Source organism: Arvicanthis niloticus, chromosome X (assembly GCF_011762505.2).
Source record: "Arvicanthis niloticus isolate mArvNil1 chromosome X, mArvNil1.pat.X, whole genome shotgun sequence".
Lineage (NCBI taxonomy): Eukaryota > Metazoa > Chordata > Mammalia > Rodentia > Muridae > Arvicanthis > Arvicanthis niloticus.
The window spans coordinates 127137809-127209897 of record NC_047679.1 but is presented as its reverse complement, the minus strand read 5'-3'; the positions used below and the strand labels follow the sequence as shown (position 1 = coordinate 127209897).

The window sequence follows — 72089 nt, the reverse complement described above, 5'->3', positions numbered from 1 at the left end:
TCAATGTCTTATGAGGAGATTATTTTCTTCCCTAGACAGTTCTTCCTATCAGAAAATTCTTCTTGCTCATCTAAAATGGGATTTTCTGGAACATTTGCCCACCAGATCTAGTTCTCTTCTCCTCCCAGTTTACATTAACTGAAGGCAACTCTTCCAAAAGTCAAATGTAAAGATTAACATTAGAGCACACACTTGTATTCTGTTGGGACTCTGTTCCCCAATTTCTTTTCTTCTCTTGTTCTTCAATACCTTCAATTCACTAGTCCTCTGGACAGTCTTTTAATTGTGTCTTTTTGACAGTGCATCCCCATCTATGATCTGGACAACACAGGTAAGAGCTAAAGTCATCTTTAATCCATTTTGTTTTGGTTTGGCTTTCAGTCCTAGAGATACCTCTCTTCCATTGGTATTGCTTCTTCACTCATCAGAATGAAGGAAACACGTGCTAGTATCCTTCTCCTGTCAAATTTATAGCTTTTAATAAATAAGGAAGTTTCTTCTTTAATCAGAATGAATAAATTTAAAGAATGAAAAACCCAACAACACAATACATCTTGTGACAAACATGTTAAATAAGCTTTTAATCACAGTCAAGACTCCAGGATAGATGGACTAATAATTTGGTCATTCTGGCTAGTAGCATAGAATGGTCCCTGGTGTTAAAGTATTAAATCTAGTGTTAAAGATACTACTCTCCAGGCAAGAAGTTTCCTACTGACCATAAGCCATTTATTTGCCTTTCTCTGAAGAGCCTGAGAAGCTTTGTTCCTTCAAGGGAAAGTCTCCCAATACTAGGGGGAAAGGTTGCTCTCAATCTGCACTGGCCCACTCAGACTTGCCAGGCAGGTGGTCTGTTTTCTGTACAATCTTCAATGTATACAGTTAGTGTTTGCGTCTGCTTTCCAAGGTTATTTTAACTATGGGTATCAAAAGTCACTGACCATGATTGCTTTCCATGTTATTTCAGGCTTGGTTGGTTAGGGGCTAAGCTGAAGGCTTTATATGAGCCCTTCCTGGAAGGGGCTTGAAGGTAACTTAATTTAAAGTCACAGGTGACTGTTGTATCACAGAACTGGAAATTGAAAGCTTAGCTCTACAGAAAAAATCCATAGTTGAGTCAATTTAATGACATATAGAGAGTAAAAATGTTCCTCTGGGCAAACTAAGCATGGAGTCATAATATTATAAGAAGTATTATGAGCAGCATTAGGAACAGAATATGGAGATGGTTTGATCAGCTTCTGAAAGATCCATTGCTACCTGGAATAAGTATAAGAGAAGATTATTGTGTCCAAGTGAATGTGAAGGCCCTACGCTGCCTTCTAACTGAATATTCTGCAGACCTAACATCCAAAGGTTGACTGAAAAGTTCATATTCATCTAATTCTTCTATTTTCCTAGAACACTGAATTTAGGTTAAGGAGTAATAGATTATGAACAGGGAGTCCAGAATTTACTTACCAGGATACATATATGTGGTATCTAAACTGAGAAGCAGTTCAATTACTTTGGAGTAAAGCATTCATGTTGTATGTATGCATATATATGAGTCAAATCCAGTTAGGTCTTAGAATCAGGATACATAGTGTAGACTTTATGGTGTAGCTTATATATAGCAGAATATATCATATTTGGCTAACCCAAGTAGGCATGCTATGAGGGCTAGCAGTGAAGATAATGCTGTGATATCACAAACTATACATTACATTTCTGTAGATTGGAAGGTCTCAGCTAGCCATCAGCTATTAGGTCTTAATACCATGAAAGTAAAGGTTGTGGGTTTGTTTTTTGTTTGTTTGTTTGTTTGTTTGTTTTTGTTTTTAACTTTTCTCTCACTACTGCTACTCTTGGAAAAATGGATTTTGGGAGACTGAATCAATTAACTGAGAGTGAGTTTATTAATACTCTTGTGCTGGCTTATCTGTCAACTGGCCATGGGTCTTACAGTAAATCTCATCTCTGAGCGTCTACTGAGCTGCACTGAAATAATGTGTCTTTATTCTAGAATGCTGGAAGGTTTCCCATGAGCTGAACACTGAACAGTGGGATCCACGATATATGCACCATGCTGTACATCAGGCCAGTACTGCAATGCAGTAGTATATTTGGTGTCTTTCAGGTGACTTCATGGTCATGACATTCTTCTTCAATGTAAGCAGGCGGTTTGGCTTCATTGTCTTTCAAAACTATGTCCCTTCTTCTGTCACCACAATGCTTTCCTGGGTCTCCTTCTGGATCAAGATAGAAGCTGCTGCTGCCAGGGCCTCAGTAGGTAAGAAAGTATGGTGACCTTAAACGTGGGCATATGTCATAGATTAATGTTGACCAAGGGAAATATTTGCCTTCTGTTGTCCTACAGCATAGCATGGTCAGGAGCTTAAGTTCACCTTCCCTTCTTGCTCTTATAGGGGTGAGTTCTGTGCTCACCATGGCCACGCTGGGCACCTTTTCTCGTAAGAATTTCCCTCATGTCTCCTATCTCACAGCTTTGGACTTCTATATTGCAATTTGTTTCGTCTTGTGCTTCTGTACTCTACTCGAGTTCGCTGTGCTCAACTTCCTGACCTACAATAATATTAAACGACAGGCTTCTCCAAGGCTCTACCAAGTAAGAACCAGGTGTTGGTATGGGAAATAAAACTTTAGACTGAAGATAAGAGGTTTATGGTGCTTGGGTGGCTAGCTTTCCAAGTGATGAGAAATTCCTTGGAGTTATAAAGGAAGTAAACCTGGTGTGATGGTGGGAATCCCAGAGGGACTAGAACTGGTATGGAAAGTATGGTTTCTAGGAAACTGTAGACAACCTTTCCTCTTGACTCACATTCCCTTGACCATTTCTCTCTCCTTTTTTTTCTCTCTATTTCAGCTTCCAACCAATAGCCGTGCTAATGCGCGTACTCGTGCTCGTGCACGAACTCGTGCTCGTGCTCGTGCCCGTGCACGCCAGCAGCAGGAAGTGTTTGTATGTGAGATTGTCACTTATGAGGAAAATGCTGAAGAGGGGTATCCGTGGTCTCCAAGATCAAGAAGACCTCAGTGTCCCTGGAGGCGGTGTGGCAGAAGCTATGTGTGCTTCAGGGTTCTCAGGAAGTATTTCTGCATGGCTCCTGGTTGTGAGGGCAGCAACTGGCAGCAGGGTCGCATCTGTATCCATGTTTATCGCCTGGATAACTACTCGCGAGTGCTTTTCCCCATTACATTCTTCTCCTTTAATGTGCTCTACTGGCTGATCTGCCTTAACTTGTAAGGCTCCAGCCAGTAGCTCGTGGGGCAACAACCTCAGTTCCCCACGATCCTAAGCCCCTTTGCCAAGGGAGTTGGGAGACAATAGCAACAGCAGCAAGCCTGAGGAGTTTGTCTCTGCTGGTCCTCCTTCTGTTGGCCCCTTCACTCAGTCTTCTCAACAGCACTTCTCAAGTAACATTCCACCTCTCTATTCTTCAAAGAGTATTCATGATGTTCAGTGTGCCCACATTTGAGCAGATAAGCTATCTCTCAGTTGTGTTTACAGCTACTGTTTTTCCCCAGGAGAACATGGTTCCATTTGTGGTGCTAAAGGGCCCAGCTCAGGCTCAGCCCCAGGATTCACAGAGCAACGGTATAGCAGAAGAATGGTTCTCATCCTTAAGTCTTTAAGTCAGACTATTTGATTTTTTCCTGCCCTCCCTCTCTTCCTCTAAACACACACACACACACACACACACACACACACTACTATCTGTAGGAGAGGAGCCAGTAAGTGGGCCGATTTGGGAAAGTAACCCGTCTCTGCTGCTGTGCCATCTCCTTCTCCCTGACCCCCTCACCCCCGCTTCCATCTGCACTACCAATTCAGTTTCCTTCATCTAATGGGTATCTATTCTTGTGTGCAATGTTTGTAATTTCCCCTGCTTTGTATGCCTCCTTCTTCCTCTTCCTTGATCCCTGTGATTCTTTCTGTAATTTCCCCAGTGACTTTCCCAGCCCTGATCCAGGTGCTAGGTGTTGTGTCTCCCAGGGGCCAAGAAACCAAGAGTACTCTGTTGAGCAGCTGTCATTGACTACCACTGACTGCTGTTCACCCCAGGCATAGTCTAATAGTTTGATTGCTTCCTTGGCCCCTGGACCTATAAACCAGTCCACTGCCATTCCAGTCCACTGCCATTTCTGGGGCACTCACACAATTTCAACCAATTGAACTCCCTTAAATTTGTATAACATTTTCCCTTTGGCAAAGTACTTTTGACAAAAACATTTCTACTTGGAATCTTGTATAGCCCTGTGACATCTTTGGACACAGGTTGTTTTAATGCAGATGGCAACCTTGAGACACAGATTTCTATGGGACTGTGGATCATTCTGGAAGCCAATCTGGAGCCCCCTGTTAACTGTTAAAGTTCATGGCAGGGCTAAGCAGCTCTGGTCACCATGACTCAATCTTATTTCTCTTGCTGGCACCCCAGTGGCAAAAGACTAGAGTGACAACCCCCTGCCCCCAGCATGGGCTTGCTCCATAACTAGGCCTGAAGTGCTCAGATTGTTCTACAGGTTGAACTTCTGCCTCTAGTAACCCAGTGAGATGAATTTGTATATGCCCCAATGCTTATATATGCTGAACAGAATCAGTGTTTGTGTATTATGGGGATGGGTGGGATTGGGAAATCCATCTGCTTTTAGTCACCATCATCTGTAAAGGGAAAATATATAAATAAAAGTATCAGCAAGCATTCAAGGTGTGGCTGTTTCTCCTCCACTCCCCATGCATCTTGTTTAAAATTAAATATATTCTTTGACAATCTCATATACCACACAGTGTAATCGGATCATGGTCACTACCTGGAGCCTCTTTATCTCCCTTCCACTCCTGCCAAGCCTACTCTTCCAAACAATTCTCCTACCTACATTTTATGTGTATGTGTAGTATCTTCTGGTTAGCTGGTTCTGTGACTCCTTAAATAACAAGGGTTGCCTCGAATGACCATGTCCTCTGGAGTGTGGAAGACTCCCCAGTAACTACAGAGATGAAAAACATGAATCCCTGATGCCATCAGCAGCAGTATTAAACACTCAATAGTTCCCTGGGGAGAGGCAGGATCCCAGGAGCCCTTCTTTCATCCATGAAGAATGTTGACAGGTCCAATTTTGTGCCAAGCCCAGTATAGGTATTCTCAACTGTTGAGGGTTCATGTCATAGTTAGAAGCCGGCATTTCACAGCACTCACCCATCATTTGGCTCTGCACCTACCAGACATGTACCAAGTACCCTTCTCTTATTAGTAGGGATGAAAGGGACAACAGCACCAGAATGTTTGACCAGCCTCCATCCTCTCAATGTTCCTTTTGTAGTGCTTTTTATTTTAGATCCAGATGTCACTGAAGTCAATTGATTCCAAACATAGCCCTATGTAGAATCCCAGGAAGATGGACATTGTTTGTGCCAAAGAAAGAAGACATTTTCTTCTGGTCATACAACCCACAAGTAGTGGAGCTTGTGATATAATCTGTCAGGAGTAGAGTGGAGTCATATTCCAGAAATCTTATTACCCTTGCCCCAAATAGAAATCATTTGTTGTAGGTAAAAAATCTGCTGGGGAACCCAGGGTTCCTCATGCCACACTGTGTGTAGTTGGCTGGGAATGCTCTGGGTTCCTCCAGCTGGAAGTTAGGCCCGGCTGCTCACTAACTAAAGGCCTCTCCATGGCTCCTCACAGCACGGCCCCCCCAACACACGAGGAAGTCCTTGGGTTTCCAAAACCCGTTTATTGGCATGACAGATGGTGGATGGATCTGGATGCACATCCCCCCCCAAAACCCAGGGCAGACCTGAGTTAAATAGGGAGGGAAAGGGGGGAGGGGCTGGAGAGTAATGCTTACTGGGCTCCACCCTCTGGCCTTCAGGTACCTCATTAGTATGTAAATCTCTCTAGGACCTGGGGCCTGTTCATCATGCCCTCCACCTGTGTAAGTGACTGAAGGGCTCAGGTTGAATGGAGATTAGACCTCCTGACAGGAGCCTGGGTTCTGGGGCCATGGCCGAACACCCAAGAACCAGGATACCCTTCCATGGCCGGACAATTTGTCAAGCTGGAGACCTAAGTTGTTTATCTCTCAAAAGTTCCTGAAGGTGTATTGAGTGTTAGCCCTGGTGACATGTCTACATTAAGCAATAACAGGAACCTAACGAGAAAAAAGTATCTGTTAATAGTTGACATTTTGTCATAACATCCTTACGGTGGTATTCAAACACTTTTTTGTATAAGAAACCTATCTCTTTGGGTTGGAAACATGGCTCAGTTTGTAGGGTGTATACCTACCATGCACAAAGCCCCAGATTTAATCCCCAGTGCTACAAAAATGAAAAAGTGCCTATATCCCTATCTAATGGTTAGGATATATTTTCTGATGTCCTAACCCACTGCAAATGACAAGTAACATGTGGAACAAGGGAGTTGTTTCCTCCATTTTGCTTTTTAATTAAGAGATACAGGGAAAAATGGTCATCTGGCTCCTAAGTAAAATAGGCATGTATACTGTGAGCACACACATTTAAATGTGCTTTGAAAAATAGAAATAGTATAAATCAGATTTCATAATTGTTCTACAATAAAGTTTATGATACCTAAGATCTCTACCATTTGCAGATGTTAAAATCATGTAAGCAGGTGTTTAACAATGAATAAATTAAAATAGTAACTGGGCATATACCTGAAAAATTAATGAGGAAAGATATTACATTAGTAAAACCCATGGGATACAGCCAATAGTAAATTTATATAAGGTAATCATAATTTAGACAGTTTAGCTATTAAATACAGAAAACAAAGGAGCTCAGCATCAAAGTCAAGAGACTGAAAAGGATCAAAACATCACAGAAAAGTTTGTGGAAAGATAGGTTTTTTGATATAAACAATATAGAGATGTCTACTTACTTAAACATTTAAAACACAACTAAAGTGTTCCTTTCCTTTTATATCCAAATTAAAGGTGGTGGTTTCAATGTAAAAGGGAAGAAAGGAGAAAGGGAAATAGGAGGTGAAGAGGAATAAAATTCAGTATATGTATGTTTTAAAAGAAGGAATTCCTGTAGGATAATACTGGTGAATATGTTTATATACCCAGGATAACAAAACCCCTCTAAACATGACATAAAATACCAGAAACTGCAAAGTAAATGACTTAAATGGTATCATGCTAAAATAATAACAAAACTCCAAAAGTATAGCATAAAACAAATATACAGTCACAGGTCAGTCTTCATTGAAAACAGTTTCTGAACTCAAATTTAAAATTTAATGTGTGTCTATGTATGTGGAAGTGAGGCTGTAGGTCATTAAATGAGAAAGGAAATCATGAAAGAGAAGGACATGAAAAGCAGGACAAATGAATGTGTTTGATATGAAAGACAGAAAAGAGAAGGAACTGGCCAGAAAGCAGGAGAACAGTGGGCAAAAGTATAAATTCTGACACTTTGTAAAGTTATACATCTATGTATATATGAAAACCATTACTTTGCATGCTATATTTTATGGCACTTATTCTCTCTCTCTCTCTCTCTCTCTCTCTCTCTCTCTCTCTCTCTCTCTCTCTCTCTCTCTCTCCCTCTCTCTCTCAGTGTGGAGTTGTCAGGTTGTACAAATGTAAGTCAGAGAACAACCTGCAGGGAGTCAGCCTAGCCTTCTCCTTTTACCATGTGGGTTCTGGAAATTGCTCATGTCATCAGGTTTGGTAGTAAGCATCTTTACCCACTGAATCAGAGATACTCTAATAAAGGAAAGCAAACCCATGTATGAAGTCAAAATGAATCCTAGATCGTTATGAAGAATCTTGATGTAGCCAGAGTACTTCTAAGTAGCTGACTGAATTCCTTCAAGACTTATGACATCCCACTACTTCTAGTCTCTTTTGCTGATAAGGGTAACAGATAAACAGGCCTGCAAGAGTGAGTAGCCATGCTGTGATACTCATGTAAAACCTCCAGTCCTGTAAATCAAATCACTGTCTAGTTGCATCTGAATTTCAAATGAACAACAGATAAATTTTGGCATTAATATGCTTCATTGGAAACCTTTAAGGGGATTATCCTAATCCAAGGCTGAGCACAGCAGCACTCTTAAACTGTGAGAATGTCCTTCAGTGAGGAATCTTTGCACTACTAGGAATCATATGCCTGGCTGATACTCAGATCAACTCTATTCCTGTTAGATGTCCAAATTCATTTTGTGTAAAAGTTCTCTCCTGGTCCCCCTTCTTTATTGTTTAAAAATATTCCACCCAGTACATCCCTTACTGTTCTCTTCTCATCTTGACATGTGTTTCCTAGATGACCTAAACTGAGAAAGTTGATACCAGTAGGGATTCCAGAAGGAAGGATTCTGGGGCTAGTTTAGTCGTATCGTGGTAAACACACACACACACACACACACACACACACACACACACACACAAACACACACACCAATCCTTCCTACAGACAGTATCATGCACACTGTGCCTAAGCCCAAATCCTGAAGATTCCATGGTGGTTACCCATCTGAAAACAGTCCAATGGGGAGAGACTCTTTTCTGTGCCACACATTTGAAGACCGCAACAGTAAAGGCTGTATACAGAAAGTGAGGTTGGCCAATTCTTACTAGTCAGTATTGTTATCCTACAAAAGGATCCAAAGAAACCCAAAGTCATTAACAAGGGTCAACAGGTATCAGAGGGCCTCTTTGGAAATATATACAGGGAAGTTTATCTACTTCTACACCCTGAACCTAAGAGTTATATTGAAAATCTCCAAAGATGAACTAAAAGTTCAGCCAAATCATGTTAATTAGACTAAAGTGAAGGACCTATTTGGGAAAACTCTAAACTGTAAAACACTGAGTGGTGTCATATAAATGAGTATTTAGAGAACTGAAGCTTTGTATACTTCACTGGAAACTCAAAGCTTTAAGCAATAGTCTGCTTTCCTTTTTTAAGTGTTAGTACTTAGATATGACTGGAAGATACTTTAGAGACCTTTATCCTGCTAAGCCAATAAGTGGAGTTAAATACAAGTAAAATAAATGGGAAGTTCTAGGTATGATAAAGGAGGAAACAAACAATCATCTAGATAAGTTATAAAGCTTGGTTATTGTAGGGAAGAAGTCAGTGACAGAAATTTGAGGATGCTTTACCAAGAGGGCTAGAATGCAAAATTAAATAACTAGAAACCCATTGACATGAGGATGTTATTTGAAGACCTGTTACTTGATCCCAGTAAGAAAAATTAAAAGATAGGGCAAAATCTTTGGTAGAGTGGCACTGAGACACTTGGGGAAACTGAGCAAAACCTTTTTGTTTCTTGAAATTCTGAAACTTTAAAAGCTAAAAGACACTGGAAGATATTATGGCTGGTGAGGGCCTGCTTCTTGGTTCATAGTTGGCAGTCTTCTCACTGTGACTACAAAGATAGAAAGGGCTCTCTTGAGTTTCTTACGGTGGTACTAATGCAATTTATGAGGAAGTTACCATCATGATCATTTCTCAAAGGCACCAACTCAGAGTTAGGATTTAAACCCAGGGTTCTGGAAACAAACTTTTATTCTATGGCATGTAGCTAGTAACAGGTGAGATAATGGTGCCTCAGAGCAATTAAAATCAGCCCCCATTGTTTAATTGCCAGAAATTAAAGTCTAAAATTATGTTAAGTAATTAAGTTGGAGAAGTAGCTTGGGGAGCTTGATAAATACATAGAAAAATTGTGGTGATAGTGATGGTTCTTAAAAGAACAGGTGAAAATGATGACCAGCCATGTGCTTAAAAGATATAATCATATACAGTTCCTGAACAGAAAAGTGAGTGTGATTATTCTAAGTAATTCATAATGCTTTGCTTAGTTCTTATATCTGAGACATGATTTAAAACTGTAAACTATGTGCAGAATACATGGTTAGGTCTCAAGGCAGAAGTACCATGCCATACAATGGTAAGCTCAGACTGTGATTTATGTCCCAACTCCTTTGCAAAAGGTTTTTCCAGATATTTACTCAAATGACAGTGTAACTTAAAAAGAAGAAGCTCAGATACTTCAAAATTTATTGAACACAAAAATTTGAATTGACACTGAACAATAAACCAAAGCTTGGAGAGCAAGCAATACATCAAGTTATTTTTCTTGGTACTATGATAAAATACCTGGTAGTATTTTGGTTTGCAGGTTGTGATACAGTCATGGCAACAGAAGAATGTAGCAGATGATGAGATGACATTGAGTCCCCAATAACAAGGTAGAGAGAGAAATACAGTTGCTCATCTCCCTTTTCTCCTTTTTATTTGATATAGGACCCAGTTCATGGGTGTGTTGTTCCATCTCAATCTAATTTAGACTATAATAAATCTTAGATGCCCTGGAGGCACCCATCTATCTCAGTAGGTTTTTACTTACTTGTCAGAGACATACCAAGATGGCCCTTGTATAAGACAACTGGTTACATCTTGAGGTCCCCAGCATAAAAAGGATTTGGAGGCCTAGTAGGTCTCTTTGGGCTCTTAGGAGCAGATAGTCACTTCAGGACCAAGTCTCTGGTTTATGTGTCATGTAACATAAAAAAATAAGTAGGGGAGACTAGAGTAATGTCAAATGGTGGTACAAACAACTCTTGGGTGACCTGGTCTTACAGACTCTGTAATATCAGAGTTGTCTTTGTATATAATGTAAGGATCTCCCTTATGGCAGGATTGTCATGCAGCATCCTGGACTTTTGGGGATGAGCCATGCCACCTCTAGTAAGCAATTACATGCCTTTCTACAAGCAGCTTCTGGTGTGTTTCTGGATCTGTTTACAGATAATGACAACTCATGATATGCTAAGTGACTGCATCTGGAGACTGGTTGTCAACACACACACACACACACACACACGTACTGTGTTAAAGATAGACTCCCTAAACTAAGCATGAGTATCACTAAAGAGAAAGTATAAATTCCAGGGCAGTCATAAGGACATCCATATTACAGTAGTCCTAGATATTCTCTCTTAATAGTACATGCTGGCACAGTCTTGTAGCCTTTCTGGAATATGGTCCATCTTATCTATTAGGAGAGTCACAACTTACTTGACTAAGGTATACTATATCTTATGCACAGTCATTATGGGGGATATGTGGAAGAATGAGTAAAGACAAATACTAAGATACACATTTTTTTTTTACAAAGTTGTATTGACTTCAACCAAGTTCAGAACACTGTTTAACAGGGAGACAGGACCCATTCTGAAATCTTATGAGATTCAGAAATTGGAGGGTTTAGACAACTGAGAATATCAAGTGGGATATGCTTCCTTTTTGACTCAGACTCCCAATCAAGGACCAAAAGTTCATGTAATTGGCCTTCCAAAATTAACAGGGTCTCCATCATCAGCCCCTGTGTGGATGATCCAACTCAATATCTTCTTTTAGAGCCATATTTCTCAAACTATTTCTGGCAGCAATTGTTGCTTATTGGGAAGTGCTCTGAGGCAAAGAACTGCATGTAAGAAGTCTATTGAAAAGTATCCTCCAGATCAACAATCAAACGGAAGAAGTTAATCAGTGACACATTCATCACAAAGGCCTTATTCTATTTCAGTGGCAAATGGGTGAAGATAATCACAGTTCCTTCTGCTTGGGGCACAGCTAGAATATTAGACATATAAAGATGAGATTATAAGTCTTTTTTTTTATTGGATATTTTATTTACACTTCAGATGCCATCCCCTTTCCTCATTCCCCCCTTAGAAAACCCCTATCCCATGTCCCCTTTTCCTTTTTGCATTTATACATTTTTTTAAAAAAATGTTAATCATAGGCTTTATAAGTTTGGTATTGTTCAATCAGAGGTGTAACCCACTACCCAACCTAGATATATCAACTATCTTTGACTGGTGGAGATACATGAACATCTGCCTCCCTGTCTCCCCCCTCTTTCTCTCTCTCATCACCTAGCTTCTCCTCTCCTTCTTCTCCTCTTCTTACTCCTTTTCTTCCTCTCAGTACTCCTCCTACCTTAGCTCCTCCTACATATCACCCTTCCTGTTAAAATGAAACTTTTCTCTCAAAATACAATTAGAGCATAATTATGCCAATTTGTACCAGTGAGGTACAAGATAGTCCTAATACCCAGTCCATCCTTTTGTTGACTAACCAGCACCTCTGTCATCTATCCTAACTAAAACATTTAGTTCTGAACCTGGCTTTAGGATGAATGTCAGCTGCCGACCATCCACTCAAATCTTTTCTCCCAAGGTAAATAGCTATTAAGTTTTCAACCCCGTCAGAAATCCAGAATGACTGAGTTAACTATAATTGTGGGAAGCACTAAGCATAGCTTCTAAAACTTAGCCAATTTATAGAGACCTCTGAACACCTGGACACTCGCTCTACTTCAAAACGTTGGAGCATCTGTTCTTCTGCCTTCTGGCCCAGGATCATCTGACAGACCTTAGTGCTACAGAATTATTAAGGGCTGATTACTCTGTCTAGGCAGATATAATCAGTTGACTATTCTGCAAGCGTGTCCTCTTCTGGACAGTAATTTGTCTGTAGAAGGAAAGAGGCAATTCTTGCCTAGTGGCTGTCTCACCACAAGTGGAGTAACTCCAAGGATGCTCAATTTCTTAGAATTCAATATAGGAAGCGGTCTGGAGCAGACAGGTCTCTAATGAAAATGAACATTAATACAGAAATGTTTGTCATGTCAATTCTAAGGATTTCTGATGTTTTGAAAACCAACTATCCATGTAAGGTAATCTGGCCTGTTGCCTGTTAACTCCACTCAGCTATTTCTAAATAAAACATAGAGTACACCCTTATAATAAACTCCAAGCCATGAATTTGCTATAGTCCCTTAACTCACAGGCTGACCTTCTCAAATCAGTTTAAAAAAGTTAAAGAAGGACTGGGTCTAAGCTTTGTATTCCTAAATGTGTTATACTGGTACAATGCCTATGAGAGTAACAATATTCATCTCACTCTTATATCACTAAGAAGCTCATGCCAATGAAAACCTTAAAATTTGTAATCAAAGTAAATTGGTGCCATTTAAGAATTTCTATCTTCATCTTGATACTAATTATACAGATTTCTACTAATAGGTATGGCTATGCAATTAACCCCTAGCTAATCCTCTCTATTCACACAAAACCACTACTTTTCCCTAGAAAGACAGTCCAACATTTACCACCTTAGTCCCCAAGCCCAGGTAATAGGGGCGCTGACTCTCCATTAGCTTCTTCAAGCTGATTATGGGCATTGAGATATTAAGAGAGGAGTGGGGGGAAGAGCAAATTGACAATCCTCTGATGCTGTGTCTTCACTGCCTCCAGATGCAATTCCCGGACCTCAGAGGTTTGAGCAGGTCTGCCCAGCTTGCTTGTTGAGTAGATACACCAAGGCTGATCATTCTGCAATATACAATTCTCAAAATGAATTTTAGTATCAAGATAGTTTTTTTAAGAGGGCTGACATTTTATTAAGAATGTTGGTTCTAACCGCTTTTCTTTTTTCCCCTCTTTTATTGGATATAATATTTACATTTCAAATTTTATCCCCTTACCGCATTTCCCCCACCACCCAGGAACCCCTTATCCCATCCCCCCTCCTCCTGCTTCTATAAGGGTGTTTACCCACCTACCCCCAGCCCCCCTCCCCACCCTCAGATTCACCCCCCCCCCCCCAGTGCTCAGCCTTCAAGGTACCAATGACCTTGTCTCCCACCTATGCCCAACCAGGCCATCGTCCCCTACATATACAGCTGGAGTCATGTGTCTCTCCATATGTGCTCCTAGGCTGGTGGTTTAGACCCTGGGGAGCTCTGGCTGGTTGGTATTGTTGCTCTCCTCATGGGGCCACCAGCCCTTAAGGTTCCTTCAGTTTACTCTCTAACTCCTCCATTGGGAACCTTTGATCAGATTAATGGATAGCTGTGAGTATCTGCTTCTGGGTATGTCAGACTCTGGGGGACCTCTAATGAGACAGCCTTATCAGGCTGCTGTCAACTTTCCCCTCCTGACATCCATATCAGCGTCTATTTTTGGTGACTGCCCATGGAATGAATACCCAGGTGGAATGGTCTCCATACAACCCCCCCTTCAGATTCTGTCTCACAATTTGTCTCCATATTTGCTCCCTTGGGTATTTAGTTACTCCTTCTAAGAAAGACCTAGGCATCCTCACTTGTTCTTTCTTCTTCATGAGCTTCATGTCTTCTGGTAGTTGAATCTTTGTTGTTTCAAATTTTGGGCTAATCTCTGCTTATCAGTGAGTAAATACCATGTGTGTTCTTTTGTGACTGGGTTACCTCACTCATGATGATATTTTCTAGTTCCATCCATTTACCTAAGAATTTCTCGAATTCATTATTTTTAACAGCTGAGTAATATTCCATTGTGTAAATGTACCACATTTTTTGTATCCATTCCTCTGTTGAAGGGCATCTGGATTCTTTCCAGCTTCTGGCTATTATAAATAAGGCTGCTATGAACATAGTGGAGCATATGTCTTTGTTATTTGTTGGGGCATTGTCTGGGTATATACCCAGAAGTGGTATAGCTGGGTCCTCAGGTAGTGCTATGTCCAATTTTCTGAGAAACCGCCAGACTGACTTCCAAAGTGGTTGTACCAGCTTGCAACCCCACCAACAATGGAGCAGTGTTTCTCTTTCTTCACATCCTCGCCAGCATCTACTATCACCTGAGTTTTTGATCTTAGCTATTCTGACTGGTGTGAGGTGGTATCTCAGTGTTGTTTTGATTTGCATTTCCCTGATGACTAAGGATGTTGAACATTTCTTAAGGTGCTTCTCGGCCATTCGAGTTTCCTCAGTTGAGAATTCTTTGTTTAGCTCTGTACCCCATTTTTTAATGGGGTTATTTTGTTGTTTGGCGTCTAATTTCTTGAGTTCTTTGTATATATTCGATATTAGCCCTCCATCTGATGTAGGATTGGTAATGATCTTTTCCCAATCTGTTGGTTGCCGTTTGGTCTTGTTGACAGTGTCCTTTGCCTTACAGAAGCTTTGCAATTTGATGAGGTCCCATTTGTCGATTCTTGATCTTAGAGCATAAGCCTTTGGTGTTCTGTTCAGGAACTTTTCCCCTGTGCCTAGGTATTCGAGGGTCTTCCCCAACTTCTCTTCTATTAGTTTCAGTGTATCTGGCTTTATGTGAAGGTCCTTTATCCACTTGGAGTTGAGCTTTGTACAAGGGGATAAGAATGGATTAATTTGCATTCTTCTACATGTTGACCTCCAGTTGAGCCAGCACCACTTGTTGAAAATGCTGTCCTTTTTCCACTGGATGGATTTAGCTCCCTTGTCAAAGATCAAGTGGCCGTAGGTGTGCGGGTTCATTTCTGGGTCTTCAATTCTATTCCATTGATCATCCTGTCTGTCTCTGTACCAATACCATGCAGTTTTTATCACTACTGCTCTGTGGTACAGTTTGAGGTCTGGAATGGTGATTCCCCCAGAAGTTCTTTTATTGTTGAGAATAGTTCTCGCTATCCTAGGTTTTTTGTTGTTCCAAATGAATTTGTAAATTGCTCTTTCTATCTCTATGAAGAATTGATTTGGAATTTTGATGGGTATTGCATTGAATCTGTAGATTGCTTTTGGCAGGATAGCCATTTTTACTAAGTTAATCCTGCCAATCCAGGAGCATGGGAGATCTTTCCATCTTCTGAGATCTTCTTCAATTTCTTTCTTCAGAGACTTGAAGAACTTGTCATACAGATCTTTCACTTGCTTGGTTAGATTCACTCCAAGATATTTTATTTTATTTGTGGCTATTGTGAAGGGTGTCATTTCCCTAATTTCTTTCTCAGCCTGTTTATCCTTTGAATAGAGGAAGGCTACTGATTTGTTTGAGTTGATTTTATATCCAGCCACATTGCTAAAGTTGTTTATAAGGTTTAGGAGTTCTCTGAGGGAAGTTTTAGGGTCACTTAAGTATACTATCATATCATCTGAAAATAGTGAAATTTTGACTTCTTCCTTTCCTATTTGTATCCCTTTGACTTCCTTTTGTTGTCTAATTACTCTGGCTAGGACTTTCAGTACCTTATTGAATACGTAGGGTGAGAGTGGGCAGCCTTGTCTAATCCCTGATCTTAGTGGGATTGCTTCAAGTTTCTCTCCATTTAGTTTGATGTTGGCTACTGGCTTGCTGTATATTGGTTTTACTATGTTTAGGTATGGGCCTTGAATTCCTAATCTTTCCAAGACTTTTAACATGAAGGGATGTTGAATTTTGTCAAATCTTTTCTCAGCATCTAGTGAGATGACCATGCGGTTTTTTTTTCTTTGAGTTTATTTATGTAGTGGATTACATTGATGGATTTCTGAATATTGAACCATCCCTGCATTCCTGGGATAAAGCCTACTTGATCATGATGGATGATTGCTTTGATGTGTTGTTGGATTTGGTTTGCAAGAATTTTATTGAGTATTTTTGCATCAATATTCATAAGAGAGATTGGTCTGTAGTTCTCTTTCTTTGTTGGGTCTTTCTGTGGTTTAGGTACGAGCGTAATGGTAGCTTCATAGAACGAATTGGGTAGTGTTCCTTCTGTTTCTATTCGATGGAATAGCTTGAAGAGGATTGGTATTAGGTCTTCCTTGAAGGTCTGAAAGAATTCTGCACTGAAACCATCTGGCCCCGGACATTTTTTGGTAGGAAGATTTTTAATGACTGTGTCTATTTCTTTAGGGGTTATGCAGCTGTTTAGAAGGTTTATCTGCTCCTCGTTTAACTTTGGTACCTGGTATCTGTGTAGAAAATTGTCCATTTCATCCAGATTTTCCAATTTTGTTGATTATAGGCCTTTGTAGTAGGATCTGATGATTTTTTTTAATTTCCTCTGTTTCTGTTGTTATGTCTCCCTTTTCATTTCTGATTTTATTAATTTGAATGCTGTCTCTATGCCCTTTGGTTAGTCTGGCTAAGGGTTTGTCTATCTTGTTGATTTTCTCAAAGAACCAGCTCCTGGTTTTGTTGATATTTTGTATAGTTCTTTTTGTTTCAACTTGGTTGATTTCAGCCCTGAGTTTGATTATTTCCTGCTGTCTACTCCTCTTGGGTATATTAGCTTCTTTTTGTTCTAATGCTTTCAGGTTTGCTGTCAAGTTGTTAATGTATGCTCTTTCCAATTTCTTTTTGTGAGCACTTAGAGCTATGATTTTTCCTCTTAGTACTGCTTTCAGTGAGTCCCACAAGTTTTGATATGATGTTTCCTCATTTTCATTTAAATCTATAAAGTCTTTAATTTCTTTCTTTATTTCTTCCTTGACCAAGTTATCATTGAGTAGAGCATTGTTCAGTTTCCAAGTGTATGTGGGCTTTCTGTTGTTTTTGTCCATGTCAAAGACAAGTCTTAGTCCATGGTGGTCTGATAAGGTACTAGGGATTATTTCAAATTTTTGTATCTGTTGAGGCCTGTTTTGTAAAAGTATGGAACGCTTCACGAATTTGTGTGTCATCCTTGCGCAGGGGCCATGCTAATCTTCTCTGTATCGTTCCAATTTTAGTATATGTGCTGCCGAAGCAAGCACGAGATTATAAGTCTTTTGCACAAAACATTATGGCTCTAAAATGCAAAGATTTTCAACCAACTTGAAAAGAAAATAAAGGTCAGAAGCCACAATAGAGAACTGAGCAAATGATATGAAGGAAAAAATAACATAATTGCAAATATATGTAAAAGTATGCTCAAATTTGCCATCAATCTAAGATATGCAAACACAGATATGTATTGGGCACAGGAAAAAAGATTAATGGTACAACCATGTTCCAAGAATGTCTGTGAATATGTTTTAAGATATAAATAGTACATCACCTTCTAACTAGTTTGTTGCAGTCATGGAAATCAGTCTCATAGAGATTATGAAGGCACATGAGTATAGAAGTACATATATAAATTATATTTCACAGTCTTGAGTTTAAGGGAATACAATTAAAAATGACTAAGTTTCTCATTAAGCAATTAGAAGTTTGAATCCATTTATGATACATTCATACAAAAAATTCTCTGTTGTTATTTAAAGTCTCAGATACATTTATACATGAAAACATTGTTACTAAGTAAAAATTAAATCAGGTTGTAATGTACCTGTTTACTATTTTATTACTGAAATAAGCTATTGTTATACATGTATCTATGTTATTTGGGATTTTGTTTGGTTACTTTTCTGCATGTACATGTGCGTGCTGTATCCATATCTATATCATCTATATCTATCTATATCTATATCTATATCTATATCTATATCTATATCTATATCTATCTACAGGTGAATGTGCACGTAAATGCACATGCTTGTGGATGCCTCAAGCTGATGTTGGATGTCCTTCTTAATTGTTCTCCACTATATTTATTGAGTCAAGATCTGTTGCTGAATCCAGATCTCATTTTTCCCTACTCATCTAACTTGTTCCAAATGTTAGGATCGCAGATTGGCTGCCTGGCTTCATTCTTTGATGTGGTTTTGGGGACTTGGAACAATATCCTTCATGCTTACAGGAGACAAGAATTTTATCTGTGCAATCATCTCTTTAGCCCTTACATTTTTTATTATTTGCAATCATGTTACTGCAGGATGCACATAACACTGTCTGCTTTTCCCCCAATACCCTTTTGTATATACTAAGAAATACCAGTGATTAATCACTTATTGAATGTAACATTGACTCTTGATTTCTCATGTTTATAGGAACAAGAGACATTCAAATCCACAAACAAATGTATCCCTCTCTGAAAATTAGGAGGTGACTTTATAGCTAAGTGTGTAACATCTGCATTGTCTAAAAGTGTAGGGACTATAGGAAGAGTCAGCCTACTCTTTTCATTATAGCTCAAAGCACAGACTTCCAAAGAAGGGCAAGATTTATGTCTCTGAATCAGTGGCCCCTTCATTGATTATTTCTCAGGCATTCTCTCTGATTTGTGGTTTGATGGTCTAATCTCCTCTATTCTCTCCCTTAAATATTAGAAAATGGGGTCTTCAAAAGCTAGCTGGGAGTGGAAAATGTTACATGGGTTGGACCCAAGGAACTCAAGACTTCTTTTGTACATCTAGGCAGGTAACAATGATGTTAGTGTAGATTCATGCCACTGCCATATGGCTTCTGAAATCATTAGCTACAAAAGATGTAATGAATATAAAGTGTGAAAACTACTTTAAAATTTCTGGTTTAGTAGAAAAATATATAGATGAGTATTTTGAAAAATTCATTAGCATCATGAATATGTGTGACAGAGTGGCCTTTACATTTCATAAAATCAGATGATACCTGATTTTGTTTTTACAGAAAAATAAACAACAGACAACTCATTAGTGGATTCCACTACAAATAGCATGGCCTAAGAATAACAAAAATACACAGCCTACAGTTCCAGACACCAGAAGTCCAGGACCACATTCTCAGCAAAGTTGTTATTCCTGAAGTTTCTATTTGATTTGTAGATGGCTGTCCACTTCTGTCTTCAAATATATTTGCATCCTAATGTCTTATAAGGGATAATCAATTGGATCAGGGAGCCACCCTGAAGATTCATTTTAGCATTTCCCTCCCTCCCTTCCTTCCTTCCTTCCTTCCTTCCTTCCTTCCTTCCTTCCTTCCTTCCTTTTTCCTTCAATAATGAAGAGGGAACTCAAGGCTCTATGCATTTTTGATGAGAGTTCTGTCACAGAATTACATCCCTTCTGTAACTTGATAACCTCTCTTCGAGGATAGTCATATCCTGTGATTCTTGTGGCTACAACTTCAGCATTTGAATTCTGCAATAGATTCATCTCATAACATCATAACAGGGTCTATGTATGAACTTCCTAGCATTTGTTTGAACCAATATATAAAAAGCACTTTCCTGTGGACTCTGGGTCTAAGATGTGTTCAATAACAAAGACATGCAGAAAAACACTTACCTTTCTCTCCATTCAGATCTGTCATTCTTTTTCTGAGTGTGTATTTGAACTATGCCCCAGCTATTCATGCCGAGCCTTAAAATAAGCCAGCTACATGTGTCTAATATTTCCATAGCATTGTGGAGAACATACAATGGTGTATACGACAATACAATAGTTCTTAGGTTGTTCATTGTCCTATAGGTTTTCAAGACACAGAAAAGCCCCAGAAGAGGTAGAAGAACAGAAAAACATGTTCAGGTCACCTGAACAAGGAAAATGCAATTGCTTCCAGGCCTATTTTTCCCCTTAAACTGAGTCACAAAGAATAATAATGCAACTGAAGAATGAAACAATTTGAGGAACAAAGATATCAATGAAGTTATAGAGTAAACAGTGCATCATCATAAGATGGGTTCTGCCAAAGCCTTTTTCTGAGCTGATTCTCAGAGAAAGATTTGAAAAAAAAATTGAGATTTCAAAACTGATATTTTCTATGCTTTCACAGATGTTTATACCCTCCAAAATTAATAGTCTCTCACAATCAAATTCTGTAGCAGGAGAGTAGCTGACTCTTTGTATGAATTATAAGACTTGTGAAGAATAGAAAATAGAAAATATTAACAGAGATGCCTGCTCAGTTTTGTCTGTCTCACCTTGAAAAGTTTAGAAGCAAGGTGGCATATTTGGAATTTTTAAGTCTGACTACATTTCCAATTGTATTTGGATAATAGACCTCTGTAACAATAAGAAATATTGTGTTTCAAAGAAAATGAGTTCACTTGTGATTTCATGATCCATCTTTCCGTGGGGTTGGTCATCTAGAGAGGAAGAGTGAATCTAAGCCAGACTTATGGTCCCTACAAGTAGGTCTCATTTTCTGAGTGTCAGTGTGTTAAATACATTCTAGGGAAAGAACATCCCTAGCATGGGAAACTAGAAGTCCAAGTAATCCGAGGCAATATCATGGCTCCTGTCAAACAAACAGTATGGAACACATAATGGTTAACTTAATGGTAGTTTACAACAAATAAATTAGAAATATTGAAGGACTAGAGATAGGGGAGAGAGAGAGAAAGAGAGAGGCAGAGACAGAGAGAGAGAAGCAGAGAGAGACAGAGAGACAGAGATAAAGAGAGACAGAGGCACAGCGATTCATTAAAGTTATTGTGGGAATTTTAAAGTCCATCAATCTTCCTTCAGCCGACTGGGGGCTGAAAATATTCAGTGCTGTAATTTTAGTCTAAACTGAAGACTTGAGAAGCAGTGGAGCTAATGGTATTAATCTTGAAGTCTGAAACCTAAAGAAACTAATTGTGATGGCCGAAGGTAAATGCATTTGCTCAAGAAGAAAGAATTCAATAGTCTTCTAACTTTTTGCTCAGTTTGGGACCTTTATGGATTGAACACAGCTTATCCTAGTTTTTAGTTTTATTAAGTTTATAAGTACAAATACTACTCATTCCCAGAAATATTTTCCCAGGACATGAGTTACTTTTCTATTGCTATCATAAAATACCACAACAAAGACCAATTAATAGAAAAAAAAGAACTTATTGTATCATATGATTTCAGAGGAATCATTCATTATGATGGAAAAGGCATAAAAGAAAGTGTCAGGAGAAAGACAATGACTGGTCAGGTTTCATTTACATAAAAAGAAGAGAGAGGAGAGAGGGAAAGGGAAAGAGGGAGGAGGAAGAGAGGGGAAAGACAGAAAGAGGAAACAGGAAGTAGGATGAAGCTACAAATTCTAAATGCCCATCTTTAGAGACAAGAATCAACAAGGGATATTACTCATTTAAAATACCACGACCCCCCCCCTGGCCTGGATACCGGTGGCTAGAGCAGTCTTCCAGCTGATCTGCTCCCCTCTGGAAACTGAGTCCAGAGGCACCCCAGGGAGGTCACAGACAGCACAGCAGCAGAATGCACAGCCTTGGTGTATCTACTCATCAAGCATACTGAGCAGACCTGCCCAAACCTCCGAAGTCCTGGAATTCCATCTGGATGCAGTGAAGACTCAGCATCAGAGGCTTATCAATTTACTCTTCCCCCCACCCCTCTTCTAAAATCTCAACGCCCTTAATCAGCCTGAAGAAGTTAAAGAAGAGTCAGCACCCCTATTCCCTGGGCATGGGGACTAAGGTGGTTAATATTGGTCTGCCTCTCTAGGGAAAAGTAGTGGTTTTGTTGGAACAGGGAGGATTAGCTAGGACTTACTGCATAGCCATAACCTATTGGTAGAAATCTGTATAATTAACATCAAGATGAAGTTATAATTTCTAAATGGTACAAAATTTACTTTGTTTTCAAATTTAAGGTTTTCATTGGTATGAATGAGCTTCTTATTGATATAAAAGTGAGATGAATATTTATATTCTCATGGGCATTGTGCCTGTATGACACATTTAGGAATACAAGGCTTAGACCCAGTCCTTCTTTAACTTTTTTAACTGATTTGGAATGGTTAGCCTATGAGTTAAGGGACTATAACAAATTCATGGCTTTGAGTTTACTGTTAGGGTGTTTTCCATATTTTATTTAGAAATAGCTGAGAGGAATTAACAGACAACAGTCCAGGTTACCTTACATGGATAGTTGGTTTTCAAAACGTCAGAAGTCCATAGAATTGACATTACAAATATTTCTATATTAATGTTCATTTTGATTAGAGACCTGTCTGCTCCTGACAGCTTCCTGTCGTGGATTCTAAGAAGAAATTGAGCATCCTTGGAGTTACTCCAGTTGTGCGGTGACAGCCACTAGGCAAGAATTGCCTCTTTCCATCTACAGACAAATTACTGTCCAGAAAAGGACACACTTGCAGAATAGTCGACTGATTATATCTGCCTAGACAGAGTAATCAGCCCTTAATAATTCTGTAGCACTAAGGTCTGTCAGATCATTCTGGGCCAGAAGGCTGAAGATTTGATGCTCCAACGTTCTGTAGTATAGGGGCTTCCCAGGTGTTCAGCGGTCTCTATAAATTGGCTAAGTTTTAGAAGCTATGCTTAGTGCTTCCCATAATTTCAGTTAACTCAGTCATTCTGGATTTCTGACAAGGTTGAAGACCTATAGTCTCATAGCCAATCCTGGCTATTTACTCTGAGAGAAAAGATCTGCATGGATGGTTTTCAGCTGACATTCATTCTAAAGCCAAGAAAAAAGTCAGGTTCAAAACTAAGTGTTTTAGTTAGGAGAGATGACAGAGGTTCTGGTTAGTCAACAAAAGGATGGACTGGGTATTAGGACTATCTTGTACCTCACTGGTACAATTAGGAATAATTATGCTCTAATTGTATTTTGAGAGAAAAGTTTTATTTTAACAGGAAGGGTGATGTGTAGGAGGAGCTAAGGGGGAAGGAGTACTGAGAGGAAGAGAAGGAGTAAGGAGAGGAGAAGATGAAGGAGAGGAGAAGCTAGGTGATGAGAGAGAGAAAGAGAGAGAAAGAGAGGGAGGGGCATGGAGGCAGATGTTCCCATGTCTCCACCAGTCAAAGATAGTTGATATATCTAGGTTGGGTATTGGGTTACACTTCTGATTGAACATTACCAAACTTATAAAGCGTTTGATTAACATTTTAAAAAATTGTATAAAAGCAAAAAGGAAAAGGGGGCATGGGATAGGGGTTTTCTAGGGAGGGGAAAGGGGGAAAGGGGATAGCATCTGTAATGTAAATGAAGTAGAAAAAAATAAAATACCACGCCCAGAAATAATGATTTATCAGCTGTCTAGGTATGCCTTGCCCAACCAAGAGAAAACAACTAGCCATCATAGTCTACTATCAACTTGTAAGGAATTTGGCTGACTACTCTTCTAAGGGTCGTTTCTGATAATATTGCGGTCATTCAGATAAGAGTTCATGGTGGCTGGACTGAATATTAAACAGGCCAATAAGGGGACTGTTGTTAACTTTTGATCCAATAAAAATTGTGAATAAATTTAGTAAGCTTCTGTGAGTGATATTTTTCTCTTTGCATGAATATGTTGTAAATCAGAAGAAAACCCAAATAGTCATATGTGTGTGTGTCTTTAACTTTAAAAAAAATAAAGTCACTTTATTTTAGTTAACTCAAGAATAAAAACATCACATACATCATTTAAGGAAGCCATGCAAACATTTGTTTAGTTACATACTCTATACACCCCAATGAAGTTCCACAGCTAGTTCCAAATAGACATATATATAATAGACATATGAATATATATATATTCTAGGATAATGTGGAATAAAAAGGTTTAAGATACAGAAATTTTTATTTTAGAAAGTAAGTGTGAGATAAACACAGAACATTGATAGCACAAAAGAATCAGCAGCAGAATCAAGAATTACATGTCTTTTACATTGTTGGTCCTGTGAAAAAGAACCATACATTAACAGACCACATTGTATAGAATTATAATGAAGAATATTGCTGATTGTTCTGATGAAAATATGCAATAAGGAAATCAAAGAAAGTTTAAAAGTACGTTTTAGGGATTACTTGTGATTAATAGCAATGATGACTGACACTCATTTAAAACATTTTCCTTCTATGAGCTTAGAAAAGAAACATAAGTATCATAAGCAATGAGGATTTATTAGTGTAAGAATTTCTTCTACTGGGATTGCTTACATGTAGTCTTTTATATAAATACAAGATTGAATCATGTCCTATAGAATATAGTTAAATACAGTATAATTGTGTAAGTCAGTATTGTTCAACAGGAAGAATTTTAAAACAAAGATATAGATTTATCTGAAATAAGTTGGATAATTATACATACAGTTTTAGTTTTTTAATTTACTGTCCTAGTACTGTATTTTAATGATAAACACCAGAGGGGATATACAACAAAATAAGAGATTGAGCCACAAAATAAATAAACCATTTAAATCAAAGATGTTTGTTTCTGTTCGTGTATGTTAGTGTAAATTACATTTAAAAATATGTTTTATAAATACAACTCTCATGTGTTTTAGAATATTTGAGACAAAATAAGTAAGAAAATTAAGAAATAAATTCTATTCTACAGGCAAGAGAAAAATCTTTGTTGTTATTTTGATGTGTACCATCTGAATTTTAAGTATGGCCATATGAGCGTGTGAGTGTGTTTGTGTGTGTGTGTAATAGGCATTTTAAGATAAATTTTATTTTTATCATTAATTATGTTTATATGTGGGGTGGTTATGCACACCATACATGTCCAAAAGAGGTTATCAGACCCATTGAAACTAAACTTAGGTCCTCTACAAGAGCAGTATGTACTCTTAACTCCCTCCCCTCTGGCCTTTTATTCATAGTTTTAATTTAAGCAGTTTTCAAATGTTGTGTCATTTGCCAATCATATAACTAAAATTTAAAATTTAAAGTATAAAACTTGTGCTTTCACTAATATAAAGTATTGAAAACCAAACTTTAACTCACCTTAAGCAACTAAAGAAACTAGCCAATGTACACAAACCATTTTTTAGTGGATTGAACATTCTGATTGATGGAAAGCATGAAAGGCAAGCCCTAAAATTGCCTCCAGATTGTTTCCTGAAAGGAGCAGGAGTCTGATTTATCCTGGAGTTGAAACCATAGAGCAAGGAGTCTTACAAACTTAAAGCTGATATAACTTACAGTTTAACATATTAGAAATTACACAGAAACCTCAACTCATGGAATGCTAGAGATAGTTCCCATCAGGTAAAATATAAAACCTCATATTGATAGGCCACTGGATTAGAGTATACAGAAGGCTTTTGTCATACTGGTGAAGAAATATTGACCACAGATTAAACACTGCTCTGACCTCATGTAATAAAACTGAAAGCAAGATTCAACAGGATCATATCATTTCCAAGTTACTTAGCTGTGTCCTAAAACAATGTGTACACATAGTTATTTGTAAGGATAAAAGAAAATCCAACACTCAGATAAAAGTAAAATTCATATCACTGGGCATTTAATAAAAGTTACCAGTCTTCATAGAAGTGGGACAATGAGTTGCTATCATTGGCATACAAAGAGACAGCAATTAGATTGTAGATAATCAAACAATTGTTAAAGGTGCAATCTATATGTTTAAATATAACCAAAAAATTAAATGTATAAAATAATGACAGGAAAAATCCAAAGAATTTTTTAATTATAAAAATAAAACTTCTAAGATAAAAATATAAAACATATATTAATAACAGATTACATATAAGAGAGAAAGGTTAATGAATTTGAAGATCTGGATTGAGCCATTGCTACTGATTGGTGTTTGCAATTGGACTAGACTGCCATTACTGACTCATGTTTGAAGTTTTGGACGGGTCTGCTGGTATCCTGAAAACAAAGATTGGAATTGCCCCAGAGAAACTCCAACTTTTTTCTTTTAATGTATTTTATCATTATTTTATTTTTTATTTTTAGTGTACATTTGATTTATTTATATTTCAAATATTATCCCTTTTCCCAGTTGCCTCTCCGCAAATCCCCTATCCAATCCCCCCTACCTCCGCTTCTATAAGTGTGATCCCACACGCACTTACCCACTCTCACCTCACTGCCCTAGCATTCCGCTACACTGAGGCATCAAGCCTTCACAGGACAAAGGGCCTCTCCTCTCATTGATGCCAGATAAGGCCATCCTCTGCTACATGTGGAGCTGGAGCCATGGGTCCCTCCGTGTATACTCTTTGGTTGGTGTTTAGTCCCTGGGAGCTCTGGGGGGCGGGGGGTCTGTTTGGTTGATATTGTTGTTCTTCCTATGGGGTTGCAAAACCTTCAGGTCCTTCAGTCCTTCTTCTAACTCCTCCATTGGGGTTCCCATGCTCAGTCTGATGGTTGGCTGCGAGTATCTGCCTCTGTATTTGTCAGGCTCTCGCAGAGCCTCTCAGGAGACACCTATATCAGGCTCCTGTCAGCAGGCACTTCTTGGCATCAGCAACAGTGTCTGTGTTTGGTGTCTGTATATGGGATAGATCCCCAGGTGGGGGGGGGCAGTCTCTAGATGGCCTTTCCTTTAGTCTCTGTTCCACACTTTATCCCAGGATTTTCTTTAGACAGGAGCAATTCTGAGTTAAAATTTGGAGATGAGTGGGTGGCCCCATCCCTCAACCTGGGCCCTTGTCTAGCTTCTGGATTTGGTCTCTACAGGTTCTCTCTCCTCTTTGTTGGGTATTTCAGCTAACGTCATCCCCATTGGGTCCTGGGAACCTCTTGCTTTCCTGGCATCTGGGACTTTCTGATGGCTACCCCCAGTTAGAATTGTCAACTGAGGAATATCGGATGGCCAAGAATCACCTAAAGAAATGTTTATCATCCTTAGTCATCAGGGAAATGCAAATCCAAACAACCCTGAGATTCCACCTTACACCAGTTAGAATGGCCAAGATCAAAAACTCAGGTGACAGCAGATGCTGGTGAGGATGTGGAGAAAGAGGAACACTCCTCCATTGTTGGTAGGATTGCAAGCTGGTACAACCACTCTGGAAATCAGTCTGGAGGTTCCTCAGAAAATTGAACATACTATTACCTGAGGACCCAGCTATACCACTCCTGGGCATATACCCAGAAGATGTTCCAACATATAACAAGGACATATGCCCCACTATGTTCATAGCAGCCTTATTTATAATAGCCAGAAACCGGAAAGAACCCAGATGCCCTTCAACAGAGGAATGAATACAGAAAATGTGGTACATTTACACAATGGAATACTACTCAGCTATGAGTAGTTTGGATATGTTGTGCTTTCATTTTCATTGAATTCTAGAAAGTCTTTAATTTATTTTTTTACTTCTTCCCTGACCCCGTGATCATTGAGTAGAGAGTTCTTCAGCTTCCATAAGTAGGTGGGATTTCTATTGTTCCTGTTGTTGTTGAATTCCAGCCTTAATCAGTGCTGATCTAATAGAATGCAAGGATATATGTTGCATTCTTCTTGTATATGTTGAAGCCTGTTTTGTGACATATATATAATGATATGGTCTATTTTGGAGAAGGTACCATGAGGTTCTGAGAAGAAGGTATATTCTTTTGTTTTAGGATGAAATGTTCTATAGATATCTGTTAAATCCATTTGGTCTATCATTTCTGTTAGTTTCACTGTGTCTCTGTTTTGTCTCTGTTTCAATGACCTGTCCACTGGTGAGAGTAGGGTGTTGAAGAACCCTACTATTGTTGTGTTGGGTTGAATATGTAATTTGAGCTTTTGTAAAGTTTCTTTTACGAATGTGGGTGCCCTTGCATTTGGGTCATAGATGTTCAAAATTGAGACTTCCTCTTGGTGGATTTTTCCTTTGATTATGAAGTATCCTTCCCCAACTCATTTGATAACTTTTGGTTGAAAGTCTATTTTATTAGATATTAGAATGGCTACTCTAGCTTGTTTGTTGGTCCATTTGCTTGGAAAATCCTTCTCCAGCCCTTTACTCTGAGGTAGTGTCTATCTTTGTTGCCTGAATGTATTTCTTGTAAGCAGCAGAATGATAGATCCTGTTTGAGTTTCCAGTCTGCTAGCCTGTGTCTTTTTATTGGAGAATAGAATCCACTGATATTGAGAGATATTAATGACCAATGATTGTAAGTTCATGTTATTTTGTTATTGGAGGTGGTACTGTGTGTGTGTGTGTGTGTGTGTGTGTGTGTGAGAGAGAGAGAGAGAGAGAGAGAGAGAGAGAGAGAGAGAGATATTTTCTCTTCTTAGCTTTTCTGTAAGATGATTAAATTCTTAGGTTTTCAGCTCTACCCAGCAGTAGAGTGAAATAGATGCAGATACCCACAGCCAAACATTGGACAGACCTTGGGGACAGTTATGGAAGTGTTGGGGGAAGGATTGAAGGCCCTGAAGGGGAAGGGAACCTTCCAAGGATACCAACAAGAATCAACTAACCTGTACCCCTAGAGCTCTCAGAGACTGAGCCACCAAAGAACGTACACAGGCTGGAATGAGGCCCCAGGTACATATGTAGCATACATGCAACACAGTCTCCATGGTTGCCTTATCTGGCTTCAGTGGGAGAAAGTGTGCCTAATCTAGAGGAGACTAGATGTGCCAGGATAGGGGAATAGTCAGGGGGCCCCACCCTCTCAGAGGAGAAAGGTGGGGGAGGGGAGGGAGAAGGAGGAATGACTTTGGGAGGGAGGGACCTGGAGAGCAGCATTTGGGATGTAAATTAACAAACAAATAAATTTACTTGCCATACAAGCACTCATAACTGGTGTTGGATCCCAGGATGAATGCACACGCATGAAGTGGCACACATTTATAATCCCAGCACTCCTACAGAGAGATGGGTGGTAAGAATCATGTAGGAGTTCATGGTAAAGGTAGCTTGGAATACACATGAATGTAGAAAGAGCAAAAATACCCTGCCTGGAAAACAAGGTAAGAATCATATTCTGAACACTGACCACTCACTTCCACATGTATGCCTCGCCAGATTCACAGGCGCTGCCATACCTCCCAACACAAATGATGATGATACTGTGTACAAATCTGCATCAAAACAACAGAATGAAGGACCTGGAAATTACAACTCTACAGAGATTGTTTCCTTAGGATGTGTTTTAGCTTGTAACTTGGGAATGAAAAGGTTTATTTAGTTTGCACTTCCAGGTTACTCCTCCATTGAGAGAAGTCAGGGCAGCAACTCAAGCAGGAACTGAAAAAGAAATTGGGGTTCAATGCTGCTTGCTAACTGACTGGTACATGCTCAGTTTTCTTACACAGTCCTAGGATGGCACTGCCCACAGTGTTGTATTGTTCACAATTGATATGACTATACCATACCAATTGTCAGTTAAGACAACTTCTCAAGAACATGGCCACATACTAATGTAAAGCAAAGTCATTTTTAATTGAGGTTCCCTCTGCCTAAGTGATTTTAAGTTGTGTCAAGTTGACAATAAAAATGATCATCACACTAGGAAGATGGTTGTAAAAGTTGTACAGACATAAGTAGAATACATAGCACTGGGAAGCAAAACGTATTCTAACAGCAGATGAGAGACTAACAGGAGATATATATTTTTGATTTTCTTGTCCCTGTGTTTTCTAAATTCTAATGAGTATAGTCAGTTGGCATTATCTTTGTAGCTGGGTTCAATGCAGTGACCAGTGGTACCCACATATATTGAAATGGAATTCATGTGAAAATGTCATAAATATACTCATCATTTTGCATAATGCATGTATGGTGTTTTGAAAAAGAATACTTTGGAATCTGAAGTTCATAGAATTTCCTCAAGTTATAACTTAGTTTTTAGAATAAATTTTGTAGCATTCTAAAATTTCTATTTTGTGGGATAATGTTAAAACATTGATGTAAATTCTCCTCAGAAGCCTGGTAAACTTTGGTAGTAAGGTCAACCATCTATGGGTAGTTCTTTGCTAGGGGACTCTTAATTACTTCTTTAGCCACATTCCCTGTAATATATTTGATTAAATTTTTATATCCTCTTGATTTAATTTTGATTTATCATATGTGTCAGTAATTGTATCTATTTTTTCTAGATATTTCCTGAATTTTGCAATATGGGTTGCAAAGTATTCACCAATAATTCTCTGAATTTCACTGGCATTTGTTGTAATGTTCCTCTTTAATATATAATTTTATTAATACATTAGTTTCTTTTTTTAGTTTAGCTAATAGTGGTCAAATCCTGTTTTGCTTTTAAAAAAACCCAACTATTTCATTTATTGATTTCTATATTATTCTTTTACTGTCCATTTAATTAATTCCTACCTTTACCTTTATTATTTCTCTAAGACAAATAATTTAGGCCCTAACTTACTCTTGTTTTCCTAAGACACTGAGATATATTATTATTTGAATTACGTTTTATATTGTTAGCACTCATAGCAATAAATTTAGTGTGTATATTTAGTTCCTTTGCTGTTCAGAAAGTCCCTTTGTCATGTAGGTTACAATTACGTGTCCCAGTAATTAAGATGAAGTTATGTTTAGAAGGTCACAAAAGGGTTGAATTCCCTAATACAAAACGTGGAGCTTTCCCAACAACTGGGAATTCTGTCCTCATGAAGAAATCCTGGAGATCACTTAACTATTCTGTCTCCTTCGAAATTTCCAAATAAATTATCACTGACCATATCTTTAGGCATGTTTCTTCTTTAAGCCAAACACTATTTCAGAAATTTAGATGCTATTAAGTGTGGGGAGCCGACAGAAGGCGGCTATCATCCTTGCAGCCATCTTGAGCCATATACCCTGACAAGAGGCTTGTTTACAATAGCCAACAACAGCTGAGCACACTCTGATAACATCTTGCTTTAGATACCCAGGATCTTCCCTTGGGTGTGTGAGACTTAAAGGTGTGATTTAGAGCTGAGACTTAAGGGTGTGACTTAGAGATCAGATTTAGAGACAAGGCATAAGGGTATGACTTAAAGGTGTGATTTAAGGGTGTGGCTTAGAAGTGAGACATATAAAAGGCAAGAGGCAAGCAGAAGAGTTCAGTACAACTTGGAGTACAACTTGGAGTAGTAATTAGGCATTGAGGAAGAAGACTTATTAGGTATTAGGCACTTGGCACTTGGAGGAAGAACTTGGAATTAGACATTAGGCACTTAGCACTTAGAAGAAGTAACTTGGAACTTGGAGGGACTAGGGACTAGGAACTAGAGACTAGGAACTCAAGATTTGGGACTTGGAGAGAAGAAGAGAGACTGAAGAATAAACGGGATTGAATCACACTCTGTCTGGTCTCCATTCCTCACGTCCATCCTCACTCTCTCTCTTGCTGAACCCTGACCTGCAGACCTGAGCTGCTTGGGGCAGTGCGGGCTAACAAGTTAGTCCCCAAGACTTTTGGCAGTGCGGGTTCCAACATTGACAGAACTTCCGAGACACTTGGGCCCCCAAATGTGGGGCAGCTCAGTTCTCAACAATTAAGAGGATGATGCATGATGTTTCCTGCACTGTATCCCAGCTAACCCCATTAACTTAACAAGGAAATCCATGCCATTTCTAGTGCGTTTCCTTCAACTGTGCAAATGTCAGTACTTTGGAACAACTCTGTATCTCAGACAAGTAGCTGTGAGCAATATAGTCCAGTTGCCATAGCCAAAGGCTTGCTGTCTCCATACAAGACCTCAGAAGCCACAGGAAACAGTATGAAGCAGAAAAAGTATTGGAGCAATTTTTCAAAGACATACATAGCCAATCATTCTCAGAAGCAGTGAGATAACTAGCTAGCCGCAGGCATTCTACATTTAGTGCCCCAATCTCATGCAGCTGAACATATCACAATAACTTACAGGCTTTGCATACCAGGCTGAGTACTATGAACCACTAGAGTTGACCAAAGATGTTACGTCTCCAGAATTATACATGAGTACATCTATCATATAAGTAGGAGGAATTCCTAAAGGAGGTTGAGTGTCTGAAATGCCTCTGATCCATTCATCCAACAGGCCAGCTCATAGAGACCTTATTACAGCAATGATACTTAGCATTCCCAGTCCCATACTTGGACATATTGCTAAGTGGCAAGGAGCCTGAGAATTTCCTAGATCGGCCTTGCTGAATGGTTTCTATCTGGATCCTTGCAATGCTCTTCACTTGCTGAGTTCTTCCTGTCTGTTCTCTCACCCAGGCTCTTGGATACTCTTTCTATAGAATCTATGTTCTTCAAAGAAAGAAGGGGGTGCTCTATTGAGATTTAAAGATTTAAAACCATCTGTAAATTTATGAGAATGTAAAGTAGCTAGTAATTTCTGAATACAATTTTGACAATATTTATAAAAAATAAAATATTCATATAACTTGTACATTAGCCCAATGTCCATGCTATCTTCTTATTATAAAGGATGTATATTTACACAGTTATTCATGTTACTGTTAGTGTGCATAACAGCTGTAATAATTAAATGGAAAGTGAGAAATAACCTCTTTGTCCATTTGGATGAGATGATTTGACTAATTATGGATCCTTCTTCCTACTGTGTTGCTTTCTAGCATTAATAGGAGAGGAGGTACTTAGTCTTACTGCAATTTAATATGCCATGATTGGTTGATATCCACTGGAGTCCTGCCCATTTCTGAAGGAAAATGGAGGGGGTGTGGATGAGGAGAAGGGAGTGGAAGTGGGAGATAGGAGGAGAGGAGGGAGGAGAAACTGCAGTTAGGGTGTAAAAATAAATAAATAAATAAATAAATAAATAAATAAATAAATACCAGAAAAATTATGTCCCTTGAATGCTTTAGAATTCTAGAACATGGTGACAAAGTTGAGATAGACCTACAAATGCTATCATGGGAAGAAGTACATCCATTTTAATAAGTGTTGAAGCCAAGTTGAAGATCAATAAGTACATCATTAAGCATCTATGCTAATATGATTCATACTTTTATAGCAAAACTTGTATGAAAATGACAAAAATAAGCTCAAAACTCATAAATATCAGAATAATCATTGTGATCTTAGAAGGGACTAAAATTTGAAAGGGACAATTATATTTATAAAATTAGGCTGTTTTGCAGCTAGAATGAACCCACTACTTTTTAAAACTAAAATGTTTAAATAAGCCTAACTGGTTCCATCATATGAACCTGAGGCTGCCAAACCTGTTGTTCAGGGAACATTGAATACAGGCCAAGGCATACTGCTCTCAAATGCCTGGATATGACAAACATACCATAAGGGAAATATTCTTGTTTCCTCCTAACACCTGTGGATTTTGGTGTTATCTTATTCCCAGATAGGAAAGCAGAAGGTATGCCTGGTGACAGGGACTCTCAAACAAAGTGCTACATAATAAATATTCTTCCAAAAGCAACTGTTACAGTTTGTGAGGCAACAACACTGTCTCCCTGGAAGTTTTTCTGAGACCGCACCTACCTTGACTTTTATGAATTCTGTAACAGATGCTTATCACTGTTTTGTTTGATTTTTGGAACAAGATCTCATATCTCTAAGGCTATGTGACCCAGGCCAGCCTTGAACTTCTAATCCTTCTGCTTGTACTTCTCAATTGTCAGAATTACAGGCATTCAATCCCTTCCCTAGATTTGAGCAGATATTTTTGATTCCTACATTATCAGCCTCGTTTTAAAGTATTATGGGAAAGCTAACAATAAATGCCAACCTTTTGTAGTCAAGGGCAGTTTTCTGTACTGCCCTCTTCAACATTATCCAACCTATGGGAGGCTGAGAATTTTTTCCTTCAGATGATTCCTCACCTGTTTGTCTCACTATGCTCCACATGACCCTTTTGACCTGAACAACTGAACAGTGGCATTAGTCATACTGACAGCCAGTAACTTCCCATGGGTGAGATTCCAGAGAGAATTACAGTGAAATCATGGGGAAGTATATTTTCTCTTTAAAATGGAGACGGCATATCTACCAAGGAAACATTTCTCACCTCCAAAGGGGATGGTAGGGTCTTAGAAATTGGTGATCAGTAGATGGCTGTTGCACATCTCTTGCTTGACAGAACATTGCGGTCTGATCACATAAGCAGGCATAATTATCTGCTTATACACCCAGTTCCCACATGCTAATATGATAGCAAAACCCTATTGCAACTACATAAATACCCAGTCAAAGTCTACTTCCTGATCACTGAGATGTAGAATAAGTGGCTTCTGGGTAAAGACAACCAGATACATAAAATCAGTCAACACCAGTTTTATAAAATTATATCTTTGACCAGGATCCATGGCTTTCCAATGGGATGAGAGTGAGTTGCAACAGAAGGGAGACTTTTGCAGGAAGCAACAATATTCAGTGTCCCAGGGATGGCAGGGCATCCTTTTCTAGTCTTCAGAGAAGACAACAAGGGAGTCAGAGTAAAGGGCAAGGTGCATAGTTGGAAGGACAGACACAGGAGCATGAATTGGATCTGATGCTCTATGTTTTAACAGTCCCTTTACTCTGAAAAGTATGCCTTGTTTCATGAAGTTTATATGCTATCCATCTTTCATCTTTAAAATCCTAAATACAACTCTGATTCCTTGAGGTTGGTTAAGAAGTTTTAGTTGGTGGATATTATGTAGTAACATTTTGCAGGGTCTTTGCAATGTTTCTAAAGTCTGTCTTCCTCTTGTGTCAGGCAATTTCCCACATCCAAGTCCTGAGAGGAGAGGCCTACATCTTAGGGGTAAGGGTAGAGTACTGTTCATCCCTCAGCTGAAAGACAGCTGGTTTGAAGTGGGCTTATTCTGGGATAATGTATGCTTTGTAAGGACCCTCACCTGCTGCCCAGAGAGTTCCTGCCAATATCTGCTGGATGTGGGGACCCAGGAGAATGGAATCTCCTCCTCTGACACACTTCAGTAATGTGAGGTGACACCTGTAGGTTCAGTAGCCACACCCTCTGCACCCTGATGCTGAGGGCACAAAAATGCTGCTGCTGTTCATGAAAGGGCTAGGCTGACCCAAGTGTGTGGAAGACTACACTTGGAACAGTGCAAAGGGTTTGACAGCATCACACACAGATTCTAGGCCCATGTTTAGATGTTAATTTACTACCACAGGATTTATTTTTTGAAGCAAGAATTAAACATGTTCTTTTACAGAGAAAATGGTGATTTTTCCCCCTCAGGCAATAGTTCTGAGTTCAAGAACATATTTATGAATCTGAGTAGTGCACAGATTATACATTTGTTTTCTGAGTGTTTATCTTCCTCTTCTTCCTCCTCTTCCTCTTCCTTTTTCTCCTCCTCCTCCTCCCCATACCCCTCTTCTTCCTTCATAGTGTTTGCCCTTACAAATATGGCTGAGAGGGCAGCTTTCAGGATAGATCTGCATATCTTAAACACAGACATCATGGAGCTATATCTGAGGTACCATGAGCAGCTTCTGGGCACATGCCCAGCCACTTCCATCTCAACAGTAGCTGATGGACAATCTGTATCATTATCTGAAGAGCCATCTTTATATGGGCTACTTGTCTCCTGAGATGGAGAGGTGTCTGGGGCACTTATAGGGATGTCGCTCTTTCTAAATGTACAAAAAGGACCCTTGGAAAGGTTGCCTGCAGGTGTCTCTTTGTTGCTAAATACCTGCTGGGACTTCATGCCATCTTCCTTGGCCTTTTGTAACCCTGGGGGATGTCTGGTGGGTAAAAGTTTCATCGTTATTGGACCGGGTCCTGGCTCCTCAGCACTTGTGAGATGAGATTGTGCCTCACATACCTGAGCCAAGGTGTTTCCCCATCTGCTTCTCTCAGTATTCTCCAGCTCTGGCTTGTCCCTCTGGAAGTTGTAGTTACAATAGACCTGAAATGAAATGGACTAGGTTAGCCAGTTTGAAATGCAGCTATACAGAGCCCACCACATTCTATTGGTCCTTTTGGGGAATGGAGAATGACTGAAGAGGCTGGAGAGAGGTGATATGTGCTGCAGCAGGACCCCCAAAAAGAGCAATGAGTCATCAGTAAAGATGGCGAAGCATGTATGTGACTTAACTGGCTTCTCAGAGCCTGCCTACCTGCCTGCCTGCATACAAATGTTCAAAGGGAAGCCTGGAGTTTAGTGTCAGAGTCTATTACTTTTACCTTTCAGTAAACAACATCCCCTGCCATATGAGAGGCTTGAAGCACATCATTCATGGGGTGTGCGGATAGGAATATGTTCTCATCACAAAACTTGGGAGACAAAGAATTTGTACTTTACCATCATTTTGCTGTTCTCTCCAGAGCACAGTGCAGAATCCTCTGGGAAAATCTTTCTGAACACATGCAGGTTGAGCTAGCAAATGAAAATCTTCAAGCTTTCCATTTCAAATATCTTTCCTGCACCCCTGTGGTGAAGGACCTCTCTCTGAAACATGTCTACCTCAGTGGTTATGTTGTCTCTGTCCTCACTCCAGTTCACGGACTCAAAGGCTATCATCCAAAGCTTCCTAAGGAAGGGAAGACTCAGGAAGTCATTGTCACCTTCCTCATTGGCTATAGGTTGGCTTTGGACTTCAGGGTGGAGGTTCTCTTGTAAGGCTGAATCTGCTTTATCTCCTGTACTGACTAGGTCACCTGGCCCCAACAAACCTTTCCTTGAATATACCTGTGGTTCAGATGAAGAATTGGATGGTGTCTTTCTGTCTGGCCTTTGTCCAAGAAGCAGGTCCAGCTTGGAGGTACAGTGCTCACTCACACATCTAACTGGCCATCAGGCATATTCTGGACTGCAGAGTACTAAAGATCTCTCAAGATAGTCCAGACTGCTATCCTTTCACTACAGGTGGCCCACAAATAGTGGCTGCTAAATTCTAGCATAGTAGTGGGGCACCCATCTGATGAAGTCATCCTCTTTGTCATATGAAGTCTCAAGGTAGGTAATAGCCAATCTGGACCTGGATATCTAAAGTTGTTTAAGGATGTGGAAAAGTTACAAGATAAAACTATTTGCTCAAAAAGTTTCTAGAACAATCTTCTGTGCATCTACAAGCATATTCTGATAAGGTCTACTGTTGCATCAGCTGAAAAACAAAATCTGTTTCTTTTTCTGTTTCTAAAGTGAGGATGGAAGTTACCTTCCCCCTCCTCTCTGCTTTACTTAAGTATCTGCCCTCATTTAGTTCAAGCCTGGGCATCCTAAAGTCTGGTGATGACAGATAGGCTCCTAGGTGACTCTGCCTCCAGTACAGCATAGTCTAGCCTTGCTTGATACCTCAACACTAGTTCCTACACATCTTCTCACATTGTTCTCTTCAAATTGTTTCTGCTTTCTTGGATCTGTTTAGATGAACCCAAATAAAGAATGTTGTCTATAACATATGCCTGTTCACAAGCATGGTAATGTATGTGTGATTCTGCTTGATCATCAGTGGTAATTTTACTCCAAACTCTGTTATGTGGCTGGTTAGCTTTCTCCTCAGCTGTGTTTTAAATTTACATGTGGAATTCCACTTGCCTTTCAGTGTCAATGTTTTGTGGATGTCAAGAGGAATTCCAGTAGTCTTCCTTTTTTCCCAACAGAATTTATTTTAATGGCCCAGGACATGTTCATTTTTGATGCCTGGTTTTTGAAGGCTCTGTTATAATCAAAGCTCCTACTTGTTTAGCTAGATATGATTAAAGCAATTGAAACCTGACAGGCATTAGTATGTATTTGTCATGAAGTTAGGAGGCCTCATGGGATGGTTAGGAGGCTTTTCTCTTTCTCTGTTTAAATAATTGACTAGAGTAGGACTCTTTGGTTGAGTACCTACCGGTATATAGCCCAATATGACTCTTCAGTGGTGTGTCTCTTTTTGTGTGTCCAAAGCTCTGAGTAATACACTCTTCTTTATTTTAGACCCTGGTGCTCATTCATGTTTTCAGGAGTGTGCCTGTTCCCACTGGTCATGATACTGCCCAGGAGTGTAGCTGCCTTTGAGTCATCTATGGTTCTGTAGTGACCTCAATAAACTCATTAGTTAAAACAGTTGAAGAGGTGAAGCCATTCCTTTGGTCTATCAGTATTGCCTATATGGGGGTGGTGGTGGTGGTGGTGAAATCCTTTCTTCTCATCTTCTTGAAAAAAAACATGTGACACAAGGGACCAATCAGTGACTAACAGAATAAAAGATAAAGTAAAGGTATGGCCAGTCTCTCTTCTGTGGTATGGAATGGTGTGTCTCCTAGTTATTGTAATAGTTGTGTGGTCTTGGCTATGGATTGTAAGATATGCAGTTGATTTTGAGCTCTCTGCCTAAGTTTGAACTTACCCAGGGCAGAATTTCAATAGGAAATAGACATGAGAAAGGATTCATCCTTGTTTACATCTGAGGCAGCATCAAAAAATGGATAAAGAAAGAGAAAGATCCAGAAGAATCTGATTCCCATTGCACCCTTGTCTTGGAGGAAGGAGCTCTTATGAGATGCAACCTATTCCAGCTCCTCCCCTAACTGCATGCTCAAGGTTGCATGCAGTTGAAGATAACACAGAGCTACCAGAGTAGATTAATTAATACTTGCTAATGTGAAGACATTTGGCTCTGATAGATTATGGAGTTATATTAATCTACAACTCAGAAAACTCCAAGAACAATGGGTGACAATTGATGTGTAGGAAGAAAGATTAAGCCAGTCCTATATGTCAGTAGTTAAACCCTCTGAGATTATACATTTTACCTTCTGTGGCATACATACATACTGCTTCAATACATTTTGCCTGTGACTATTGCTGATTTTTTTATTGCTGGTTTTTCTAAGAGAGCAAATAAAGGCCTGTATGTTTAGATGAAACAGGAGCTTAGATGAGCCCAAGACACTTTTAACAGCCAAGTCAAATGGGACTGGTGTGGAGGCCAGAAGGCACAGAAGTAATGTTACCAGCATTATTAGGATCAGAGCGTGCATTCTAGCATGCCTTAACAAATGAGATTTGGACATCTATTCTCAATAGGCCAATCAATGAGAAAACTTAGTTACTCACTGTGGCCACTGAGAAGAGAGTCAGAGATCCAGTGACTATGTCAGCAAGTCTGTCATCACAATCCTAAAATGAGGTTAAGGTTTTAATAGAAAACAAAATTCTGTATAACTAATCAGTTGGGTCTAGTTATGTGCCATGATTAGGGTTTCCATTGCTTCAATAAAACACCATGACCAAAAGGCAACTTAGGGAGGAAAGGGTTTATTTGGCTTACACTTTCATATCACTGTTCATCATCAAAGAAAGTCAGGACAGGAACGAAAACAGAGCAGGAACCTAGAAGCAGGAGCTGATTCAGAGGCTGTGGAGGAGTGATGCTTACTGGCTTGTTCCCCATGACTTGCTCAGCTTGCTTTCATATAGAATCCAGAAACACCAGCCCAGTTTGGCACCACCCACAATGGACTATCCCTTCCTTATCAATCATTAATTAAGAAAATGCATTACAGGCTTGCCTATAGCCCAATGTTATGTAGGCATTTTCTCAATTGAGGTTTCCTCTTCTCAGATTACTTGAGCATGTGTCAAGTTGACAGACAACTATCCAGCACAGTATAGTCCCTCAAACCACCATTGTTTCCGTTCCAATCTATCTTTCAAAGTCTTTTGCTAAGTTATAAATCTGTCCAGAGAGACAAACTCCTATTTTAGCCAACAAAATCAGTCCCTAACTATCAAGGTAATAGACCCAGAACAGCAAATTGTCCACCAAGTCAGAGTGGATTCCTAGTTCCCTGGGAAGATAGAATGTGTAGGCTCCTAAGTATTTATATCTCATTCCAGTGTGAGCATCTCAAACCATGGCACACTGCCCTCAGGGGATAAGGCTGATCTATAGTAAAGGCAGGAGCCTTCTGCGATGTCCAGTGTTGCAGGGAGGACATGTGTCTGAAGCCATCATAGGACAAGCTAATAACTAGTGGGTGATCTCCCAGAGATGACCGCCTTAGAGTAAATTCTACAATGGAACTTCAGTAGGCAAGCCCCAGGAGAAAATCATTTTAGGAAAGATTCCTGTTACTAATATGCTTTTCTTGTTATTATTAAACATATAAAACAATGAATAGGTATTAGACCACTCTTTTTGAGATCTCTGCAGATCTATGAATACAATCCTCAAATTGTGTTTGACTCATGCAGTAATCTTTTTAAAAATTATTTTTAAATTTAAATAGTATATTTTGAAAAAGTTAAATACATAAAAAGTTTAGCTTTTATTAGTTCAACATTGTTTTCTGTGTACTTACTCAGTATGTAACTCATAGTTCAACATAGTTCTGGAAGCTTGAAGAAGCACTTTGAGGTTTGAATCTTACTCCAAAATTTATTTTCAATTTATGTAAACTAATATTTCTAACTAAAAATATATTCTTCTCTTATACAATACATCCTAACTACAGTTTCCACTCCCTACACTCCTTCCAGCTCCATTCACACCTCCCAGCTCCCAGATCTACTCCCCAACTGTTTCCTCTTCAGAAAAGAGCAGGCCTCCAAGCGACAACAACAACGAAACATGACAAAACAGGATACAATAAGACAAGGCAAAAAGCTTACATATCAAGGCTGGACAACACAATGGGAGGAAAAGAGTCCCAGGAGCAGGAAATAGAGTAAGAGACACATCTTCTCCCACTGTTAGTAGTCCCACAAAATGACCAAGCTAACAGCCATAATGTGTAGAAGAATTTTAAACCAGCAACATAGCTGCTCTGCCAAGGGATCACATCCAAAGACCTTCTAGATCTGTATGATCTGGCTGGGATGACATGCCTTTAATCCCTCTGCCTAGACTATAGACACACCTTTAGTACACACATTTAATCTCAAACAATGAAGATAAAGTTAGCCATATTTGAAAGTGATGTCTAATGGGTGGGAAGACAAAGTGACAAATCAAGGAAGTATTTGATAGACGGAGTCAGAAATAGGATATGTCCAACTCTCAGGAGAACACAAAAAAAAGAGAGGCTGCTTAAGAAAGCATAAGAGAGAGGGAGGATAGCAGAGGCAATTTTACAGAGACAGGCTGTAGGTGGAGACAGAAAAAAACAAAGAATGAGAAGGAGCCAGAAGATTAGAAGAGTTAGTTTGAGTTAGTTTGAGGCCAAACAGTGCAATTCAGTCAAGCCAAAGAGAAGCCAGTTTGAATAAGTCAGCTTGGAGGAGTTTGGGCCAGAATAGCTGAGTTGAACCAGCGAGCCACAGTTCAGAAAGAACAAGAAAGGGTGAATTTATTCTGCCATAAGCCTCTGAGGTGACAATTACATCTGGCAAATAAAAGATACTTTTAGATCAACATATAGGCAGAGGACCTGATGTAGACCAAAGCAAGCCCAGTGCTTGGTGCTTTTGTCTCTGTGAGCCCATGTCAGCCCTGCTTAGTTATTTGGTGGGCCATGTTCTACTGGTGTCCCCCATCACCTCTGACTCCTATAATCTTCCCTGCCCAACTTCCCTGGTGGTTGCTGAGCTCCAAGGGGAGGGACCAGATGAAGACCTCCAATTTAGACTCTATCTCTGCACAATATCTGGCTGTGGGTCCCTGCACCTGCTCCCAACTGCTGTTGGAGGAAGCCTCTCTGATGATGACTGTTTGTGAGTATAGCAGACTATCATTAGGAATCATTTCATTGATTTATGTATTTTTAGACCAGTCCTGTTTGGTTCTATCCTAGGTCTCTGGGCTATCCAGTTTCCAATCATATACAGGGCAATGTAGTGCATGGACATTAAGTTAAACCAAACACTGGTTGGCCACTTCTACAAGCTTGCACCACCATGCCCCTTGCAGTGCCCCAGCACAGTTTATAGGCATGAAGTTGAAGGATTTGTGGCTGAGTTTGTATTTTCTTTCTGTAACCTGTAGAGTGCCTTCCCGAACCAAGGAGACTAGAATGTTGGAGTGAAGGCTCCATTCAGGTATCAGGTTGACTTCATTACATTCAATTAGTTATTTGATGTTTTTCTCTGCAGTGGAGTCCCACTGTCAGTGTGCAGGAATCTACCCTCTGTCCTAGCATCAGCATGGGTTGTTTGGGGATCTCCATGGGAACTCCTCAGCCAAAACCTCAACCAAATGCGATGTGTTCCCAAAACTGGAAGCCTTACTTGGTCACCAAAGATGGTCAGTTCAGACTCCATATCCTTCATTACTATGAGTCCTTTGTCACTGTCTTAGTGAGGATTTGCATTGCTGTGAATGGACACTATGACCAAGGCAAGTCTTATAAAGGACAACAATTAATTGGGGCTACCCTACAGGTTCAGAGGTTCAGTCCATTATTATCAAAGGTGAGAAGCATGGCAGTGTCCCAGCAGGCAGGCATAGCACTGTTGTTCTATATCTTGGTCCTAAGGAAACCAGAAGACTGGCATCCTCAGGCTGCTTGGAGGAAAGTCTCGAAGTCAACCACAATGACACAGTTCATAAAATAAGGCTGCACCTATTCCAACAAGTCCACACTTCGTAATAGTGGCATTTCCCATGAGTCAAGCTTTTTCAAACTACCACAATCAGGACCTTCATAGATTTCAGGATGTTTCCACTGCACTAGGCTTCCACAACCCCTGACACACACCTGCAAATGTTCCCCAATTCCATCTGTCTCTCCCTGTACTCTCTCCATCTATTTCCCCATCCCTCCCACTCCTGTCCTTGTCCACCCTCAATTGAACTGCAAATGTTATTCTATTTTCTCTTCCCAGGGAGGTTCATGCATCCCCTCCCCAGCCATCCTCTTTACCTAACCTCTCTGGGTCTGTGGATTTTAACTTATTATCATTTACTTAACAGCTAATAGCTGTTTAAAAGTGAATGGATGCTTTTCCTACATGAGAGCCTGGACCTTGTGGGGATCAGATCCCCTGGAAGAGGATTCACAGACCTTTGAGCTGTCATATGTGTATGACTCCCAAACTGCCTTGATTTACAGCATTGACATTACTTGCCCTGGCAGACCTCTCCACAAACCTTCTGTACTTGTGTTTATGGTCTGAAAGAATCTCTAGCTGTATTGACAAGGATGCAGATCCTGCCCTTGCCTTATCTTCAGAAAATGATGGTACTAGCTTCTACCATATCAAACTTTTCTATAGGTTAGGAAACATCTGGTTTCTGCCATGCCCCAACACTAACAAAGGACTTTACAAAGAACAGGTGCTCAGAGAATGCTTTTGGGTTATAAATTCCATTTATTTATTAATTTTTAAAGTTTTCATTTTAACTAGTTAACAACACTAAACAGTGTAAGGCAATCAAAAATTACTTTTATTCTTGTTCAAATTAATGCCAAGATTTTTCCCATTGCCCAGAAAATTCCAATTTTAATGCCAATGGTATCTTTTGACATTTTACAAATTAAAACAGAAATCTTTCTCATTTGTTTTCAAAATAATAAAATTCTTCAAACCTGGATCAATAACAATGTATTCACTACAAAAGACTTAAAACTAAAGGATCTTATGACAAGAGTATTAACATTTTGGAATACCAAGAATCTTAAAGTCACTTAAAATAAAAGTAGAATGCTTTGTGCTCTCCTCCCACCAGCTCTCAGATGGGGGTGCAATCCTTGGATCACTGACTCAGCCTGAACTGATGCTGGATGGGAACACTAGACTATGTGCAGGTCAGAGCAGAGGTACCATCTGCTGGGCGGTCCTGGCCTGGGCCCTCTCTAGCTCATCTCTCAAAGCCTCTGCATACCTTTCAGTGTAGGCTCTGGGATCAATCTTAGCAATGCTGGCAAAAAACTCTAAGACTTTCATTTTGGTGGTTTCTGCAAAGGCCCTTGGGCCCCATAGGAACTCATAGCTAAGAGGATCACTATTAGGCACCTGCCTGTATTCCAGGTACCCTTCCTGCACAAACTCCTCAGAGATGAGCTTCCTGGGGTCTTGATGTATGTAAGGATCCCTCCCACCACGCAACCCTATGTTATTCAGCATTTTCCAGATAATCTCCTCACTGACACAGTTTCCCTTCATGAAAATGACACCAAGTACAACTATGAGGAGACCTGTCTTGGGCTTACCCTGGACATTAGTCAGCATTCCATCATAGGTGAGCCCCAGGGCAGTGACAAGGATGTAGGAGTGGACAAATGGGTCCACTTCTATCATGTCAATGCCAAAGACCAGTTTTAAGCACTCAGAGGCCTCACTAAATATCAGAGGGTAGTACGCATCGTACTCTCTACCAATACTTTCCAGCATTTCTGCTTTGGTAGTGAATGCCTTCATTTGATATTTGAAAAGCAGAAAGTCCACCAAGTCATACACCTTTATGTACTGTGCATTGTACAACATACGCATTGGGTCTTCCAGCTCCTCTCCTTGGCTGGTGGAAGCTTCCTCAGATGGGCCTTCAGGAATGGAGTCCAGTGACACAGGGGGAGAGGAGGCTCTCTGAGGACTCTGGGGAGGACTTGGTATTCCACTACCATACACCTCCTTTGAGGTGGGAGTGGCTTCCTCCTCACCTACCACGGCCATTGTAGCCTGGGCATTGTCTAACTCCCTTTGGCCCTCAGTACTGCCTTGGAGGTTGCAGTAATGGGTGTTATCGGGATTATCCATTGTGCCTTCCTGTAACAATAGGCAGGATAGTGTCCCAATCACAGCATCGAGGATATACAGGCCTGGTGGGGAAAGGAAGAGAGTGAGTGGATTCTGCTGGCAGCCACTGTCTCACAGCCCTCAAAACTTCATGTTATTTGATTTCTTTTGAGTCGTGCTCTATCTAGGGTCACAAGGACTCTTAGCAGACCTAGAACCCTGAAAGCCTGAAACATGAAGTGACCTAGCTATCTGAGGTGAAACCAAGTCACAGAGCAGGTAGCCTCAGGGATACCATCTGAATATTTGAGACCAGGAAATCTGGAGTGTCTATATTCTAAGCTGTTGGTACCATTGATATATACTTGTAGTATGTACCTCCCTGTAACTTCTGAGGCTACATAGCTTTGTGCTTATATATGAACTGAAGACACTGTCTCAGATGAAGCCTTTCATCTCCTACCTTCTGAAACTATTATAAGAGATGCTGAAAACATCCCACAGCTGTAAACTGCTAGTTTGAAACAGTTCCCACTCCATATGAAGGGTGATGTGGATTTTGAGGGGGTTGGGTAACCCTACTTAAGGTAAATGGTACCTTCTATGATCAATCATTCTGGGCCCTCAGGTTCCCCTATCAAGGACCAGATACTGCACTTCTGTGGGCCTGTAGCAAACTCTTAACTGTTCACCTCTATGAAACACAGTAACAGGGATTAAGAGTACTTCATATCTGGCTCATGTTCAATTCAATGTTTTCCATGTGTCCTGAAATGTTGGAGGTCTCAACACTCACCTTGATAAATGGTAAGGACTGAAGTGCTTCCCCTGATGATCCAAAGCTAGTTTCTTTAAGCCAAGACCCTATTTCTGTGAAACAGAGGGAAGAGGACATGAGGTGATGGAATGCATCTATGGTCCCCGGGTTTTCTCACAGCTGACAGGAGGGCAGGGAGGGAACAAGGCCCTTTTTTAAATGGCATGACTCCTTCAGTCCTTACCTTGAGTCCTGACACTCCTGAGATCTTCCCTCTGATGACTCCAGTCAAACTCCCCTTTACCAGATCTTTCAGCTCCCTGAGACCAGTGACCTGCAAACAAGATGGGGTGCCTAGGCTGGATAGCCCTAGCCAGCACTGTGGAGGTCAGGTATGTGAGAAATCTTTGTGAGGCCTGTGACAGGGGTTTCCTTGACTCATCCATTGGAGGTTCTTACTTGGACCATGCAAGATCCCAGAAACCCTGTTTTTAAGTAAAGCCACCCACTCTGGTCAACGTCCTTACCTTCTTGAGATCTGAGAAGGTGTCACATCCCTTTACATCTGTATGGGTTGTCCTGGGATGTTCACATGACCTGGGCTCATCTCTGCTGATATTAGAGTTTTCTAATTCCATCTGAGGTTCATTCATCTGACTTGTACTCCCTGACATCTTCCCTTACGTCCAGATGACACAAGACCTCATTTCTCCAAAGACTCCCACCTTCCTGCCCAATGTAGAAGCAAGCATGCTACTTAGTGCTTCTGAGTGTTGGCCTCAGAATATAACCAGGCAGTACAGTTACTTCTTTTTGTGCTGTGAACATATACAGTCCCCAGAAGTACATGTCTGAGATATGGATAATTCTGGGACTCCTCTCTCTGTTTACCACATGTAGTTCCCTCTGCCAAACAGACATCACCCCTAGAATCAAAATCTTCACTTCCTAGAGAAGTCCCATCAAAAATCATAAAGCATAAAGGAGAGGCAGACACAGAACCCACATACCCAGGGCTCTCTGGACACATTAAGAGAGGTGGATAGGTATTATGACATGCCTTGTTGTGGAAGGGATTGTACTTTTTCCTTACTTTTAGTTCTCACCATAGTAACTCAAACTCATCTAGACTGCTTACAAATGCTGGACACCTCCTCTGGTAACCTTTATGTGGCTCTCTCTGCTTCTCTGATAATATCCTTTAGTGAGAACACTCACTGTCCTTGGAGAGGAGAAACAAGTGACAATGAAGCATATCTGTATACCTGTGGGTAGGGGGCTCACAAAGCTTATGAGAGCAGAACTGACAGCACGTGGCCATGCTGGATTACATGTGTACTATGTAAGGTGTGCTGCCCTCAGTGGACCCTAGATATTACCTTGACTGCTGAGGTACCTATCCTAGGACCTCTTTTTACATGGACATCAGAAAAGGTTCTGACCTTATATCTACTGAGAACAAAGTAGGCCACTCCCCTGATTAGTCTAGCCACATGTAGTAGAGTACTATTTACAGATATATAGTTGGACTATCTGATGGGGGCATCTCTTCCATTTACCCTCTGGGTTTCACCATATCACTTCATGAAGTCTGGGCCCTCTCTACTCCAACTGTCTCCAAAAAATGATCTAAATCAGAGACCCTTTGGAGGATAGAGACTAACTCCTATGAGCACACCCCTCCCTGTTTGGTGCAGAATGGACACTGGCAAAACACAGATTTGGGATTCTTCCACCTAGGCATAAAATCTCACCTTGATTCCAAGAGTACCTGGAGGGGGTTTGGAGAGCATAATCATGATTTTAAAATGTTTTATTAACTCTTAGTTTCATACATTGCATTTTAATTATATTCAACTCCTTTCCCAAATCCTTGTAGTCCCAACCCCTTCTGTACCTACCAACCCTTGTACTCTCATATTTTTTTGGTCCTTATATCCTGCTAGAGACTTTTTGTGCCCACCCTAAACTCTCAACTAGACTCTGGAGACATTGTGTGGCTACTTTTCTTCAAGGAACCTAAAAATGGTGCTGAGTCCCCGAAGTCCATGTACCCAGATTTGGTAGCTTGAATAGAGGCTCATTCCCACAAGTCTGCACCAGTTTGGTTCAAGACCTTCAAAATGATACAAGGTAGCCAAAGGCTGTCTGGGCCTAACTACCTAGAAACAGGCTTCCACAATCCACTCTCAGCTCCCATCTTCATTTAAAAATGTTTGCTGAAACTAACTTCAGGGAACTTATGAAATGGAGCCAGGGTTCCCAGAGAGGGGGGAGCTGGGGCTCATTTTGATAAATGGGTCCCTGTTTGACAGCTCACCTTATCTATCCTATAGTATGTGGGATCATTCTATCCAAAGCAGAGCCTTCATAGTACATTCCTGGGAACCCCTTCCACCCAGGATACTATTCCACTCCCTTCTCTCACAGAATGACTAAAACTAGTCCTCAGGTATCATGGAGCAAGGGGCTCACTCCAAGAAGTTAGCTCTATTTGGTGCTAGGCTGACAACAGGGGTGAAAATGCATTATTTCAAGGTACTGTAAATATTGAAAGATACCCTTTCCACCACCCTATGCTCTCATGTCCACTACAAAAGTGCAGAATGGGTGTCTTCCTTCTAGAAAACTCAGAAAAGCCCCCGGGTGCCCAATACGGAAGGTGGGGGCGTCTCTTCGCCAAAGAGTAGATCACAGGAAGGAAGCTGTATTACTTAGGGGAATCATCTATCCTAAAAGGTTTCGGAGTCAGCTTGAAATTCTCACCTCAACTGGAGTGGTGACACCGCTTCCTTCCTGGAGTCTTGCAAAATGGCGCCGACTCCGACTCCACAAAGTCTCGTGATATGAAAGGCTGGCGGAGTGAGGGGCGTGTTGGGGGAGGGTCTCTTGGGCTTCGGTGAGGGGCCAGAGGGGCTCTATCTCACAAGTCACTACAGAGGCTTCCTTAAACTCAAGGAACCTCAAAAAACGTCCCCAAGGCCTACCATGTCACCAGATATAGAAGGCTGGAGAGGGTCTCATTCTTCCCACATTAGCACTGCGGCTTAAACTAAAAAATGGGCTCTCGGTCTCCCGAGTCCTCTGATACGGAAACTTCGGCCCATTCTCTTTCCACTCAGTAGGCTCCCGTTTGCTTCAGTACCCCAAAAGGATACAAATCTAGCTTAATAGTCTGGGCCTGTTGACCCTGGATCCAGCTTCAACAACCTACTCGCCAGCTTCCATCCAGACTAACACTGACACATGGTCCTGCATTTCTAGAAACCTCTGAAGTGGAGCCTAAGGACAGAGTCCCGGGAGAGGGAGGGGCAGATGGGCATTCCCACAAGTCTGCCCCAGTTTGGTTCAGCTCACATTATTAAAACTATGTGGGGTGCTCTGACCAAACGGGAGCTCCCGCAGTCTACTCTGAGGTACTCCTTTCACTCACCCAGCTATTCTATCGCTTTCCCTCACGGACTGTTTGAAAATGTCAACTTTAGACTCCACAATCAAAGAGTAAGGGGCTAATTTCTACAAGGTTACGCCACTGGGGCCTAGTCAGACCAAGGGAGGAAACCGTATTATTTAGGGGACCATCTATCCTGAAAGGTTCCGGAGTTAGCCTGAAATTCTCACCTCAACTGCCACGGCGACGCCGGTTCCTTCCTGGAGTCTTGCAAAATGGCGCTGAGTCCACAAAGTCTCGCGATATGAAAGGCTGGCGGACGGGGGGGGGGGGAGGGCCTTGGGGAGTGGGGGGGCGTTGGGGGGCTCTGGGGGGCCGACGGGACCAATGGGAAAGCCACGGGGGACCGGAGGGGCTCTATCTCACAAGTCAATACAGAGGCATTTTTAAAATCAAGGAACCTCAGGGGCTTCCATGTCACCAGATATAGTGGGTTGGAGAGGGTCTCATTCCCCCAAGTCAGCACACAGTCTCTAGAAATCAAGGAGCAAGTAGCTATTCCATCACTTTCCCTCATGAAATGTTTAAAAATGGCATATATATATATATATATATATATATAATATATATATATATATATATATATATTCCCTCTAGAAATCAAGGGGCAAGCAGTTGGTTCCTACAACTGGACCTACTTTGTTCTAAGGAGACCCAAGGGATGAATCTGCATTCTTTAGTAATGTTTATCCTGGAAAGGGGATTTTCTAGGCAAGCCTAATCTCTCACCTCAACTCAGAAGGCACTGAATGCCAGTCTCTTGTTTAGAAGCTTCACGAAATTGTTCTGAGCACTCTAAGTCTTTGTTTGTAGAAGAATGTGAAGGAACTCCTTTCTGCTAGTTAGCACTGAGGCAGCCTCTAGACTTCTAGGAACCTCACAAATTAGCTCTATACTCCCCAAGTCTCTGGATGCAGATGTGGAGGCTTGGGTAGAGGCTTATTCTTACAAGTCTGCCCCCATTTGGTACAGGACCGTCAAAAAGATGTAAGGTAGCTTGATTGTCTGGGCCTGTCCACTTGGAATCTGGCTTCTACTGTATATTATCTCTAATGTAATTTTATCTGTAATTTACTTCTAATTTCCATCTTGACTATAAATGTCACATGTTCCCTCTTTCCTAGAAACTTGTGACAGCACCTATGGTCAGAGTCTCTGGCATGGAAGGATTAGGATTAGGGGCTTATTCCCACATATGAGCCTTTTTTTTTTTTATTGTATTCCACAACACTATCCTGTCCTATGTTATCTGAGGTCCTTCTATGCATACCAGAGCATCCAAACTCTGATCTCAGGTCCTATTTCACTCTGCAAACAGTGTAGCCTTTTCAACCTCCTTGAATGTATAAAGAAAGCAGGGATGGTCTCTTGTGTTTGGTCCCCAGGAATGGAAGGGTAAAGATTCAAAGGCCCATTCATATTAGTTGGCCCTTTTGGTCTACTACTTGCCACAGGAGTGTAGCTGGAGTGTTTGGGGACCCTTTGTGGTACTTCAGATATGAACCTTGAGGTCTTACTTTCAGTGTCTCTGGAAATCCTAAAAATGATTCCATGAACAGCATCTAAGGAGAGGTCATGGTTAGAAGCAAATTCCAATAACCACCCCAGGTTTGGTGGTAAACTGTCCACAGGGGTGCCAGTGTATACTTTGGGATTCTTCCCCCTGGATCTGGGCATCTTTGACTATGAAAATGGACTCTGGGAATCTTACAAAATGCCTATAAGCTTCCCCAACTCCTTGACTATGGATGGAAATGTGTAGGTGAGGCTCATTTAAATAAATTGGCCCCAGCACATGTAGAACACAGCTGGATTATTTAAGACACTTCTTGCTAGAGTTACATTTCTGTACACCCACAGCTTTCCCCTGAAGTTCTAATAAGAAACAACCTAATTTAAACACAGACACACACAGACACACACACACACAAACACACACACACACACACTTCTTGGATTTAGCTGATGTACTAATGGAGAAATTTTTATAAGGTCAATATTGTGAGCCAAGGAAACCCAGGTGAATGTGTAGAGTGGATGAAATTCTGAGTGAATGTATATTGTTTGACAGGATCACAATCATATCAAAGATGCCAGTGCCCTAGACACAAAGACTCATGAGAACAGACAAAGTCTTCTTCTGGGCCAAATACAAATGTTGGCAATGTATATAAAACAAGCAACCACAACTTCCTCCTCCCAGATGACTGCAAACTGAGACTGCTCACCAATGAGGTTCTAGATTGTTTTGTGGTAGTTGGTCCTGCTGCACCAGAGTGAACATATCCTACAATAGTCCAGATTTTCTGTACCTGTGTCTGTGTGCCTGTTTTTTTTTTTTTTTTTTAATTCCATTGATAATCAGGTTCACAGGACCGAGCTATGTTGGCTACAATGGATATAAAATACTTATTAAAAATAGAATCCAAAATCAGTAACCTAAAATGATATGCTCAGGAATTAAATCCAGAAAAAACAAGCTAAACCAACCACTTAAAAAAGGATCTCACTGATTATCCCCATTATTCACAACCCTCTATCTTCTGCTCTTCCTTCTCTATCATACAGCACACAGCTCACAAACATTCCTCCTTATAATGTTTTGATTTTACTGTCTCCATAATTGAGTGAGTCTCAGTCAGTTGGTGTAAAATGACTCTCTTCCCAGTTGACCACTGTTTATTAGTCAATATTATTGTGTCTTCAGTTAGTTTTGAGGTCACTTTTATTACTCCTATGTTCTCATTTGTCTAGACCATTTGAAAAGCCAATGGAGTTCTTGGCCAGTCAGGTTTTCTATGGCTCAGCATTTTTAAACTTCTCATTCAGTGGCTGCTTGAGGCAGAATTATCCTGGCCTTCTTCCCTTCTCTGCTTTAATTATTTTGGTCTGAGCTCTGGGAGATGATTGTTTTGCTTTAAACTTCATTCATTTCTGTAGGCTTAGATTTTTCACAACCTACTTTAAGAAGGATTCTTAAATGTTTTAATCTCCCTTCTATCCCACCCACTACCAGACATAGTGCAAAAGAAAGGTTATTAAGACACAGGGAAAGTAGACCTGTTTAGAAATAGTTCTTTGGGGTGATTCCAATCTTCATTGTCAGGATATTAGCAGTTCACTCTACTAGCACACCACCAAAACTAAATCAGCAGCTGCAGTCCACTCTCTCTGCAGACACCACACATGAATCAACAGCAGCAGTTTGATTCAGAAGAAACCAAAAGGCTCTGCCTATTGGCACAAGTCCAGGAAAACTGCAAGAAACAGCCTGAATATCACCACAAATTCTTTGGTGAGTTATCCTCTACAAAGTCAAGATAAGTAAAGATCAGCAACCCTGTGCAAGGACAACCAATACATGAACATCATCAGCAAAGACTAGAGAAGCAAAGCGAGGAAAACCAATGAAATAGCTTCCTCCCACTGTCTTTGGGGGTTATATTTATATTCTTTCTAAACATCACACTCCCTGTCATATGTCTGCTTAAGGGAAACATCCTCTCACCCATGTCTGCTTCAGCAAAACAATCTTTCACATGTGTCTGCTTCAGCAAAACATCATTATGACATGACTCTCCAAAGAACACAGAAATTTCCCCTTCATACTTCATAGTTACTTTTGTCATTCTTTGCTGCTCTGAACAATTAGAAGGACAATGAGAAGGTGACTGAAAGGAATTAGTTTTCAAGAATGAGGAAGAAGAAGAATGGGAGCTTTGTGGGAAGGAGCACAGGCCAAGGTATGTATGCACCAGCTGAGGAAAGAGTAGAAGTACCAGGGATAAGAGTCATGTCAAAGAAAAAAGGAGGAAGACCTTGGATGGTTCTCCTTAGTTTGAGTTTTCCTGGGTTTCAGAGTTGTTACTTCTTTTCTACTCTGTTTGGGTTGGTTCTTATCCCCATGTATGAGGTGCTGACAGCTTTGTGTACATCTGTTAAAGCCCAATGTATCTTAATAATCTACACAGTCTAGTATACCTACATATACTACTCCTCACCACAATGAGTGACCACACCTTTGTATCAATTGGCTAGCAAGCTACCCCCTTAGCCAAGGGTATACCTGAGAATAAGATCTTAGATAACAAGAACCACCATTCTGATTCCTCTGTGGATGATTGTGGGACAAGGTGTTTTGAGAATGAGAACATTTCTTTTGTGCCCAAAGTAGCCTGCTACCCTGCTTACCTCTTCTCATTATTCAGGGAGGTACCATAGCAGGACAATGGTGCTCCTCTATTTGTTTCCGATAGTCACCCAATTGAGTAGTATATAGTACATCTTCCTCTCCCATGATTCATCATAACCTAAGATTGTGAAGTTATGATTCATTCTACTTCTTTCCTGACATTGCTGCTTATGCATATTGAGAACCTAGCCTCCCACTAGGGAATTCTTCATCTCAGTTTCTTATGCCTGAGCCATAGAAACTTCCTGGCTTTTGTTTTCCAGTCTAAATTCATGGCCTTTAGGCTTTAAGAGTTCAGTGAACAGAATTTCTGCACTGGGAATCTCATTGTCATTTCTTATCTGAGAAGCCTGCTCCTCTCAATAAGTACACTATCTTATCTGTTCTTTTTGCAGTGATGAAATATTTTGAAAAAGCAACTTAAGGGATAAAGAGTTTTATTCTGGCTTACACTTCAAAAGTAAAGTCCATTGTGATGAGTAAGTCAGCTTGAAGTAGCTGGCCACAGTGCACTGACAATTAAGAAGAAATGAGCATTGAATGGTGCCTTTCAGGTTATCTTTTTCTTTTTATACAATCAAGAAACCCAACATAGTTAATGGTGACACCTACACCTACCAGAGGCTCATCTCCCATGTGATTCTAGATCTTATTAAGCTGATAATGGAAATTTAGCATCACAATTACTCAGGCTTAATTATAACAGAGTAAGATACATAAGGCAGAAAACGTGTTCCCAAGTTTAGATAAGATATTTTTATTAAGGCAAATTCAAGATATAGGCCTGATAAATTCCAAGGTAAGGGTATAGATGCTCAAAGTTTTTTCAGCAAAAAAACTTTTAAAGTCTTTAAAGTCTCTTTTTTGTCACAAGTTTTACACAAGCCTTCCTGATTACAAAAAGACAATTAAACCTTTATTTCTAAGCCTTACAATATAGTGCATGCTGAAACTGCCAATTTACAAATTAGCCTGAAATAACATAGTTTAGAAATGTCACTACAAATAAGATCTTATACTTGTATTTTTATACTAATGTGAGAAATTCAAGTTTAAATTGATCCACAGAAAAATAGTCTTGGAAAATAGAAATTAAAAGGCTGCAGTTTTAAGTCAGTGAAAGAGCAACTGGATAGCATGTATGAGGCAATGAGTTCAATCCTTAGCACTGCAGAAAGAAAGTAAGAAAGAAAAAAGAAAGAAAAGGGGAAGTCGATAAAAGATTGAAATTGTAGGAATCTGGCAAAATCAAATTAATGATGGGCTCAATAAATAGAAATATAAAATTCTGCTTATTATTCAGATTGAATATTCTTCCCAAACACCTTGACAGATTCAGTGCAATAAAAATAAAAATTCAAAGTTTTTTCAATAGAAATTAGGGACTGAGCCAGGCGGTGGTGGTGCACACCTTTAATCCCAGCACTTGGGAGGCAGAGGCAGGCAGATATTTGAGTTTGAGGCCAGCCTGGTCTACAGAGTGAGTTCCAGGACAGCCAGGGCTACACAGAGAAACCCTGTCTAGAAAAACCAAAAAAAAAAAAAAAAAAAAAAAAAAAAAAAAAAAGAAAGAAAGAAAAGAAAAGAAATTAGGGACTGTTTTCAATTTTCATATAATAACACAACATATCTACAGTAGTCAAATATTCTTAAATGAAGAAGTTGGAAGAATTATATCATTTCACTTCAGTTTTATGAAGATATAAATAATCCAGATGTCATAATTCTAGAAATACATCAATGAAAAAAATGAAATGAAGCAATAGGTCCTGTGCAAATATTTTAGATCATCAATTACTAGGAAAAATGTACATGCAGATTACAGAATAACTAAAGTTATCCCTAAAACAATAGGGTCTAGAAATTGATTGCATGTAGTAAACTTTGATCCATATTATATTGATCTACATCCATGTCCATTGCATAGATACACATGCTATTTTCTCCTCAGGAAGAAAAAAAAATAAAAAGGAAGATGCAGATTTTTTTAAAGATTTTGCTTATGTGACTAGTATCTAGCAATCTTGACTCTGCACATCAGGACATTATATCAGAAAGTCACAACATTATTTTCAACTCAAAATAATGTATTCCTTCTACTTTCATATATAAATTGAATATATTAATAAGGTTTGGTGCTATGTTTCAACTAATGAGTATAATGTGCACTAATAAAATCCAGCTTCCTTTTGTAAGCTTCTCCAATCTTGGTCAAATATCCTGCAATCATTAGTCTACACTCATGTATATATCTTTTAGCTTAAATATGATAGAGAACATTTCCTACTCATCTTCCTGTAAGTTCACTTTAATGTGATGTCCTCTGTATTGCATCTACTGTGCTGCAAATGCTTTAATTTTCTTTGTGGATGAATAATAAATATAGATGAAATATTATATTTATTTATTCACTTTTTCACTGATGGCCACCTAGGCTGATTTTATATACTGTTTATTGTGTGTAGTACAGCAATAAAAGTGGATGGACTTCCGTGAGTTTTCAATGGAGAATTCATCTCTTTTGAGTATATACACAGAATTGACACTGTTGCATAATAGAACAAATTCTAGTTCAGTTTTTAGGAGCCTCCATACTCTTTTCCAATATGACTATCATAATCTACATTGCCATTAAGAGTGCACAATAATTCATTCTTCCTTTACATACTTATAAGCACTCATTCTCTTTTTTAATATTTGTAATATTTTGACTAGGTTAAGATGATATGTTAGACTGGTTTCCATTTGCCTTTTTAGTGGTTAATTTTATTGAACAATTTTTTTTTCATATTTTTTGGCTGTTCCTATTTGTTTTTCTTTTGAGAAGTACTTACTTAGAGAGAATGCCTGTGTTGTGTTATTAGGAGAGACTGCCCCACCCAGGGATCCTTCCTATCCATATACATTCACCAAACCCAGACACTATTGCAGATGCCAAGAAGTGCTTGCTGACAGGAGCCTGTTATAGCTGTCTCCTGAGAGGTTCTGTCAGAGCCTGACAAATACAGAGGCAGATGTTCATAGCCAACCATTGGACTGAGCACAGGGTCCCCAATGGAGGAGTTAGGAGAAGGACTGAAGGAGCTGAAGGGGTTTGCCTCTCAATAGGAAGAACAACAATATCAACCAACCAGACCCCCCAGAGTTCCCACATAATAACGACCAACCAAAGAGTACACATGGAGGAAGGTTGTTTTATTTATTTACATTTTAAATGTTATCCCTTTTCCTAGTTTCCCCTCCAGAAACCCCCATCCCATCCCTCTCCACCTGCTTCTATGAGGGTGCTCCCTCACCCATCCACTTCCTCCTCACCACCCTGGCATCCCCCTATACTGGGGCATCAAGCCTTCACAGGAGCAAGGAACTCCCTTCCCATTGATGCCAGATAAGACAGTCCTTGAAGGAGATTAAGCCAATCACTAGTAACAATGGCAAGTACAAAAGTCCCATGTAAGAATGTCAGGAGCCATAATGGGACAAGCTAATAATTAGCAGATGATCCTCCTGAAATGCTTGCCTCGGATTATTATATAATCTGCAACAAGTGTGCCCCATTAGCAAGGCTGTGGCAGACATAATTTTAGGAAAGATTTCTGCTATTAATAAGCTTTTCCTATTATTATTATTATTATTATTATTATTATTATTATTAAACATATGTAATAATCACTAAGCAATAGCACACCCCTTTGGAGCAGATCTCTGCAGACCCACGAAGATGTACTGTCTTGTAGTGATACTATATAGACAAATAGATGACTTCTTAAGTCTTAATGATGATCCTATAAGAATTCCTAAAATTATATCAATGATTATTAAGCTCTTTTGTAAAGGGACTGCTATTAGGTCCCTCACGAATAGTCAAAACTGCAATGAGAACTCTGCCAGTGTCCCGAGTGTTATCAGTTAATTGCCCAGAGAGACATAGTAACCAGATTTTCTCCTGCTCAGAGCACATTCCAAGAAGTCGTAAAACAATAAACCAAGGTCACTAAAAGGGAATTCATGATTTATTATAGGTACCAGGACAGAAGAGAAAATATTGCCTGTGTTTATCTATACAAAACTTCACTAATTTCTTAAGTTATAGTTTCAAACTTTCAGCAAACCTGTGGAGCTAGACAGGTGATGAATGTTTAGCTAGATAATTACTCCTAATGGATATGCATGTAAACATTCTCTGTTGTAAACTTCTATTTCAATTTATGATTTGATTTTTGGTGTGAACTTGTGATGAACCTTGTAACATGTGACCATGTACTCTGAAAGATGCATAAGTACTGAAGCAAAGACAAAGAGACTAGTAGTCGTTAGCAGTTAGAATAGTGAGTTAGGTAGTTAGAAGAGTTAGAATAGTGAGATATAGAATAGAGTTAGAATAGAGAGTTAGAATAGAAGATAGAATAAAGATAGAATAGACTTTTTCCCTTTTCCCAAATAGAATAGAAGTTTTCTCCTTTTCCCCACTCAGTACCTTTCCACCTTTCCCCTCAGATAGCTTTCATAAGATAATTTTTACACTTAATAAACTCTATAGCACGTTTTCTAAATGTCTTTTCTTCCTGCTGAGATAGAAAAAGGCCACATTGCCTAATCCTCTGCTGTTAGACTACAGGTGTTAATCACCTAAGCCTGCAGTCTCTTACCCTCAGAAGAAGTTTTTAGGACTTTTTAGAAGTTATCACCAGCATTCCAGTACAGGCCAGAGAGCCAGAAAGCCCTGAGACCCTCAGACTTTAAAGCCATCACCAGAGTCCTACTCTGTGCCCCTGCCGATACCCTCTCAGAGCTGGGCTGGCTCCCAGCATAAGAACTGCTAGATGAAGTAGGTGGATAACACTGGGGACTTATCTGCATCTGCAGAGAAATTAACTCAGCTTGCTCAGCTACCACAGAACACATTTTTTTGACACTGACATGAAGTGCTCATCAAGATAAATCATACTCTGGAACATCAAACACACCCTGAAAATACAGAGAAATAAAAGTCATAATGTCATGGTCACATATCCGGAGTCCAAGTAAACTATAAGTATAAAACATAAAGCAAAACATGGGAAGACACTTGCAAATCAAACAACATACATCTGCATAATCACAGATTAATGAAATAGCTTCAGAATAAAACTTTAAATGTATTAATTACTCTGTATTAAGGTAGAATGTAACATGATTTATCTGATATTGTAAAATGAAGCAGTCTAACACAAATGAATTTGTAACTGTAAATGTACAAATTCTCATAAAATATTTAATATTCATGACCTAAGAACAAATCTTTGTAATAAGGAGCCAAAGACATTGTTTTAAAACTAAAACAATTAGGAGAAAGAACAAGTAAAAGCTAGCAGAGAAATCAGTGCATCTGCAAACAGAAAAACAATGAAGAAAAACAATACAGCAAAACCCCAATTCAATGAAAATATCAGTAGACATTATGTAGGCCTCACTGTGCCACTGCCCCACCCAAAGATACAAATTACCAACATCAGAAATGGGAAATGGAACTTTCTATTGATTCTACAGCACTAGATGGGTAATAAATTCTCTAAGATATCATCAATCGTATATCTATTAAATAAATTGAAATAGCAAAAGCTCCAGTCTAAGGTTATTTTTCTGACATGTTCTGCAAATGATTTGAGTTCAAATTACTATGAATTCAGACTCCTTCAAGAAAAGAGAAGCAGAATGAAGACATAATTCATTCCATGAGTGTAGCATTACCTTATCACACAAATAAGTAAAGGCTATTACAAGAAAGGAAGATTTATAGATGATGTCAGTCATAACAGACACACTCCAAAGTCCAAACATGAAACTAGCAATATAGAAAATATCATATTTTGTGACTGAGTGGGATTATTTTATATTTAATAAAACTGGTTCGGCACTAAAATATCCATCAGTGTAATCTACTGTTTGCAAAATGAAGAATCCTACTATACAATCCTAAAAATGAATTATGAGAAAGAATTTCTCAATCCCATTACACTATTGATAAATATTCTTAGCTCAGTATAGCCAGTACCATACATACATACTAGGAGTCTACATGCTTTCTTTTAAGAATGGCAATCAGGCAAACATCCTTACCACTTCTATCTAGATCATATTAAAAAGAGTTAACTGGTAAAATAAGATAGGATAGGTTTCCAGTACCAGGCATAAATTTCCTCTTGTTAAGTAAACTTTAAATATAATCAGACAGCTAATGGTTGCCTTCAGAACCCCAGGGCTAGGGAGCCCATGAACCTTAGAAAAGAATATACTATTGCTACTTTAGTAGACTAGTATGACTCCTTACTACATTCTAAATATTATCCTTTTACCCACACATATGTGTAGCTATAACATCTCATACCTCTGAGAGCTATGATAAAAAAAAATCAATAAAATGATTTCTAATGATGTTCTTATATACTCATAGATCAGAGCCTGGCCCAGTCATCATAAGAGATACTTCCTCTGGCAGCTGAGGCAATAAGCATGGTTGAGGAAGTGTTTGTAGAGTAGGATGTTGAGTCCTTTGAACAGATGCCAAAAGAGTGCATCATGTAACAGATTAATTTTTAGCTTTTTGACAAAAATCTCTGTACTGGTTTCCAGAGTGACTGAAGCACTTAGCACTCCCACTGACATTGAATGAGAAGGATCCTCTTTCCTCATAACCTGGTCAGCATTTGTTGTCAATTGTTTTCTAGATCTTGGCCATTCTGAGTTGGGTAAGATGAAATCTCAAAGTAGTTTCACTTCAATTTTCTTAATTGCTAGAGGTGATGAACATTTCTTGGTTGTTTTTATTTCTTTATTGAGAAGACTTTGCTCAGATCTATAGCCCATTTTTAAATTGGGTCTTTTTTAAACTTTTATTTTAGTTCTTTATATATTCTGATATTAATCATATATAATATGTGTGTGAGAGAGAGAGTATACACATACGTGTGTGTATGTAAGGATAAGAGGAGACCATCTTTTTGAGAGAAAGAGAAAGGGTCATGGGAAGATTTGAAGTAAGGAAAGAGTCAATTGATGTAATTGCATTTTAATTTACAAAATTTAATTAAAACAGAAAATAAGTAATTTTCCATTGATTTCAATCTTCACACTGTTTATTTTTCTTGACTAAAAAACCTTCACCCTGAGGGGAAAAGACTGACAGTCTGGGAAGAGGAAATTACCCAAGTGCAAAATATTTTGGCAGTCATCAGTAGTAGAAAACTAATGTGCTAATTACAAGTGGTCACATTTGTGAATCAAAGCCAGCAACAAGATGCAAGACTACTTACTACTTTGGGTGTGAGAATGCATGTATAATATTTAAAGGAAACCTTTCATAACAACTTTATTTTAATAGATAGTAATTAAGAAATATCCAAAGTCTATTTACAGATGAGTAAATATAAAAAATGTGATATACAAGAGTAAACTTTTCCAAAACCAAGAAAGAAAGTACTTTTTAAAGTATTTTAACTTACTTTTTATATGTGTACTTTATTTACTTCATTTTATTACTTATCCATCTAACTTTTTTTTGGTCTCAGGTCCCCCCTCTCTCATTTAATTCATGTCTCTTTTTAAACATATGTATGTTTTAAAATTTTATACCAATAGATATATAGCCAATGTAATAAATTCATTTAGTGGTGATTGCATGTTTGTGCTTTTTTCTCATTACTTCTGTATTGTTTTTTCTTTCATTGAAAATAGATTTTTTCACATATTATGTACTCATTACAGTTTCCCCTCCCTCTACCACTCCAAGAAACTCCCCACCTTCCCTCCTATTCTCATCCACCCTCTTTTATGTCTCTAATTAGAAAATAGACGTCTAAGACTGAGAAAAAAACAAATGCATCTGAATAGTATAAAGCAAACAAAAGAAGGCAATAAACCCAACAAAAGTAAAATAAACAGATATACACAGGGAGATCCACTCATTCATACACTCAAGAATTCCATAAGAACACTAAACTAGAAGCCATAATATCTATGCAAGCACAGGGAGAGAGACAAGAGAGAGAGAGAGAGAGAGAGAGAGAGAGAGAGAATCTTTTTGCCTCCTCTTCCACAAGGTTCCCTGGGCTTTGAGGGGAGAGTTTTAATGGAGACATCCCATTTAGAACTGAGTGTTCTAAAGTCTCTTACTCTCTGCATAACATCTGGCTATGGATCTCTGTATTTGTTCCCATATGCTGCAGGGGGAAGTGTTGTGACCCTCTCCACTCCACGCTTGGCGGCCACTGTTTCTCGGCCCAAGCTGTCACTCCGGTCTGCGGGTCAGGGTCTATTGAGAGAGAGAGAGAGAGAGAGAGAGAGAGAGAGAGAGAGAGAGAGGATAAAGGGGAAGAGACGCAAAGAATGGAGACAAGACAGAGGTTCTGATCAAGTCTCAAGTCTCTTTTATTGTGTCTCTCTCTCCTTTATTGCCTCTCTCATTGTCTCCCATATTCTCTCCTGTATTCTCTCTCATGAAGGGAAATCTGGGGTATTTATAGGCTTTTGCGATGTACCTTGTAGGTGCGTGAATACCAGGTGCCTTGCAGGTGTGGATATGACTTAAGCCTTACAGCTAAGGTCAGTAAAAAGCAAAACAAGATATGTGGGATATCAGAGTGTGCTCAGCTGTTGTAGGCTGTTGAAAAACAAGTCTCATGTCAGGGTATATGGCTCAAGATGGCTGCAAAGCTGATAGCCGCTTTCTACTAAAAGTCGGCTCCCAACAGGGAAGTTTTCTGATGATGCTTTGAGCAAGGCACTTATCTATGAGTATTGCAGAATTTTATTATAAGTGATTTTATTGCTATGATTACTAATTATTTCATTTTTTTACTTTTTAGACCAGTAATATTTGGTTTTTACCCAAGGTCCCTGGGCTATCTAGTTTTAAGTTCTTTGTTACACCAGCTGTGATGGGTTTCATCTCCAGAGTGGTCCTTAAGTCAAATCAGATATTGTTTGGCAACTCCCACAGGCTTTGTCCCTCCATTGCCCTAGCATATTTCACAGGTAGCACAGCATTGTCAAACAAAGGTTTTGTGGCTGGATTGGTATTTACATTTTTCATTTGGTAGCATGCAGAATACCTTCCTATACTGAAGACAATAGCATATAGAAGTGAAGACTTTATATAGGCACTCATTTGACTTCTCCATGTTCAACCAGTTCTGTAGGTGTTATCTTCAGAAATAGAACCTTGCTATTAGTTTGTATAAAGCAACCTATAGTCTTGTCAATGGGCTGAGTTATTTGGGAGTTTCCATAGGACTGACCCCCTTGGCCAATAACTCAATTAGATGAGACCCATTCACAGTACTGGAAGCTTCGTTTGGTGAAAAGAGATGTCCAGTTAGGGCTTTGTCCCCTCCATTTTTTGGCAATTTTAAAAAAATCGCATATATATATATATATATATATATATATATATATATATATATATATATTTTAAGAAGCTTCTACTATATTAAGCTGTGATCTGTGAACTCTTAAGAGTCTGAGGCACACCCATCTATGAACTCCTGACTTTTAGAGTCTCCATTGAGAAGTCATGTGTAATCCTGAAAGGTCTATCTTTATAATGTTACTCCCTCTGTTTCTTTTGTTGCTTCTAATATTCTTTCTTTATTCTGTATGTTTAGTGGTTTGATTATTATTGGAGTTCTGTATGATTCTTTTGCCTTAATAGGCAGCATATCTCTTTAGGTTAGGGAAGCTCTCTTTTCTGATTTTGTTGAATATATTTTTGTGCCTTTGAGCTGGATTTCTTCTCCTTCCTTTACTTCCATTATTTTTAGATTTTTGTCTTTTGATAATGTTCCAGATTTCCTAGATATTTTGTGCCTCACTTTTTGGGTTTGTTTTGTTGTTGTTTTGTTTTCAATCCCTGGTATGCTACCTTCCATCACTTGTATTCTGTTTATTTCCATAGATGAGGTTTGCCTCTGAGATTATTGTTCAAGTTCCTAAATTTTTCATTACCAGATTTCCCTCAATTTTGGTTTTCTTTGTTGATTCTGTTTCTACTTTCAGGTCCTTAACTGTTTCATTCATTTCCTTCGACTGACTGATTGTGGTTTCTTATATTTCTTTGAGAGATGTATTCATTTTCACTTTAAGGACCTCTATTGTACTCAAAAGTGTATTTTAAGGTCTTTGTCTTGTGCTTCAATTATGTTGCAATTCTAGGGCTTGTCGTGGTAACATAGCTGTGCTCTAGTGAGACATTGTCCACACTATTATTGATTATGGTGTTACACTCATGTTAGGCATCTATGCTTGGGAAGAATGTAATTCTAGGTGCTGATATCTAGTTTTGTCTTTATTAGGTGAGTGTTTTGTTCCTTGGGTTCTGTTGCCCTTTCTGACACTTAGGAGGGTGTGGTGGCTGTGTGTTACCTGGTAGGAAGTTCTTCTGGAATCCTGATTGGGGTGGCCACTGAGGACTCCTGATAAAATGTGTTTCTAGGTATTGGGGGCTGACAGAGTATAAATGATTTAAATTAATAGTCTATGTATATTAATTAATGCTAGAAATTAACATGGTAGCAGTTATTCCTTGACCAGCTAATTCCCCCAAATAACTACACAGAGACCTTTTAATATTTCAAAGCTTAGGTATTAGCTGGGCAGATTCTCAATTACCTCATCTAAGTTAACTTGACCACCTAGCCCTATCCAGATACATGGCTAGCTATAAATTCCTGGCCTGTAGTCACATCCATCTCCTCCCATGTCTCCTGGCAAGAAGGTCTTCCTATTTCTTCTCAAAGTTCCTTTCTCTCTCCCAAGAAATCCTGCTCTCCACTCTCTACTGCCCAGTCACAGGTTTTAACCTTTTATTGACCAATTAATGTGGGGGAGCAAGGTTTGCACAACAAAAGCTGGTGTGCTGAGAATACACTTGTATTGGGGCAATCAGATCTTGGAGTGCAGAATTTAGCATCTACATATATAGAAGCATGACACCAACCCCAACAACACAGGATTAGGAATAGGCTAGGAATTGGGGCTGAGTAGGTCCATAGGAGGAAGGAAAGCAGGGTGTTCTACAGTTTCTGCTTAGTTCCCTGGGAATGGGGTCAGAGCTCCAGGAGAAGCCACAACAGGTAGTCTGCTACAAAGCTTGGGAGAAAAAAAAAGAATAAAGACCTGAAGCTTCCCTATCCACTTCTCTGGCTTACTTGCTTCTCTGGCAAGCTTGATTGGCCTGTTCCCAGGGAAATCTTACAGGAGTTGCAGGCTGGGATAATAGGATGAGTCGGGAGGATGGTTGGCAGAGATCTGTGTGGTTCATAAGAGATAAGGGCATAGAGGAAGGAGAGGCTACAGCAGGTAGTCTGCTACAGTGTTTGGGTGAGACTAGGAGATTATATTTGGAGAACAGGAGGGAGAGGTAAAGATCCACAGTTAGGCTACCTTGATTCATTGGCAAAAGGGTGGCCTGTAGGTTTTCAGGCAATGCCTGCTGGATATGGGAGCTCAAACAAAATGATGAGCTGGGGAAGAAAGTTTGGAGTGGAAGATCAACATGATCTGCTGAGGGCAGGGGAACCCAGGGAGAGGAAACCTTAGAAGGTGGTCTGCTGCAGAGCTCAAGGTGAGACTGGGTATTAGATTTCGAACAGAGAAGGGAGAAGTGAAGATCTGCAGTTAGCTTTCCAGCTTCCCAGCCAGAGTCAGATTGCTTTTTTTTTTAAGGCTGCATGAGATTGGGCCTTTAGCCAATTTCTACAGCCTTTTTATGACTATCACAGTGCATGTACCACAGCAAAGTGCCATTTATACAAAGAGGGCATTCACACTTGTTAAGCTTCTCTAGCTAGTAATTTAAGGTTAGTAGGGACAAAGAACAAGAGTAAACCCACAAGACAAAGAAAAATAATAGAGGGAAGGAAGGAAGGAAAGAAAGAATGAAAGAATAAAAGAACAAAAGAACAACAGAAGGAAGTAGGAAAAGATATAACATAGGATTTTTTTTTTTTTTCAAATAAAGAAAAACAACAACTCTGGTATCTATCACCATGGGAAAAATCTGAACCATTTAGACCATTTATACTCAGTCCATGGTTTCTACCATAGCTAAACCATTTCTATAATTGCATATGGGAAAGGTGCTATACTGTTATCCTGCCTTAAGATGTTTCAACACAGCCTTTTCTGCTGAATTCTATCACCTGGAAGATGACTGTATGAGGTATGCATAGGATGGTGAAATGGCCCCAAATGGCAACAGTCATCAATTTTAAGTGTTTGTCCATTGGTGTCCACTTTTTCCTTCCACAGTAAAATTCCTCACCAGGATAGAATTTCTGCTTGTATTTAGAAATTCATTATGTTAGTTTTATCTGTATTTTGTCAATTATTTTATTTTTTTCTGGCTGCATGAAGCTATATAACTGATTGAGTAAGCCTTCCATTATTGAACAATTTCTTTAGGCATAATGAATCCATCCTCTATGAACAGAAGCCTATGAGGCTTTTGGGTTTATTGGGCTTTGTTGCTACTCCTAAACAATGTGTATAAGGAGTGGAATTTGGTTCTGAATCCCTTTGGGAGAAGAGCATGTATTGCAGGAGATTTGGCAAAGAAAGAATCCTGGTGACTTCTGATTAAAGACTGTCTTGTCAGGTCTGAGGGAATTGGAGGAGGCAGACCTCCTGCCTGCTATTGCAAATGTTGAGTAGGATATCTGGTTGGCACCTGATTCCTGAGCTATACAAGTCTTTTCACATATTTATGTACTTCATCAGTGAAGCAGAGGTACTAATAACTGTGGCCCAGTGGGAAATAGGAAACATTCTTTTACTTCTCAAATACCTATTCTGGATCAGATTCTGTGGAGAACATTAGAGTACAGATAGTAATAAAATCACATCCTTTTAAGCTCATGATAGGGAAGATATGTAATAAGGAAATAAATAACGTGATCAAAGCAAATCTCTCCAGGGATGTGCTTCCTGACTTGAGACATAAATGATGAGAAGGTGCTAACTCTGAAACCAGCACAGGGAACAGATTCCAATCAGAGAGAATGGACAAAGAAGACAAAGGGCCCGAGAGCTTTAGTAAATGACCCAGGGGAATCTTGATATGACAGGTGGCGCTTCAGAAGCTTAAGAACCTCCAAAATACCATGGAAAAGTATACAAATTTTACTTGAAACATCATAGGAAGTCATTGGAAGTTCTTTAAATTATTATTTACTTTTAATTTTGTGTGTGTGTGTGTGTGTGTGTGTGTGTGTGTGTGTGTGTGTGTGTGTACACCTTTGTAGATGTATGCCATGTGTGCACAGATGCCCACACAGGCCAAAACAGAGCATCGAAGTTCCTAATGCTAGAGTTATAGATGGCTGTTGTTTGCTCCTTGCCGGCGGGTCCAGGCGAGAGGAGAGAGGTCCCAGTCCTTCCAGGTCTCTCTCCAGGGCTGAGCAGGATGGCAAGTGTCAATGGCCCAAAAGAAACACACAGGGCTGGGAGTCTTGTCAAAGCAGGAACTCAACTTTATTGCATCAGCCTCCTGCTTATATAAACTTGGAGCATAGGGAGGGGGATTTTTGGTGGGGTGAGATGACATAGGAGGTGGAAAAGGGTGACAGAGGGTATGGGGTGAGCGACAGGGCCAATGGCAAAGCTTTACATCAGCAATGATAGGGCAGAGGCAGGGACAAACACTGTATTGGAAATAATACAGTGTTATTGTTTGCTGGCCCAACACAGTCCAGAACTTAGATATACACTTTCTATAAAGGAGATTAAGAAATTCCATGAGGAGAGTAAAGTTTTTAGAACACAATGGATTTAGAGAACATATATTGCCATCTGTGTGGCTCAGAGAACAGACACTACTGGTCTACAAATGACTTTTTAATTATTATTTTCACTTTTAAAACAAAGTCTCATTCCTGGCTAGCTCAGAACTCACAATGTAAAGCAAACTGTTTTCAACCTTGCAGCAGTTCTTCTTTCTCAGCCTCCTGAAATGGGCTACAGGTATGTACTGCCAAGCCCAGCTTGTGAGTGATGCTTTTAGGACCAAACTAGAGGACCATAGCTGGTAACAATTTTTCCTCCAGTACAAGTTTAGTCAAGTTGATGAAAGTGTTGAAAGGGGATCAGAGGTCCCTCTTTCTTCTTTGGCAGTTCTGAACTTTCAGCATAATCTTCATGATTGAAGGAAGAGAAGTAAAGAAATGTCACAGAAACTAGAATTGTAAGACAATTTCTAGGGCTTTGCTTTCCTTTAGATAAACTTCTCAGTATGGGAAATGAGGGGGGTATACCTCAGTAATAGTGAGCTTGCTTAACTTGAACAAGGCCCTGGGTTTTATCCCCAGCAGTGATTAATGAGAAAAAGAAACAGTGAAAATTAAAGGAATGTCAGGAGTTGTGGTTTACACAGAACATTCCAGACCAGCCAGGGCCATATAGCTAGACCTTGTCATAAAAACAAACAAAAGTAAACTAAAAGATTGTTTAGGGGACATAGGTGAGCATTAGCATGTGTTCAGGACAAGAAAGTTCCTAGGCAAAATCACTATCACCAAGCAAGGGGGTAGTGTGGAATAACAGAATGACAGAGCTCAGTTACATGTTAGAAGCAAAATTTATTTTTGTCAAAAATAAATTTAAAAGCTTATAATCCTGGACTCACAAGATAGATGCACAAGGATTGCAATGAGCTTAAAGCTAGCTTGGTCTACATAACAAGAACCTTGTCTGGAAACAATCAAACCCAAAAACTCAAAACCAAAGTGGTGTGGGATGTGTGTGTGTGTGTGTGTGTGTGTGTGTGTGTGAGAGAGAGAGAGAGAGAGAGAGATTGAGACTGTGTAGTTTCTCTCTTTTTTATCCAAAACAAGTAGATGTGAAGTTTTAAGACTGCTTTTTCAAGTCTCAAAATGGAATGAGTACAGTATTCCTCAGGGTGTTAGCAGCAGCCTATGTTGACTATCTTATGGTCCACACAGTGGACTTTGAGGCCCTTAAATGTATACCATATATGGAATTGGAATGAGGGTGTTCCGTATTTTTTTTAAAATGGTTTGTAGGGTAGATGCTGTCAGGGAACATTGGTAGTGTTTTTATCACATAAAGAAGGCTCCATCTTGGGCTAGCTCCTCTGCATCCTCCTCTTCCTCCTCCTCCTCCTCCTCCTCCTCCTCCTCCTTCTCCTCCCCCCTCCTCCTCCTCATCATCATCTTTCTCCTTCTTCTACTTTTCTGACTGTTTCATTTGGTTTTCTTGACTTTTGTTCAGTGATCCTTAAGCTAAACCTGCATGCAGTACTATTGGATCCATGTACATTTTAAAGAACATTTTCTTCTTAAAATCAGGATCTGGGTGTAATTTTTTGTTGAACAAGAACTTGAAACTGTGCAGATATTTATCAGTGAATATAAATGTTTCCTTCGAAAAAGCTTCAAGGCTTGCCCTCCAGAAGGGCCTGAAAGGTTAATATCTTGGACACAGCTATACTCCTATGCTTAATTTTTGTAAATAAGTTGGTCTCTGTTGTTCTAATGTTACTCTTCTTCCTCTAGCTGAAGGATCTGGGGGATGGGAGGGTCAACATAAGCCAAAATAGTAACCTCTTGTCAATGCAAGTCAAAGCTATAAGTAAAGGAACAGGATTGCTCAGTCTGATTTATTCCCAATCAGTCATTTGGGTCAGAGCAGCACTGGAAAATACAGTTAAAGGCATTTGAGAAAAATACAAGCACAATCCACATTATCTGTGTTTTCAAAGGCAGTGCTAGGGCAGAAACTACTCCTGATAACACAGTTTATGAGCAATACAGACTCCCCTAGTCTCTCTGGTAATCCAGTTGCCTTGGAAACACAGTGATGCAAGGAATGACACACACACAGCTAAATGGTGGCTGCTTATCCCTCTTAAAGGAAACGTTTCACTCCTCAGATTTTTGAAAATTCAGATGCCTTTTCACCTTAATCCCACTGACAGGAATGTTATATTCATAGGCAGAAAGCTACCAGCAGATCTGAATTTTTCTTTATCTGGCACAGAGCCATATTCTGGTCTTTCTTGTCTTACATATTTTTAAGGTTTTATTTTTAATTATGTGTAAGCATGTATATCTTCTATGTGTGAGTGTGTGGGCACTGGAACAGGTTTTTGAAGGGGTCCAAATGTGTCAAATCCTCTGGATCTGGAATTACAGCTGGCTTTTAACGACTTAACATGGGTTCTAGGAATCAAATGTGGGTCCTTTACAAGACCAGAACACACTCTTAACCACTGAGACATCTCTCCAGCCTCAGTGGTTTAGATTTTGCTACTTCCAAATCATATATTATCTTTTGAAATCATCCCAATCTTTACAAAAATACTAGAAGACACGGCAATTAAAGGAGCACAGTATATGAACATATCCTTGTTAGTGCAGTCTAAAAAGAGACTGAGTTAATACCTTGAAATATCTTCAGTCCAGGGATTGGTAAATGAATGAAGCTTCAATCTCAGCTATGTGGCCTCAACTTACTCATTCCTCAGAGTTCTTGTCCATCCCCAGAACAAAAAGATGTGGCTTACAACCTAGTATTGTTACTAACACTGTGCAGAGGGAGAATTCATTATTCTAGAATTTTTAAAAAAGAACATTTGTCTTAGTTACTTTTTCTGTTGCTGTGATAAACCACCAAGCAAAAACAACAGGGGGGGGGGGCTTCTTTCAACCACTGTTCTGGGTTACAATATGACATGGCAGGGAAGCTGTGGCAGCAAGTGCTTGAATCCACATATGGTAGTGTTGCATTTTCAGTTACAAAGCAGACAATAATGAATACATGTTAGTGCTCAGCAGACTTTCTCCAGTTTGTGCAGTTCATGGGCCCCAGCTTCAGGAATGATCCCACCCACAATTAATATGAATCTTATCATGTCAATTTAGTTAATAAAGTTAGTTCCCCATAGGTGTTCACAGAGTCTCTTTTCCCAAGTGTGTTAGATTCTTTCAAGTTGACAGTTATCACAACCTCAAATGCCAGAATCTCTCCACCTATTTGCCTTTATCTGGGCAGCTATTGACTAAAGCTAACAGGATTAAAAACTCAGAAACATTCTAAGAACTAAATCCAAAAGAATGTTCTGAAATTATGGGAAGAAAATCTCAAGACAAAGGTGGGCAGATAGAAAGGATTAGAGAAGTGCTTGTGATATTTAGGTGATGGAATAGCAAGCTTATTAAATGGTCTGCTTTATTTCACTTTATTTTTTACTTTAAATTTATAGAAATTTTTTATTTATTCTTTGAAATTTTCATGCATATATAAAATGTATTTTGATCTTATTCCCCCCAGTGACCTCCTCCCAACTCCACCCTCAGATACCATCAATCCTTCTATCCAAACATCTTGTGTTTAGTATTATCAGCCTACTGAGTTCAATTAGTGCTGATCATATGTGAATGGGTGTGGTAACAAGCCACTAGGGTATGGGCTCATACCCTACAACCAGTCACAGACACAGAGAAAAATGACAACCAGCAGCTAGCAACTACCTATAGCCTCTATGCTATGGATGGGGCCTCACAAACCCCTCCTTTATGCAAACTGGAATGTTGATCATCTTAATCTGTGCAATTCTTGTGCATATCAACCACATAAAGACTAGAAAAACAGTTTTATAGCTCCTCTCCTCGTGCTCTGCATCTTCCATTCTTTCTGCTCATTTTTCAACTCTCCTGAGTCTTGGATACAGGGAGCTTGTTGATCATAGATGATTCATCTATGGCTGAGCTCTTACAGTCATCTGAGCACATTAATAATACATTGTGTGTCCTTACACCAACTGCTACCACTGCACAAAGTAGTTTCTCTGACAAAGGATGAGAACAGAACAAATCTATGACTATAAACATAATCAAGAAAATGTTACATAATCCCATAAAAATCTTGCCATGATTGCAACAATGGGCCCATCTTTCTTGAACAGTAAATAATATAGCATGAGAGACGTGGTCCTGGGTAAAACTATTAATGTATGTTCTTCCCCAACCACCTGCATAGCATCTGACAGCAGTATGAAAGCTGTCAGGGGAAAATTACTCTGGCAGTTTGAGCTTGATTTCTCTGTGTCCTGTAACCAAAGTTTATGGTGTCTTCATTAATACAGCCTTACAATAAAGTTATAGTGACCAACCAAAGAGGGCAAGGCTGTATGATTGGAGTTCCTATAAGGACTCCCTGAGCAATAAATAACTCATAGAGAAGTAACCATGCCAGGTTAATGACATTTTCTTTTCTTTTTTTTTTGGGGGGGGGGGTGTGTCTGGTTTTTTTTATTAGATATTTTATTTACACTTCAGATGGCATCCCCTTTCCCCATTCCCCCTCCACCCCCTTAGGGAACCCCTATCCCATGCCCCCTTTTTCTTTTTGCATTTATACATTTTTTAAAAATAATGTTAATCATAGGCTTTATAAGTTTGGAATTGTTCAATCAGAGGTGTAACCCACTGACCAACCTAGATATAACAACTATCTTTGACTGGTGGAGATACTTGAACCTCTGCCTCCCTGTCTCCCCCCTCTTTCTCTCTTTCATCATCTAGCTTCTCCTCTCTTTCTTCTTCTCCTCTTCTTACTCCTTTTCTTCCTCTCAGTACTCCTCCTACCTTAGCTCCTCCTACACATCACCCTTCCTGTTAAAATGAAACTTTTCTCTCAAATAAATAGCCCATGTCTTCTTGAAGCATTATTATCCGCATGTGCAAGGGGTATCTGACCAAATTTTGAAAAATATCATATTCAAAAATTAACCTTAAAACTAGCAGATTTCACCCAATACTGGAGAAAGAAATGTGGTACCTTTACACAATAGAGCATTACTCAGTTATTAAAACAACAACATCATGAAATTTGCAGGCAAATGGATGGA

The 72089-nt window shown here is 39.6% G+C and overlaps 2 protein-coding genes and 1 non-coding gene across 5 annotated transcripts in view; 1 reads left to right on the top strand and 2 right to left on the bottom strand.

Moving 5' to 3' along the window:
- Gabre (gamma-aminobutyric acid type A receptor subunit epsilon) overlaps window positions 1–4705 on the top strand; it is an 18586-nt gene extending 13881 nt beyond the window's left edge. Inside the window, exons 7-9 of one of the 3 annotated variants that reach the window (XM_034484918.2) lie at window positions 2120–2272; window positions 2409–2608; window positions 2867–4705. In XM_034484918.2, coding sequence (XP_034340809.1) covers window positions 2120–2272; window positions 2409–2608; window positions 2867–3247 — 734 coding nt within the window. In that variant the 3' untranslated portion in view covers window positions 3248–4705. The remainder of the gene's footprint in view (window positions 1–2119; window positions 2273–2408; window positions 2609–2866) is intronic. The other 2 variants (XM_076918608.1, XM_076918607.1) reach the window with 2 other exon arrangements.
- A 12719-nt stretch (window positions 4706–17424) lies between these two features.
- On the bottom strand, window positions 17425–17531 carry LOC117695683 (U6 spliceosomal RNA). Its single transcript, XR_004604708.1, has one exon. It is a non-coding gene; the product is annotated as a U6 spliceosomal RNA (small nuclear RNA).
- Window positions 17532–43861: 26330 nt separating this feature from the next.
- On the bottom strand, window positions 43862–44809 carry LOC117694142 (melanoma-associated antigen 10-like). Its single transcript, XM_034484922.1, has one exon. It carries the CDS (start codon window positions 44807–44809, stop codon window positions 43862–43864), a length of 948 nt encoding a protein of 315 aa, XP_034340813.1.
- Between the last annotated feature and the right edge of the window lie 27280 nt (window positions 44810–72089).

Coding starts and splice junctions, on each gene's coding strand:
- LOC117694142 (XM_034484922.1), bottom strand. CDS start 44,809: ATGGATAATCCCGATAACACCCATTACTGCAACCTCCAAGGCAGTACT.